The sequence below is a fragment of the Anser cygnoides genome, chromosome W (genome assembly GCF_040182565.1).
Source record: "Anser cygnoides isolate HZ-2024a breed goose chromosome W, Taihu_goose_T2T_genome, whole genome shotgun sequence".
NCBI lineage: Eukaryota > Metazoa > Chordata > Aves > Anseriformes > Anatidae > Anser > Anser cygnoides.
Window position 1 is genome coordinate 11,716,880 of NC_089911.1, and position 70,834 is coordinate 11,787,713.

Genomic DNA, 70,834 nt, shown 5'->3' on the forward strand with positions numbered 1-70,834 from the left:
GCAGGGGTGTCCTCTGTGAGGAGAATGCAGCAGCTGCCCCATGTTAGATAAGGGCCGGTTCCAGGAGGCTCCAGAGGGACCCGCTGCTGCCCAGAACTGAGACAAAAAGGATGATGTTTTGCGCCTGTGTGAGAGCCCACCTAAGAAAGGGAAAGAAACCTGCTGCACAGCAGCGTCTGGGTCAGGGAGGAGTGAGAAACCTCTCTGCAGCCCCCAAGGTGAGTGCAGCAGGAGGCAGGAGGTGCTCCAGGCTCACAGCAGCAGTTCCCCTGCGGCCTGGGGAGAGGCCCCTGGTGGAGCAGGCTGTCCCCCTGCAGCCCACGGGTCCCACACGGAGCAGATCTCCACGCTGCAGCCCGTGGAGGAGCCCCCGGTGGAGCAGGTGGATGTGGCCTGGAGGAGGCCGCGGCCTGTGGAGAGCCCCCGCAGGAGCAGGCCCCAGGCCAGAGCTGCAGCCATGGAGAGGAGCCCACGCAGGAGCAGGGGGCCTGGGGGGAGCTGCCACCCGTGGGGGACCCAGGTTGGAGCAGTTTGCTCCTGACGGACGGACCCTGTGGTACAGACCCATATCGGAACAGTTCCTCAAGAATGGTGGCCTGTAAGCAGCCCCCGCAGGCTCATTTCGGGAAGGACGGCATCCCGTGGTAGGGACCCCACGTGGAACAGGGGCAGAGAGGGACCGTGGAGGAGCAGCAGGTGATAGTGTTAGGGATGTTGTGTTAGGTGATAGTGTTAGGGACTGACCACAGCCCACATCCCCCATTCCCCTGCAACACTCGGCAGGAGGAGGTAGAGCAGGGTGGATAGGAGGTAAAAGGGGTTTTAAGTTTGCTTTTAATTTTTCACTATTGTAGTCTGCTAGTGATAGGCAACAAATTATATTAATCTCCCTGTGCTGCATGTGTTTTGTCCAGGACGATAATTGTTGAGTGATCTCCCTGTCCTTATCACAATTCCTTGAGCCCTTTTCATCATATTTTTTTCCCCTTTTCCTTTGAGGAGGGGGAGTGAGAGAGTGGCTATGGTGGAGTTCAGCTGCCCAGCAGCTTAAAACTACCAAGCAACAGTCCTACTATCCACCGACCAGCGTCCTTATTCAAGCCTGTTGCAGCTATGTATGCTGCTCTGCTCCGTCTGGGATGTGGACCTAGCCATGGTATCTGGGGCCAGCTCATATGGACTAGAGCCTTACAATCTGCAGGAATTCCCCTTCAGTGGGAACTTGCATCACATAAAGACGGTCCTCCATGGTGGAAGACAAAGCCTGTAGGAATTATTAGAAGTCGACATCCTCCATCGCTCTGACCCCCGAGATTTGGACACAATTTCCAAAATGAGCAAAAGGGATCTGTGTCTGCCCTGATACGAAGGAAATCACTGCCCCTGGAAATCTAGTCACTATGCTTTGGTGACTTCATCAGCGTTTTTGTTCTGCTTTGTATGCATCAAATGGAAAAGAGCTACCCCAGGAACACTGTGCTTTGGTGGCAGAGATCTGCTTGCAGCTGAGGACATTACTTATGTTTGTGTGTGAAAATCACACTTCCCTGCTAAAGTACATAATATTGGGCCACATGCTTTCTAGCATATCACCTGTCAGGGAAGCAAAGCCAGGAAAAGCACTAATACGGCCCTATGTGTCCCTCACGGCTGTAAGCACAGCCACAAGCACAAGCATGCTAACACACAGGAAATCTGTGCATGATCCCCAGAATTCACAGATGCAACGTGCATTTCTGTGCCCGTGCCCTGACACCAGCTGGCAGCAGGAGGTCAGCTCCCAGCCTCAGCTCACTCTCTGTTCCTTGGGTTTGCTTTAATGCCTCCTTTGAGACACTGCCTCAGCGCAGTGAGTTTGTGAATGTGACATATCATTCAATATTATCCACCATGAGCCACTCTGTACCTATAGCAACTGCCTCCTTAGCCCAGTTCCTGGGTCTCTTCAGGTCTGTTTGATATTCACCTTGACACCTTTGGTGGAGGCCTTGAAGGAACACACAAAGTGTGAAAACACCTTGTACTTATTAGGCCAAGGTAATTCCTCCCCACATGGATGGGCACATATCATCTCCAAGAAAGGGGCTCCCACCTCCACGACTCCCGTCCATCCTCCACCTCTCTATGTCCTTGCATGAATAACGACCTGCACAGCTTAACCTGGACAGGAGCCTGAAGTCCACAACGAGAAACGCTCTGATCTGGGCTCCTTCCAAAAGGCCAGGCAGATATAACTGGAAGTATGTGTAAAACGTTGACCCTAGCTGACGTAATTTCTGTTGGTTGATCTGATGCAAACCTGTGACGCACCCAGCAGGCCCTGCAACCGCTGTGATTTTACCTGCCGCCCCTGCAACCGCTGTGATTTTACCTGCAGCCCCTGCAACCCCTGTGATGTTCCCTGCACCCCTCCAACCCTGTGACAGGTCCTACAGCTGGCTCCGGGGACTACCGGGAGCTCCACCGGGGGCTCCTCCACGGGCTGCAGCGTGGAGATCTGCTCCGTGTGGGACCCGTGGGCTGCAGGGGGACAGCGTGCTCTACCAGGGGCCTCTCCCCAGGCCGCAGGGGAACTGCTGCTGTGAGCCTGGAGCACCTCCTGCCTCCTGCTGCACTCACCTTGGGGGCTGCAGAGAGGTTTCTCACTCCTCCCTGACCCAGACGCTGCTGTGCAGCAGGTTTCTTTCCCTTTCTTAGGTGGGCTCTCACACAGGCGCAAAACATCATCCTTTTTGTCTCAGTTCTGGGCAGCAGCGGGTCCCTCTGGAGCCTCCTGGAACCGGCCCTTATCTAACATGGGGCAGCTGCTGCATTCTCCTCACAGAGGACACCCCTGCAGCCCCCCGCTACCAGAACCTGTCCTCGTAAACCCAACACAAGACACCGACCGAGCCTCCCTGATTCCCAGCAGGTGGGTCAGGCTGGGAACCCAGGCCAGTGCCCGGCAGACCCTCCTGGGCCTTGAAAAGCAAGCTTTATGGGGACGGAGCACCCAGAAAGAACGGAGTCACACAACAGGATTCATTTCCAAAACCGCCTCGTAGACACCTGGGCCAAAGAGCAGGGCCTTGAGCGGGTATATCACAATGACAGAGTTCATTTCCTTCCCAGTAGCTGGCATGTGCCGTTTTTTGGGATTTCGGGGCTACAGCGTGCTGCTAAGAGGGATGTCTTAGCTCTTGCAGGGCAGTGCTTCCACTAAGGCCAGGACTTTTCTGCATCTTCTACTGCCCTGCAAGCGAGGATGCTTGGGGCACACAGGAAGCTGGGAGGGGACACAGCTGCAGGGATTCCATAAGACACAAGCAAATGCAGCCTTGGCTTGGTGACACTTCCTGTTGATTACTGCTCAACACAAATTACCTCGAGCAAGTAACTGTGAGGACTAAAGGAAAGAGACGTATGGATGCTGCTAAGCTCTTCTAGCTTGTACCAGGTAGGAAAGATACCTCTGTAGCAGGCGTGAAGAGGATAGCACTAATTAATTAGATGAGAAGTGGAGGAAAGGCACGTAGAGGTAGTGAAAATCAGTTAACGTGATGTTCCCAGGAAGCTTCAGTCTGCTTAAGGAGTAGCAAGAACAAGCCTAAAGTCATAGCCAAATACAAGCAAGAGAGGAGGACACGCAGCATGAGAAGCTCCCGAGAGAAAGGAGCTCTGTTTTGGGTAAAAATCAGTCCCTTTTTCTATCATGGAGACATCCAAGGGCGTAGGACACGTGCACTTCAGGGAACCAAGAGATGCTGTGCATTTCTCTCGTCCCCCTGACACAGCCACTAGGCGACGATGCTTCCAATTCTCTCTAAAGAAACCTTGCTTTCTCAGGCCCAGGTGTCCAGCTGCACACCAAGGACGTCCCTGGCTCCCAGGCACAGTTCCCAGGCCGAAGGCCGAGCTCCCCTCCGAACCCCCATTCCAGCAGACCTTGCTCCTGGCATGGTGGAGCAGCCACTTCATGTCAGCCTTTTCTCCTGGCAGTCAGCTTACCGCCGTAACCTCTGCCATCGGGGCGCCCGAGAGCTGTGTGAGGTCAGCAGAGAGTCACTGTCAGCCTTTGACCTCACAAAGGTGGGTGGCCATAAGTGCCCTGAGCGTCCAGCTCGCATTGAGTACTGCTGGTGGCACTCGAGGCGTGGAGGTCTGCATGGTGCAATGGGAGACGCCGATGTCCTGCTGCTGGAACAAGAGACGCTGATGTGCTGCTGGTGCAGGAGGAGACCTGAAGGTGCTGCTGCTTACAGGTGCTGAGGAGCGGGCAGCCTCCGTGCCGGTGGCTGAGCATGCTCCTCTTAATTACTGCTCTACCCTTCCTATCTTTTTACTAAGGTGGGTAGAGAGAAATGCCCATATCTGTTTATTTCCTGGTAAGAAATGTAAGAGCCTTGTATCTGCATATTCAGCAGATTCATCCCAGCGCCCTTGGTACTGGCGATCTGTGTTGATCTGTAATAAAGAGCAATCGGTAGCACACCAAGTCTCCGTGACCTTGCATCTAACAGAATCGTCCAAATCCCTGTTGTGATCTCTCTACAGCTGTGGGCTGGCTAAGCTGTCTGTTGGATGGTGAAAATGGGAAATGATTGGGATGGGAAATGATGAGTGGGCCGAGAAATCATTGCTGGGATGGGAAGACTTCCTTGGGGTGGAAAGCCATTGGGCTAGGAAATCAAAGAGATGGGAAATCTTCCCTGGGTTTGAAATCATTGGGGAGCAAAAGCGTCGGGATGGGAAATCACTCCGGGGATGGGGAAGTATTGGGATGGGAAGTCTTTAATGGGGCGGGTAACATTCACTGGGGAAGGAAGTACTTGGAAAAGTAATCAGAGAGATGGGAATTCTTTGGGATGAGATCTCTTTGGATTAAGAAAGGCTTCGTGTCGATGGGAAATATCTCGTATGGGAATCTGTTATCATGTGAAATTGTAAGGATGGGAAATGACCGTTAGGATGAAAAGCTGGTACTGGGACGGGAAATGCTTGGGACGGGGAAGTGTTGGTGTGAAACCGTCCTGGGCATGGCAAATGATGCGTGGGAGGGAAAGCCTGATGGGGATGGAAAAGTCTTGCGACGGGAAGCCTGCTTGGGTCCAAAACCTGCAGTCCTCACCAAGATGGCGGTGAGGGGCTGGTCAGCCGTTGGGACGGAACCGCCGTTGCCCGCGTTCCCCAACCGACCGCCCCACTCTCCAGCCACCATGGCAGGTACAGCAGCCGGCTCCCGCTCCTCCCGGGGCTGCGGCCCTGCTGGCGAGCCCAGCGCCCCAGATCTCACCCCAGCGCCCTTTTTCCCACAGAGGGTTTCCCCAGACGGCTTCCGCGGCTTCCGCAGACGCAAAACTCCCCCTTCGTCGTCCCAGCCGTGCCGCCAACGGTGGCTGCGTGGCTGCTGCCCTCCCTCCCCGGAGCGATGGCGCTGCCCTTGCAGCCCCCCCAGGTACCCACCCTCCCCTACGCGCTGCCCCAGGCCACCGTCTGGCATGTGGTGCCGGGGGTCCAGGGGCAGGTGCTGCAGCTCCCCGCCGGGGTGCAGCTGGCACCTGGGGGGCACCTCCCACCCGAGGGGCACCACCTGCAGCTTGGGCAGCTCCCCGCCGTGGGGCAGCTCCCTGCTGTGGGGCAGCTCCCCCACACCGCTCCTCCCTGGGCCCCCGTCTACCAGTGGGGACAGCCCGTGGGGACGGGGACGGTGCTGCCCCAGGATCCCCTCTGGCTGGGGCCCGGGGCCGTGCTCCATGGGGAGCTCCTGCACCCCGCAGGCACCTGCCTGCTGCAGGCCCCTGCCCACCCCGGCCCCCCACCCCTCCTCGTCCCGGGGCCTCCGCTGCGGGGGCAGGCGCTCCCCGCGCCCCGCACCCTGACCAGCAGCCGGGGGCAGCTGCCGGAGCCCTGCGACCACGCCGTGGGGCTCAGCGAGGACCAGGGGCCCCCGCTGCCCGGCCCCACTCCCCCCGAGCCTGCCCAGGCTCCAACGACCGCCAGCACCCGGACGGTGACGCCCGACGGTGAGTTTGGGGCTGGCGCAGCCGGCCGCTGGGCGCCCCACACCCAGGAGCCATGGGAAAGCTGGCATCGCCCATCCTGGGGGATTTGCTTGCTTTTTCCTCAGCGGCGACAGTTGCAGAGGTGCCTGAGGAGCCCCTGGAGCTGCTTGAGCTGGGCCCCGATGCCTTCGCCGAGGCCTTTCCCCACCTGGCAGGGGACAGCCAGCAGCTGCAGCACCTGCAGGACCAGCTCCCGGCCGACCTGGACATCTCCGGCTTGGAGGAGCTGCTCAGCTGGCTCGATGCCGTGGAGCCCCAGGACGCCTTCCCCGGTGTCCCCAGCAGTCCTGTGCTCAGCCGCTTCCTGTCTGAGCTGCCCGACCTCTGCGAGGACATGGAGGAGCCGAGCACACAGGGACTGGCAGCCACCAGAGCGCTGGGTGAGGTACCCTCAACCCCTGGGGTGCACCCCGAGAAGGTGCAGGGTGGGCGGGCGGTGCAGCCCCCTGCTGTGCCGGCAGCGAGCTCCCCCCTCAAGCCTGCAGCCAGTCCCCAGCTCAGTGCCCTCAGGAGACCCCTGCCCAACCCTCCCTTCACTCTCCCCAAAAGGCCCCCCCACCCTGAATTTCTCACTGCCCTTAGCAGACCCCTGCCCAACCCTCCCTCGCGTCCCCTCAAGACACCCCCCGACCCTGAATTCCTTAATTCCCTTAGGAGACCCCTGCCCAAGCCTCGCCTGAGTCCCCTCAAGAGCCCCCCCGACCCTGAATTTATTAGAGCCCTTAGGAGAACCCTGCCCAATCCCCCTCTGGGTCCCCTCAAGAGCCCCCCCGGCCCTGAATTTATTAGAGCCCTTAGGAGGCCCCTGCACAATCCCCCTCTGAGTCCCCTCAAGAGCCCCCCGCCTGCCCCTGCACCCACCGGCACCAAGTGGGGGACCAAGCGCCCCGCGCCCACCAGCACCCCCAGCACAGCGCAGAGCTCCCAGCACAGGAGGCCGGCGACGGAGAAAACCCCCGGCAAGGAGAAGACGACGCTGCTGGGCCAGGGTGGCCAAGGCCCCAAGACGCTGTGCCAGGGGAAGACGGGTGGCCACAGCGCGGTGGCTGGCAGCAGCAGCCAAGCGGGCGGCGGCGGGCAGCAGCCGGCGAGCGACAGCACCAGGGCGCCCAGCAAGAGAGCCCGAAGCCCGGGGGCTGCTGGGGGGCAAGGAGCAGCGGCACCGCCTCCCCGGAGAGCGCTGCTGCTGCTGGAGCCCCCCCCCATTAAGCCCCGTGCCCGTGCCCATGCCGTGCGGGCCCAGGACAGGCTCCGTCCCCAAGCCATCGGGGACAAGATGCTGCAGCGCCAGCACCCGGGGACAAAGACCCCCAGCGAGACTTTGCAGCCGCTGGGGGCCAGGGCGAAGGCGCTGGGGCCAGTGCGCCAGCCGCCCTGTGTGCAGCTGCAGCCCACCTCCAGCGGCCCCAGCAGCATGCCCAGGGCCCCGCCGACGGTGCCAGGCTCCAGCGCTGTGCCCGCTGCCCCCCGGCCCCCAGCTGGCGACAAGGCCCAGGCGGTGCCGGCACCACCAGGCAGCACGGCGCAAGCGTGGAGAGCTCCCATGCAGCAGGCGCCCAGAGCGCCGTGCCTGCCAGCCGCGGGGGGCCAAGCGCAGCGGGAGCCTCTGCCCACGCAGCCACGCACGCTGCAGCGTCCGGCGCAGCCCCGCGTGGACTACGTGCCCTGCGTGGGGCCCTGGGCGGGCGGCGACGCGGCACCCACGCCGCTGGAGGAGCAGGAGGCGTCGGTGCCCATCACGCCGCAGCAGCGTCCCGAGCGGGAGCACCTGAAGAAGCTGGCCCAGGAGGAGCGGCAGCGGGCGGCCCACCAGATGAAGATCGGCCCCGTGCAATTCTTCGTGCAGCGGCAGAAGGACCACGCCATAGCCAAGTATTACGGCTACCCGTGACCCTGCGCTCCTCGACGGCCCCCGCAGCACCCGGGCCCGCTCAGCATGCAGGCACAGAGACCTCTGCAGGCGCCTGCTCCAGCTTCAGCCACGCTCCTCAGCCCTTGCCCCTCTCGCTTGCCCTCTCCCTCCTCCAGTGCTGGAGCTGGGCAACGTTTGCCACTGTCAGGGATGGGCAACTGGGGCAATGGGAAATGCGCGGGTCACGAATGAACGTTGCAGTGGGAAGCTGTTGGGATGTTGGCAATAGCTGGGGTGGGAAAGGTTGGGCATGGGAACTGCTTGTTGGGACACCAAATGGCTGACATCCCAAACTTATTTCTTCGTTCGGGTCATTTCTCTTATTTAGTGCCTTCCTTATTAAATTCCTCTAGTGTAGGTGTTCACTCAGCAAGGCCTCTGCCTGCAGCTGTTCTTGCACTGGGATGCCGAGGGGATTTCATGCAGCCCGCTCCCGCTGCCCATGCTCAGTCCGTGCATGGATGTGGGCATGGCCAGCACGGACGGGAGAAAATGGGTGGACGGCTGGGTGGATGGGAGGGTGATGGGAGTTGGGAATTCAGCCTTGGGATCAGACACGGGAGGTTGTTGGGATAGGAAATGATCAGTGGGATGGGAAGTCACGATGGGGATAGGAATTCATTAGAATGGGAAAAATTGGTTTCATTTTTATTTCATTAAATTTACTTTATTGACTGTGTTGTACAGGATGGCATTTTTTTAGGTTCTCTTCCTTTTCTACCCTATTAAACTCTCTTTATCACAACGCACTGCTTTGTACTTTAGTTTTCCTTCCGAGTCGTTCTGGATTCACTCAGGGTGGGGGGGACATTAGTGAACGCCTGTGTGCTTCAGATCCAAGGTCACCTTTGCCCTCAACTCAAGATACATATTTGCATCTGTTGTCATGATACAAAATTAACAACAACAAAATAAAAGTTAACTACTTCCGAGCACCAGCTGTACGTTTGCTGGGTCTGCTCTATGCATTTGAAGACCATTCAATACTATTCAGCACCTTCAGGAGGAAATGTGTGGTTCTAGGGAAATGCGTCTTGATCTGATGCAAACCTGTGACGCACCCTGCGGCCCCTGCAACCCCTGTGATTTTACCTGCAGCCCCTGCAGCCCCTGTGATTTTACCTGCAGCCCCTGCAACCCCTATGATTTTACCTGCAGCCCCTGCAACCCCTGTGAAGTTACCTGCAGCCCCTCCAACCCCTGTGATGTTCCCTGCAGCCCCTCCAACCCTGGGACAGGCCCTACAGCTGGCTCCGGGGACTACCCCGTTGCCGTATCAGTCGCCAATACACACAAGATGAAGGAATGGATGCAGAAGTCATCTTGTTTAGGCAGGGAAGAAAGTCCTCCGAAGAAGGGGAAGGAGCAATAGGAAGGCGAGGCAGGCGACCCCAATGTAGGGCCATCGAAGGGAAGAGGAGGCTGTTATAAAATAGAAAAGAGAGAAAAGCAGCAGTAGGCAGGTGATCCCCATCCCTGGGCGAGCTGCGAGACATGGGACAAGATTTCAGCTGTCATGCAGGCGAGCACATTGTCACCTGGCTGCTGCGATGCTGGGATAACAGCTCCGGGAGCCTGGAATCGGAGGGCAGGGAAGCCAAGCAGCTGGGATCCTTCTCTGGGGAAGGGGGCACTGAGAAAGCGATCGGAAACGGGGCACAAGCCTCTGGAGGCGGCGCCTGTCAGGCGTGAAGGAAAGGGATCCCTTCCAGGAAGATGCTGTGGGGTTGCTGAGGGTCGAAGAACAGCAGGTGTGGTGTTTTTCCTCAGCTGGGCAGCTGAGCTCCACCTCAACCGCTCTCTCCCTGCCCCTCCTCAAACGGAAAGGGGAGAAAATAGGATGGAAGGGGCTCAAGGGCTGAGAGAAGGACAGGGAGATCACTCCACAATGATCGTCACAGGCAAAAGAGGCTCAGCAGAGCCTGTTCCAGTCCAGGCCGGGCCTGCTCCTGCGGGGGCTCTCCACAGGCCGCGGCCTCCTCCAGGCCACATCCACCTGCTCCAGCGGGGGCTCCTCCACGGGCTGCAGCGTGGAGATCTGCTCCGTGTGGGACCCATGGGCTGCAGGGGGACAGCCTGCTCCACCAGGGGCCTCTCCCCAGGCCGCAGGGGAACTGCTGCTGTGAGCCTGGAGCACCTCCTGCCTCCTGCTGCACTCACCTTGGGGGCTGCAGAGAGGTTTCTCACTCCTCCCTGACCCAGACGCTGCTGTGCAGCAGGTTTCTTTCCCTTTCTTAGGTGGGCTCTCACACAGGCGCAAAACATCATCCTTTTTGTCTCAGTTCTGGGCAGCAGCGGGTCCCTCTGGAGCCTCCTGGAACCGGCCCTTATCTAACATGGGGCAGCTGCTGCATTCTCCTCACAGAGGACACCCCTGCAGCCCCCCGCTACCAGAACCTGTCCTCGTAAACCCAACACAAGACACCGACCGAGCCTCCCTGATTCCCAGCAGGTGGGTCAGGCTGGGAACCCAGGCCAGTGCCCGGCAGAGCCTCCTGGGCCTTGAAAAGCAAGCTTTATGGGGACGTAGCACCCAGAAAGAACGGAGTCACACAACAGGATTCATTTCCAAAACCGCCTCGTAGACACCTGGGCCAAAGAGCAGGGCCTTGAGCGGGTATATCACAATGACAGAGTTCATTTCCTTCCCAGTAGCTGGCATGTGCCGTTTTTTGGGATTTCGGGGCTACAGCGTGCTGCTAAGAGGGATGTCTTAGCTCTTGCAGGGCAGTGCTTCCACTAAGGCCAGGACTTTTCTGCATCTTCTACTGCCCTGCAAGCGAGGATGCTTGGGGCACACAGGAAGCTGGGAGGGGACACAGCTGCAGGGATTCCATAAGACACAAGCAAATGCAGCCTTGGCTTGGTGACACTTCCTGTTGATTACTGCTCAACACAAATTACCTCGAGCAAGTCTACTGTGAGGACTAAAGGAAAGAGACGTATGGATGCTGCTAAGCTCTTCTAGATTGTACCAGGTAGGAAAGATACCTCTGTAGCAGGCGTGAAGAGGATAGCACTAATTAATTAGATGAGAAGTGGAGGAAAGGCACTTAGAGGTAGTGAAAATCAGTTAACGTGATGATCCGTGGAAGCTTCAGTCTGCTTAAGGAGCAGCAAGAACAAGCCTAAAGTCATAGCCAAATACAAGAAAGAGAGGAGGACACGCAGCATGAGAAGCTCCCGAGAGAAAGGAGCTCTGTTTTGGGTAAAAATCAGTCCCTTTTTCTATCATGGAGACATCCAAGGGCGTAGGACACGTGCACTTCAGGGAACCAAGAGATGCTGTGCATTTCTCTCGTCCCCCTGACACAGCCACTAGGTGACGATGCTTCCAATTCTCTCTAAAGAAACCTTGCTTTCTCAGGCCCAGGTGTCCAGCTGCACACCAAGGACGTCCCTGGCTCCCAGGCACAGTTCCCAGGCCGAAGGCCGAGCTCCCCTCCGAACCCCCATTCCAGCAGACCTTGCTCCTGGCATTGTGGAGCAGCCACTTCATGTCAGCCTTTTCTCCTGGCAGTCAGCTTACCGCCGTAACCTCTGCCATCGGGGCGCCCGAGAGCCGTGTGAGGTCAGCAGAGAGTCACTGTCAGCCTTTGACCTCACAAAGGTGGGTGGCCATAAGTGCCCTGAGCGTCCAGCTCGCATTGAGTACTGCTGGTGGCACTCGAGGCGTGGAGGTCTGCATGGTGCAATGGGAGACGCCGATGTCCTGCTGCTGGAACAAGAGACGCTGATGTGCTGCTGGTGCAGGAGGAGACCTGAAGGTGCTGCTGCTTACAGGTGCTGAGGAGCGGGCAGCCTCAGCGGGCAGCTGAATCAGAGGGCAGTGAAGCCAAGGAGCTTCCTTCTCTGGGGAAGGGGGCACAGAGAAAGTGATTGGAAATGGGGTACAAGCCCTCAGCCTCTAAAAGCAATCCCTCAGATGCTGAGGTATAATAAAGTTAGGTATATCTGTTTGACTCTAGACCCCAACATGTTTGTTAGTGTTCTGGTTTGTCCACTGCTTTCTTGTGGGGGATTTGAGTTGGCCATTACTGCTTAGGTGAATGCTGACTTCATAGCTATGGTGCACTTCATTCTTAAAATGGGAAGTTTCTACCAATTTCCTGTCCAAACTTGCTCATAAGAGGTTTTCTTGTCATTTTGTTTGTTTGTTTGTTTTAAACTCCTGACTGCCATATAGCAAACATGACAAAAAATCACCCTTTTTTGAGAATCTCTGAGAATGGCTCTGCTTTGTATTATCACATGTCACTTCACCTGAACCATTTCAATCACAAGCGATAGCCTTCTGTCAGGCTTGGTAGTACTTCCCAGCCTTATGTCTCCTTCAAATCTCAAAGCTCATGTGTAATTTTTAATCTTCAGCCACCGTGTCCATACCGAACATATCTAACTTTGAAGTCAGCTCTGCCCTGAATAGGAGGTTGGGTTTTCAGAGGTCCCTTCCAGCCTACATTTCTCCATGAGTCTTTGCCTCCTTAGCAGCTGCAGTTTCAGAACTGTCTCTGAGAATTACCATAGGTAACCACTCCTTTGCTGGTAATTCCCTCTTCAGTGTGAACAATTGCAAATTCCCTTTATTCTCTTGCAGCCCCAAAGCCCAAATCCGTAGATAATGTATCAGAAGCTCACAGAAAGTGAAATAGATGGAGTTCATCCCCTGTGTAGGGAAGAACTGGTCCTACAAAGGAAAGCTACTAAATTGTCTGGAAACAATTTAGCTCTGATAAATTATCTTGTAAATTACACATTACCCCCTACTTCCCTGGTCTTATCTGTTCTTGCTACAAAACTTTGCACGGTGTTGATGTCAAACTAACAGGCCCAAACTTGTCTGGATGACTCTTTACCCTCTTCTGGACAGAAGTATATTTGTTACTCTCCCATTCTGGGGACTATCCCCGATTTGCACAATTGTTATGCATTTTTCCTACTTGACTTGTTGTTCTGCGTGCCAATGCTGTTAACAGGCTAGGTAGATATCAGCTTTTCATTTTTCACTTGAATCACTATAGATTTTTATTTCACCCCAGATGATGTTGCGCCTAGTGCCCTACCCTCCTTTTCAATGGGAGTCCTGTCACTGCCCTTAATATCACATTGTTGTTGCTGTTAGATGCAGGAAATCAGATTTGCAGCATTTGAGACATCAGTAACTTTTGACCTATTTTTGCCTCAAGTGTGCAACTGTCCTAATTTGTTCTCTTTCTTCCCCCTGGTTTCTGTGGCTTAAGTACCACTTACTATTATTGTTTAATTTCCTATGTGAAGGAGGTTTTTGGTCATTCTTACTTTATTTCTGCAGTTTTTAACCTCTGAAACATACCTTTTCTCATCGCTTTTTTCCTCTTTGAATTTTGAATTTTAACTGTGCCTTCTCTGCACTCAAGTCCCAGAGCTGCTTAGTCACACTCAATTATTCATTTCCTTAGATTTCAAGGTTTGCATTTCTAAGCCTCAGAACCTTCATTCTAAACCTGGTTTTGTCTGTCTTGAAATGTAAAATGAGAAAAGTCAGCTCATGATCACACTTTATTCAAATTTTACTACATTTAAACCCATACAGGAGCCAAGTCTAAAACGGTCTTATATTTTTTCACCTTTGTGAAGAAATCCATCACATAGTATACCTGTATGAACATAAGTGGTAATTATCTTTTAATCTTTTGCTGGGAAGTTAAAGTCTCCCATAATTCCCATTATTGTTTACGTGTCTGATAACTGTACAGAGATAATTCACTATTACACTGGAGCTAAGAGCAAAGAGCAGGCTAGCAAGGCTGTCTATCTTTAGCAGTGATTTGCACAAAACCACTCTTTTGCTGACCCATAACATTTAATTTCTCTATCCTCTGCTTCTTGCTAACACAAAGCACCATCTTATTCCATCCATTTGCCTTGGTTTCCAGCCTTCCTGAGATTTATCGGTCCTTGTATGACATTCATGCCTTTGTTTCACCCTTCCTGTGTTGACACTTGTCATAACAGTTTTAGATCCTGAACATGATCATCTCAAAGTTTGCCTGACAGTTAGGTCTTCCTCACATTGTCATAGAGTATCAGGTCTCCACCACTTGAAATAGATCGTATTGGATTAGATTATTGGCACCGTCTCTTGTGCTGGTAGTCCATTATCTTCACAGTCCATACAACTGGCCATCAGTGAACATGAAGCGGCCTTATCCTGCCCATTTACCTTTCTGGAAATCAGCCACTCTCTCTGCCTAGAGCAGGGAATGGATTTTCCTCACCTTTCTTCAAAAGCTCTGAAGTTTTCTGTGATCTTTCCAATTTTATGGTATGATAAGCTTTTGCTTCCACCGAAGGGTAGAAGTCATTATGAATAGTGCCAACAAAACAGAAACATAACAATGAAAACGATATTTTAATTCAGAATAGGTATTTGAAAAGTTCACCTTTTCTAGCACAAATGGGGAAAAGAAAAAAAGGAAAAAAAAAAAAAAAGCAGTCCTAAAACATCAAAACTGTGGCCAAAGAATTAGAAGAAACACTATTTTTCCAAAGCTGCAATGTTTTCCATTCATCTGGCTGGGCCAGCAGAGCACTGGAGACCTGGATGCACTGCACTCATGGCTGGTTACCCTAAATGACCTGCAGGGAGATCTTCTTATCTCTATCCCTCTGTTTCTCCTTTCAATCTCTGTTTTGTCTGTTTGTATCACTAGCTCTCAAATCGCCACTGATATATGCACGTGCAGCACCCAGCACAACCTTGTTTCAGGCTCCAGCGGGACCTTTAGGCATTACCATCCTGTAAACAAATAACAATGATAGTGAGTGTAATTACAATCGTCAAACTATTCCAGCTCCACATCATTAGCCATGCCCTGAGCTAAATAACATTTCAATCAGTTCGATATGTCATCTGTGGCTTTCTTCACTGTCACTTGCAATCCAGCAAACTCCTTCCTTCACGTTTCTAGATTAGACAGAGGGTTCTCAACTGCAGACATCCAATTCCCTGTTCAGGAAGCAGTGAGACCTTTCCTCTTCTCACAGATTTAAGATGATATCCAAGCATCATGAGACACAGTGCGTATGTCTCCTAGGCCCATCCCATGAGAGCAGGACATTTACCACACATGAGAAGAAGACTTAATGCAGTGGCAAAGCAAAATACTCAGTGTCAAAGCCATATCGAGATGATCATTAAAGACAGATCAAAATTACCCAATGCAGGAGGAAAATCTATCGTTTGTAGAAGATTATGTTCTCTGATTATTAGTTTCAAAATTAGTTTTTCCTTTGGATTTCCTCTGAACTTAAACTTAGTTTGGAATGCCTTTGGTTTTGAATATTTCTAAAATTGTATTACTTCTCCTAAGTAAGTTGCTAGTCTGTTCTATTTACGTGAAATTCAAATAATATTGTGAAGTATCTGCCATCAGTTTTACTGTGTGCCAGGTTGAGTTCCCTGATGGATTTCAAATTTCAGATAAGAAACGGTAAAGGTTAAAAAAAAAAAAAAAATGTTACAAAGGGTACTTCATGCAGTAGCATAAACTTCTGTTTTCTCAAAACTTGTATCAGTTCATCTCACCAGGACCAGCAGGGGAAGCACACTCTGCCTAGGCACTGGCAAAGGCACACAGTGAGACTGTAGGGTCTCTTGCTGGGGCCATTCAAAATTTGACTGTACAAGCCCCTGAGCAATATGACAGGGCTTTAAAAATGGCCCTGCTTGAAGTACGGGGGTGATCTGGAGACCTCTAAGGTGCTTTCCAACAAAAGCTTTTCTATAATTGTATGAAATCACCTGCAGTAGATTAACCCTTGTCATTATTCCCATCACAGGAAATAACTGTGACCCCTGGGTAACAGGTGAGCTTACTGCGACACCAGGGAGAGCCTTCCTGTACTGAAAGGCAACCTGTAGGAAAGCTGGGGAGGGAGTCTTTATCAGGGCCTGGAGCGACAGGACAAGGAGTAACCGCTTTAAACTGAAAAGTTAGATTTAGAATATATATTAGGAACAAATTCTCTACTGAGAGTACCTCACATCCTGTGCATCTGCCAACTTCTGCATTTTATGGTTGCCTCCCCTACTTAAGAGAGGATATTGGAGTGCTGTGTGAAACACTCAGATCTTACAGGAACAAAACAATACCTTACCTTTTGCGTTCAAATATGTGCCCAGTACGTTCAGCTAAAACAACTTCTAACCTACAGCGTTTGGTCGAAAGTTCCAATTTCTGTCTCAGTTTCATGTACACCAAATTTTCAAGCAGGATTTCTGGGCCAGTGTCGTCTGTCTGTGATAGACTGCTTTGCTAGATCATCATTCACTGCTCCCTCTGCCAGGCACAGGCCTTTCTCTCTTAATCCCTTGTAAGAAAACTTGCAGAGGTATATGGGGTAGCAGTCAGCAGTGTAAAAGAATAAGAGACATACTGCCTTCGTACATAGATATACAACACAATATCAAAGATCTCATCAAGGTCCACCAAGGAAAGGAAGCAATGCAGGAGAAAGAAGACAGGACAACAGGGGGAATGGAGAGCATAAGGGAGGAGGCAGCCAGTGGCCTTAAAAACAAAGCATAAAAATAACTTCCAGTAGTGGGACATAGTGAATTGGAGCTCTAAGGTCTGCATCTAGAGATGTCTTTTATCTTTATCATGCAGTTGTGGAGATGGGTCCTCTGGTTTTGGTCATGTTTTTTCACATTCTGCAATTATCTCCCAAGAACCATCCCATGTTGGGCAGAAAGGTAGAGGTGCGCTCCAGAAACACAGCGATGGCAAGGAGTCCTCCACTTCATTCTTCCATTTTTTTCCAGCTGGAAGCATCCATAGTTGTCAACTGAATTGGTTTTGAGGAGTAGGAAAGACAGCATTGCTGGATTTCTGCTTTCTCCTAGATCCTATCATACCACATCATGACAGTTGTCTTTGTTTTATGTCCTTTTATGCCTGGATGTTTCTCATTTTTATGAGTGTGGGGTTTTCTATTTTTCTTTCTTTCTCTTCTTTCTTTCTTTCTTTCTTTCTTTCTTTTTCTTTTTCTTTCTTTCTTTCTTTCTTTCTTTCTTTCTTTCTTTCTTTCTTTCTTTCTTTCTTTCTTTCTTTCTTTCTTTCTTTCTTTCTTTCTTTCTCTTTCTTGTCTCTTTCTTTCTTCCTGTCTGTCTGTCTGTCTGTCTGTCTTGTCTCTTTCTGTCCAGCACTGATTTTATTGCTACTTGTGCATATCCAGACTGTACAGTTTTCTCCATTCCCTCTGTTTCTTCCCTGTGTCTTGCCCCTCTTCCCTGCAACTGAACAGCATTGCCTTGATCAATGAAGTGGCAACATGCGGCTTACACAGTAAACTGCTGAAATTACAGCTATAGCCATGGAGCACAGCTGCAGATCAACAGAAGACCACCAATAACTCACATTTCTAAACTGCTTGTCACAATTCTTCAGTATGCAGGCTGTGATGCTGCCAAGAGCGATCTCACCTCTTAAGCACCCATCCATTTCTTCTCTTCCCAGACTCTCAAGGTATCCTGGTCAAACCACCCCCCTTGCCCCATCTCTCTGTCCCACATTCCTTTTCCCTCATCTTTTTTTTTTTTTTTTTTTTCAGCATAGTATCTCCATAGAAGCTGCTGCTCCCCAACTCCGAGTTGACTAGGGCTGAACTATTGAAAAAGAAAAGAAAAGCTATAAATTATAGTGAGAGATGGTGAATACCTAACGATCTCTTAAAAGCAGGAATTTAAGGGAATAAGTAATTGATAAATGGAGTTAAGATCACTAGGAAAAAATCCACTGTTGCAATCAGTAGAGTTAAGAAGTTTTTCAAGTACATTAGAAACAAAACTTAGAGTAATGACACAGATCCAATACGGGATGGGTATTGCTTCAGTGAGAAATGATGAAAAGAAAAAAACCAACATCACGTACATGTGTATGTGTTGTTGTGTATTTGGAAAAAAAACAGGTTAATGGAAACTGCATGCTCAATTAGATGATTTTTTTTGTTGTCATTGGTAGGGAATTGTGTGCTTTATAACACAATATGTGTTATATGTTTTTTATATATTTTTTAATAAATAGACTTTATTAGATAACTGATTTTGAATGTATAGCCTAGATGTTAGAAGAATTAACAACATGCAATATTACTTGTAAAAATTAACAACATGTGGTATCTAAATAATATTTAGAGATGTAAAGGTGTTTGGCATTTCAAAGTCTACTTCTCCAATGAAAAATGTGTTAGAGCTTCTGTTGGATGTAACGTAGCCTGCTCACTTCCTGCCCACCTCAGCAGGGCAGGGGATAAAATCGGGGAAAAAAAAGGAACGAGAAAGCTCATGGGTTTTGATAAAGACAGGGATATTGCTTATCAATGATTGTTGTGGAAAAATCTCTCTTAACTTGAGGAAATTAATTTAATGTCAATTAATTTGTATAAGTTTAATTACTAGTTCAGGTGTTGGGAAGCAAAAGGACAAACATCAAACCACATAGGGGTAACACTTTTCCTCCTCTTCTGGGCTCAACTTCACTCCAAGCACCTGTTTTCCACCTGCTGATCTCGCTCAGTCCATTCACTGGGGAAATGGGCAGCACAGGTTGAGGCTGTGGTTAATGTGCAGCAGTTCTTCTCTGCCTATCCTTTCTTCTCGTTTCTACTTTGCTCCAGTGTGGGTCCTCCACAGGCTGCAGTCCCTGTCAGGAATATTCATCTGTTCTGGCATGGATCCTCCACAGGTTTCAAAGAATATCTGCTCCACCATGGAGCATCTACTTCTCCTCCTCCTATGACCTTGATGTTCCCTCTGTTGTTCCTCATTCTTTTTGTTCTCTCCAACTCTCTCCATCCAATATTTTCTGTGCATTCTCAGAGGCAACACACCTTGGCTTGTTGTCTGAGTTTGGCCTATGGTGCATCTGTTGCTGTGTCCAGCACAGTGCAGCCCCTGACCTTGCTACCAAAACCTTGCCACAAATCTCAATACACCTGTTAAAAGAGACCCTCCTGTTTGTTGCCCTTCTTTGGACACTCTCTAACAGTTTTATATCTTTTTCTCATACTGTGGTGCCCAAAACTGCACACAGTACTCACAGTACGTGGAATAGCAACAGAGACTGCCTGTAATTTTCTCTTCCCTGCAGAAGCTCTGTTGCTACCACTGTCCGGAAATCATCACTATCACAGACAGGAGTAGCATTCCCTCCTCCCACAGTTGGTTCTTTTTCCCCCAGACTTAGACACCATCCACAAAAGCAAAAACAAAACAAAACAAACAAACAAAAAAGAGTCAAAAGCCCTCAGGAAGGCAGTGGTGCAGACTGTGGAGAGCCTGGGTTCAAATCCTTCTTCTGCGACGCTCTGAACCTATACCGCACCACAAGCTGTCCGCTAACGTATGGCAGGGCAAGGAGGAAGAAAGAACATTCCTCCTGCACCTTCCATTTATTGTTGGCTGACAATTCTGTAGAGTTATAAAGCCTCAATCAGTGCGATACAGGGTTCTTCTCACATTGTCTCACTGTGCCCTAAGGGGAACAGCTCTAATTTAATAGATGCTTCACCAGAAAATCATGAGTCATCTGCAGTTTTGAAGTTTTCTGGGATCAAGTCCCTTCAGACAGTTGAGGAATTTGCTCTATCACCTATGAAAACTGGTGCTCTAATAAGCTAGTGAGTGAACAAGAGAGAAATCCTCTGCTAGATGACTTGACAAATTTGGTCTGAAAACAGTGTTGAGGCAGAACAATCCACGATTTTTGCCTTGGATGCACAGAGAGATTGGGGGTAGTAGAATTCTTTTATTCTTCATTGATATAAACCTTTTCAAAACAGGTGTTTGCTCAACCTTGCTTCCACTGTGTGCATGGGAGGGAGATAACTGAAAGTGGGGAGTGTTGCTTGAAACCTGCAAGTGGCTGAGGTCCAGTGGGGTTGGAGGCTTTCTTACTCCTTTTGGAAATGCAAAGCAACCTTGCGCCTACCCTGCACTTGCAGAAGGATCACGACAGCCCAAAGCACAGAGGCTTTGTAATTACTGCATAGGGATTGGGAGCAGGGGGCTGCAGGCGTGGCCTCTGTGAGAACAGTGCGGAAGCTGCCCGTGTCAGATAAGAGCCAGCTCCAGCCAACTCCAGAAGGGCCACGGCGCTTGCCAGAGCTGAGCCTATAAGCGATGTTGTTTGCACCTGCGGGAGAGCAGATTTAAGAAGGGGGAAATACTGCTGTGCAACAGAAGCTGGAAGAGCAAGGAGAGAGAACCAGCCCTGCAGCCCCCAAGGTGAGTGCAGCAGGAGGCAGGAGGTGCTCCAGGCTCACAGCAGCAGTTCCCCTGCGGCCTGGGGAGAGGCCCCTGGTGGAGCAGGCTGTCCCCCTGCAGCCCACGGGTCCCACACGGAGCAGATCTCCACGCTGCAGCCCGTGGAGGAGCCCCCGCTGGAGCAGGTGGATGTGGCCTGGAGGAGGCCGCGGCCTGTGGAGAGCCCCCGCAGGAGCAGGCCCCAGGCCAGAGCTGCAGCCATGGAGAGGAGCCCACGCAGGAGCAGGGGGCCTGGGGGGAGCTGCCACCCGTGGGGGACCCAGGTTGGAGCAGTTTGCTCCTGACGGACGGACCCTGTGGTACAGACCCATATCGGAACAGTTCCTCAAGAATGGTGGCCTGTAAGCAGCCCCCGCAGGCTCATTTCGGGAAGGACGGCATCCCGTGGGAGGGACCCCGCGTGGAACAGGGGCAGAGAGGGACCGTGGAGGAGCAGCAGGTGATGAAGTGTTAGGGATGTTGTGTTAGGTGATAGTGTTAGGGACTGACCACAGCCCACATCCCCCATTCCCCTGCAACACTCGGCAGGAGGAGGTAGAGCAGGGTGGATAGGAGGTAAAAGGGGTTTTAAGTTTGCTTTTAATTTTTCACTATTGTAGTCTGCTAGTGATAGGCAACAAATTATATTAATCTCCCTGTGCTGCATCTGTTTTGTCCAGGACGATAATTGTTGAGTGATCTCCCTGTCCTTATCACAATTCCTTGAGCCCTTTTCATCATATTTTTTCCCCCTTTTCCTTTGAGGAGGGGGAGTGAAAGAGTGGCTATGGTGGAGTTCAGCTGCCCAGCAGCTTAAAACTACCAAGCAACAGTCCTACTATCCACCGACCAGCGTCCTTATTCAAGCCTGTTGCAGCTATGTATGCTGCTCTGCTCCGTCTGGGATGTGGACCTACCCATGGTATCTGGGGCCAGCTCATATGGACTAGAGCCTTACAATGTGCAGGAATTCCCCTTCAGTGGGAAGTTGCATCACATAAAGACGGTTCTCCATGGTGGAAGACAAAGCCTGTAGGAATTATTAGAAGTCGACATCCTCCATCGCTCTGACCCCCGAGATTTGGACATAATTTCCAAAATGAGCAAAAGGGATCTGTGTCTGCCCTGATACGAAGGAAATCACTGCCCCTGGAAATCTAGTCACTATGCTTTGGTGACTTCATCAGCGTTTTTGTTCTGCTTTGTATGCATCAAATGGAAAAGAGCTACCCCAGGAACACTGTGCTTTGGTGGCAGAGATCTGCTTGCAGCTGAGGACATTACTTATGTTTGTGTGTGAAAATCACACTTCCCTGCTAAAGTACATAATATTGGGCCACATGCTTTCTAGCATATCACGTGTCAGGGAAGCAAACCCAGGAAAAGCACTAATACAGCCCTATGTGTCCCTCATGGCTATAAGCACAGCCACAAGCACAAGCATGCTAACACACAGGAAATCTGTGCATGATCCCCAGAATTCACAGATGCAACGTGCATTTCTGTGCCCGTGCCCTGACACCAGCTGGCAGCAGGAGGTCAGCTCCCAGCCTCAGCTCACTCTCTGTTCCTTGGGTTTGCTTTAATGCCTCCTTTGAGACACTGCCTCAGCGCAGTGAGTTTGTGAATGTGACATATCATTCAATATTATCCACCATGAGCCACTCTGTTCCTATAGCAACTGCCTCCTTAGCCCAGTTCCTGGGCCTCTTCAGGTCTGTTTGATATTCACCTTGACACCTTTGGTGGAGGCCTTGAAGGAACACACAAAGTGTGAAAACACCTTGTACTTATTAGGCCAAGGTAATTCCTCCCCACATGGATGGGCACATATCATCTCCAAGAAAGGGGCTCCCACCTCCACGACTCCCGTCCATCCTCCAACTCTCTATATCCTTGCATGAATAACGACCTGCACAGCTTAACCTGGACTGGAGCCTGAAATCCACAACGAGAAACGCTCTGATCTGGGCTCCTTCCAAAAGGGCCACGCAGATATAACTCGAAGAATGCGTAAAACGTTGACCCTAGCTGACGTAATTTCTTTTGGTTGATCTGATGCAAACCTGTGATGCACCCTGCAGCCCCTGCAACACTTGTGATTTTACCTGCAGCCCCTGCAACTGCTGTAATTTTAACTGCAGCCCCTCCAACAACTGTGATTTTACCTGCAGCCCCTGCAACCCCTGTGATGTTCCCTGCAGCCCCTCCAACCCTGGGACAGGCCCTACAGCTGGCTCCGGGGACTACCCCGTTGCCGTATCAGTCGCCAATAAACAAGATTTCAGCTGTCATGCAGGCGAGCACATTGTCACCTGGCTGCTGCGATGCTGGGATAACAGCTCCGGGAGCCTGGAATCGGAGGGCAGGGAAGCCAAGCAGCTGGGATCCTTCTCTGGGGAAGGGGGCACTGAGAAAGCGATCGGAAACGGGGCACAAGCCTCTGGAGGCGGCGCCTGTCAGGCGTGAAGGAAAGGGATCCCTTCCAGGAAGATGCTGTGGGGTTGCTGAGGGTCGAAGAACAGCAGGTGTGGTGTTTTTCCTCAGCTGGGCAGCTGAGCTCCACCTCAACCGCTCTCTCCCTGCCCCTCCTCAAACGGAAAGGGGAGAAAATAGGATGGAAGGGGCTCAAGGGCTGAGAGAAGGACAGGGAGATCACTCCACAATGATCGTCACGGGCAAAAGAGGCTCAGCAGAGCCTGTTCCAGTCCAGGCCGGGCCTGCTCCTGCGGGGGCTCTCCACAGGCCGCGGCCTCCTCCAGGCCACATCCACCTGCTCCACCGGGGGCTCCTCCACGGGCTGCAGCGTGGAGATCTGCTCCGTGTGGGACCCGTGGGCTGCAGGGGGACAGCCTGCTCCACCAGGGGCCTCTCCCCAGGCCGCAGGGGAACTGCTGCTGTGAGCCTGGAGCACCTCCTGCCTCCTGCTGCACTCACCTTGGGGGCTGCAGAGAGGTTTCTCACTCCTCCCTGACCCAGACGCTGCTGTGCAGCAGGTTTCTTTCCCTTTCTTAGGTGGGCTCTCACACAGGCGCAAAACATCATCCTTTTTGTCTCAGTTCTGGGCAGCAGCGGGTCCCTCTGGAGCCTCCTGGAACCGGCCCTTATCTAACATGGGGCAGCTGCTGCATTCTCCTCACAGAGGGCACCCCTGCAGCCCCCCGCTACCAGAACCTGTCCTCGTAAACCCAACACAAGACACCGACCGAGCCTCCCTGATTCCCAGCAGGTGGGTCAGGCTGGGAACCCAGGCCAGTGCCCGGCAGAGCCTCCTGGGCCTTGAAAAGCAAGCTTTATGGGGATGTAGCACCCAGAAAGAACGGAGTCACACAACAGGATTCATTTCCAAAACCGCCTCGTAGACACCTGGGCCAAAGAGCAGGGCCTTGAGCGGGTATATCACAATGACAGAGTTCATTTCCTTCCCAGTAGCTGGCATGTGCCGTTTTTTGGGATTTCGGGGCTACAGCGTGCTGCTAAGAGGGATGTCTTAGCTCTTGCAGGGCAGTGCTTCCACTAAGGCCAGGACTTTTCTGCATCTTCTACTGCCCTGCAAGCGAGGATGCTTGGGGCACACAGGAAGCTGGGAGGGGACACAGCTGCAGGGATTCCATAAGACACAAGCAAATGCAGCCATGGCTTGGTGACACTTCCTGTTGATTACTGCTCAACACAAATTACCTCGAGCAAGTAACTGTGATGACTAAAGGAAAGAGACGTATGGATGCTGCTAAGCTCTTCTAGCTTGTACCAGGTAGGAAAGATACCTCTGTAGCAGGCGTGAAGAGGATAGCACTAATTAATTAGATGAGAAGTGGAGGAAAGGCACTTAGAGGTAGTGAAAATCAGTTAACGTGATGATCCGGGGAAGCTTCAGTCTGCTTAAGGAGTAGCAAGAACAAGCCTAAAGTCATAGCCAAATACAAGAAAGAGGAGGACACGCAGCATGAGAAGCTCCCGAAAGAAAGGAGCTCTGTTTTGGGTAAAAATCAGTCCCTTTTTCTATCATGGAGACATCCAAGGGCGTAGGACACGTGCACTTCAGGGAACCAAGAGATGCTGTGCATTTCTCTCGTCCCCCTGACACAGCCACTAGGTGACGATGCTTCCAATTCTCTCTAAAGAAACCTTGCTTTCTCAGGCCCAGGTGTCCAGCTGCACACCAAGGACATCCCTGGCTCCCAGGCACAGTTCCCAGGCCGAAGGCCGAGCTCCCCTCCGAACCCCCATTCCAGCAGACCTTGCTCCTGGCATGGTGGAGCAGCCACTTCATGTCAGCCTTTTCTCCTGGCAGTCAGCTTACCGCCGTAACCTCTGCCATCGGGGCGCCCGAGAGCCGTGTGAGGTCAGCAGAGAGTCACTGTCAGCCTTTGACCTCACAAAGGTGGGTGGCCATAAGTGCCCTGAGCGTCCAGCTCGCATTGAGTACTGCTGGTGGCACTCGAGGCGTGGAGGTCTGCATGGTGCAATGGGAGACGCCGATGTCCTGCTGCTGGAACAAGAGACGCTGATGTGCTGCTGGTGCAGGAGGAGACCTGAAGGTGCTGCTGCTTACAGGTGCTGAGGAGCGGGCAGCCTCCGTGCCGGTGGCTGAGCATGCTCCTCTTAATTACTGCTCTACCCTTCCTATCTTTTTACTAAGGTGGGTAGAGAGAAATGCCCATATCTGTTTATTTCCTGGTAAGAAATGTAAGAGCCTTGTATCTGCATATTCAGCAGATTCATCCCAGCGCCCTTGGTTCTGGCGATCTGTGTTGATCTGTAATAAAGAGCAATCGGTAGCACACCAAGTCTCCGTGACCTTGCATCTAACAGAATCGTCCAAATCCCTGTTGTGATCTCTCTACAGCTGTGGGCTGGCTAAGCTGTCTGTTGGATGGTGAAAATGGGAAATGATTGGGATGGGAAATGATGAGTGGGCCGAGAAATCATTGCTGGGATGGGAAGACTTCCTTGGGGTGGAAAGCCATTGGGCTAGGAAATCAAAGAGATGGGAAATCTTCCCTGGGTTTGAAATCCTTGGGAAGCAAAAGCGTCGGGATGGGAAATCACTCCGGGGATGGGGAAGTATTGGGATGGGAAGTCTTTAATGGGGCGGGTAACATTCACTGGGGAAGGAAGTACTTGGAAAAGTAATCAGAGAGATGGGAATTCTTTGGGATGAGATCTCTTTGGATTAAGAAAGGCTTCGTGTCGATGGGAAATATCTCGTATGGGAATCTGTTATCATGTGAAATTGTAAGGATGGGAAATGACCGTTAGGATGAAAAGCTGGTACTGGGACGGGAAATGCTTGGGACGGGGAAGTGTTGGTGTGAAACCGTCCTGGGCATGGCAAATGATGCGTGGGAGGGAAAGCCTGATGGGGATGGAAAAGTCTTGCGACGGGAAGCCTGCTTGGGTCCAAAACCTGCAGTCCTCACCAAGATGGCGGTGAGGGGCTGGTCAGCCGTTGGGACGGAACCGCCGTTGCCCGCGTTCCCCAACCGACCGCCCCACTCTCCAGCCACCATGGCAGGTACAGCAGCCGGCTCCCGCTCCTCCCGGGGCTGCGGCCCTGCTGGCGAGCCCAGCGCCCCAGATCTCACCCCAGCGCCCTTTTTCCCACAGAGGGTTTCCCCAGACGGCTTCCGCGGCTTCCGCAGACGCAAAACTCCCCCTTCGTCGTCCCAGCCGTGCCGTCAACGGTGGCTGCGTGGCTGCTGCCCTCCCTCCCCGGAGCGATGGCGCTGCCCTTGCAGCCCCCCCAGGTACCCACCCTCCCCTACGCGCTGCCCCAGGCCACCGTCTGGCACGTGGTGCCGGGGGTCCAGGGGCAGGTGCTGCAGCTCCCCGCCGGGGTGCAGCTGGCACCTGGGGGGCACCTCCCACCCGAGGGGCACCACCTGCAGCTTGGGCAGCTCCCCGCCGTGGGGCATCTCCCTGCTGTGGGGCAGCTCCCCCACACCGCTCCTCCCTGGGCCCCCGTCTACCAGTGGGGACAGCCCGTGGGGACGGGGACGGTGCTGCCCCAGGATCCCCTCTGGCTGGGGCCCGGGGCCGTGCTCCATGGGGAGCTCCTGCACCCCGCAGGCACCTGCCTGCTGCAGGCCCCTGCCCACCCCGGCCCCCCACCCCTCCTCGTCCCGGGGCCTCCGCTGCGGGGGCAGGCGCTCCCCGCGCCCCGCACCCTGACCAGCAGCCGGGGGCAGCTGCCGGAGCCCTGCGACCACGCCGTGGGGCTCAGCGAGGACCAGGGGCCCCCGCTGCCCGGCCCCACTCCCTCCGAGCCTGCCCAGGCTCCAACGACTGCCAGCACCCGGACGGTGACGCCCGACGGTGAGTTTGGGGCTGGCGCAGCCGGCCGCTGGGCGCCCCACACCCAGGAGCCATGGGAAAGCTGGCATCGCCCATCCTGGGGGATTTGCTTGCTTTTTCCTCAGCGGCGACAGTTGCAGAGGTGCCTGAGGAGCCCCTGGAGCTGCTTGAGCTGGGCCCCGATGCCTTCGCCGAGGCCTTTCCCCACCTGGCAGGGGACAGCCAGCAGCTGCAGCACCTGCAGGACCAGCTCCCGGCCGACCTGGACATCTCCGGCTTGGAGGAGCTGCTCAGCTGGCTCGATGCCGTGGAGCCCCAGGACGCCTTCCCCGGTGTCCCCAGCAGTCCTGTGCTCAGCCGCTTCCTGTCTGAGCTGCCCGACCTCTGCGAGGACATGGAGGAGCCGAGCACACAGGGACTGGCAGCCACCAGAGCACTGGGTGAGGTACCCTCAACCCCTGGGGTGCACCCCGAGAAGGTGCAGGGTGGGCGGGCGGTGCAGCCCCCTGCTGTGCCGGCAGCGAGCTCCCCCCTCGAGCCTGCAGCCAGTCCCCAGCTCAGTGCCCTCAGGAGACCCCTGCCCAACCCTCCCTTCCCTCTCCCCAAAAGGCCCCCCCACCCTGAATTCCTCACTGCCCTTAGCAGACCCCTGCCCAACCCTCCCTCGCGTCCCCTCAAGAGACCCCCCGACCCTGAATTCCTTAATTCCCTTAGGAGACCCCTGCCCAAGCCTCGCCTGAGTCCCCTCAAGAGCCCCCCCGACCCTGAATTTATTAGAGCCCTTAGGAGACCCCTGCCCAATCCCCCTCTGGGTCCCCTCAAGAGCCCCCCCGGCCCTGAATTTATTAGAGCCCTTAGGAGGCCCCTGCCCAATCCCCCTCTGAGTCCCCTCAAGAGCCCCCCGCCTGCCCCTGCGCCCACCGGCACCAAGTGGGGGGCCAAGCGCCCCGCGCCCACCAGCACCCCCAGCACAGCGCAGAGCTCCCAGCACAGGAGGCCGGCGACGGAGAAAACCCCCGGCAAGGAGAAGACGACGCTGCTGGGCCAGGGTGGCCAAGGCCCCAAGACGCTGTGCCAGGGGAAGACGGGTGGCCACAGCGCGGTGGCTGGCAGCAGCAGCCAAGCGGGCGGCGGCAGGCAGCAGCCGGCGAGCGACAGCACCAGGGCGCCCAGCAAGAGAGCCCGAAGCCCGGGGGCTGCTGGGGGGCAAGGAGCAGCGGCACCGCCTCCCCGGAGAGCGCTGCTGCTGCTGGAGCCCCCCCCCATTAAGCCCCGTGCCCGTGCCCGTGCCGTGCGGGCCCAGGACAGGCTCCGTCCCCAAGGCATCGGGGACAAGACGCTGCAGCGCCAGCACCCGGGGACAAAGACCCCCAGCGAGACTTTGCAGCCGCTGGGGGCCAGGGCGAAGGCGCTGGGGCCAGTGCGCCAGCCGCCCTGTGTGCAGCTGCAGCCCACCTCCAGCGGCCCCAGCAGCATGCCCAGGGCCCCGCCGACGGTGCCAGGCTCCAGCGCTGTGCCCGCTGCCCCCCGGCCCCCAGCTGGCGACAAGGCCCAGGCGGTGCCGGCACCACCAGGCAGCACGGCGCGAGCGTGGAGAGCTCCCGTGCAGCAGGCGCCCAGAGCGCCGTGCCTGCCAGCCGCGGGGGGCCAAGCGCAGCGGGAGCCTCTGCCCACGCAGCCACGCACGCTGCAGCGTCCGGCGCAGCCCCGCGTGGACTACGTGCCCTGCGTGGGGCCCTGGGCGGGCGGCGACGCGGCGCCCACGCCGCTGGAGGAGCAGGAGGCGTCGGTGCCCATCACGCCGCAGCAGCGTCCCGAGCGGGAGCGCCTGAAGAAGCTGGCCCAGGAGGAGCGGCAGCGGGCGGCCCACCAGATGAAGATCGGCCCCGTGCAATTCTTCGTGCAGCGGCAGAAGGACCACGCCATAGCCAAGTATTACGGCTACCCGTGACCCTGCGCTCCTCGACGGCCCCCGCAGCACCCGGGCCCGCTCAGCATGCAGGCACAGAGACCTCTGCAGGCGCCTGCTCCAGCTTCAGCCACGCTCCTCAGCCCTTGCCCCCCTCGCTTGCCCTCTCCCTTCTCCAGTGCTGGAGCTGGGCAGTGTTTGCCACTGTCAGGGATGGGCAACTGGGGCAATGGGAAATGCGCGGGTCACGAATGAACGTTGCAGTGGGAAGCTGTTGGGATGTTGGCAATAGCTGGGGTGGGAAAGGTTGGGCATGGGAACTGCTTGTTGGGACACCAAATGGCTGAGATCCCAAACTTATTTCTTCGTTCGGGTCATTTCTCTTATTTAGTGCCTTCCTTATTAAATTCCTCTAGTGTAGGTGTTCACTCAGCAAGGCCTCTGCCTGCAGCTGTTCTTGCACTGGGATGCCGAGGGGATTTCATGCAGCCCGCTCCCGCTGCCCATGCTCAGTCCGTGCATGGATGTGGGCATGGCCAGCACGGACGGGAGAAAATGGGTGGACGGCTGGGTGGATGGGAGGGTGATGGGAGTTGGGAATTCAGCCTTGGGATCAGACACGGGAGGTTGTTGGGATAGGAAATGATCAGTGGGATGGGAAGTCACGATGGGGATAGGAATTCATTAGAATGGGAAAAATTGGTTTCATTTTTATTTCATTAAATTTACTTTATTGACTGTGTTGTACAGGATGGCATTTTTTTAGGTTCTCTTCCTTTTCTACCCTATTAAACTCTCTTTATCACAACGCACTGCTTTGTACTTTAGTTTTCCTTCCGAGTCGTTCTGGATTCACTCAGGGTGGGGGGGACATTAGTGAACGCCTGTGTGCTTCAGATCCAAGGTCACCTTTGCCCTCAACTCAAGATACATATTTGCATCTGTTGTCATGATACAAAATTAACAACAACAAATAAAAGTTAACTACTTCCGAGCACCAGCTGTACGTTTGCTGGGTCTGCTCTATGCATTTGAAGACCATTCACTACTATTCAGCACCTTCAGGAGAAAATGTGTGGTTCTAGGGAAATGCGTCTTGATCTGATGCAAACCTGTGACGCACCCTGCGGCCCCTGCAACCCCTGTGATTTTACCTGCAGCCCTTCCAACCCCTGTGATTTTAACTGCAGCCCCTGCAACCCCTATGATTTTACCTGCAGCCCCTGCAACCCCTGTGAAGTTACCTGCAGCCCCTCCAACCCTTGTGATGTTCCCTGCAGCCCCTCCAACCCTGGGACAGGCCCTACAGCTGGCTCCAGGGACTACCCCGTTGCCGTATCAGTCGCCAATACACACAAGATGAAGGAATGGATGCAGAAGTCATCTCGTTTAGGCAGGGAAGAAAGTCCTCCTAAGACGGGGAAGGAGCAATAGGAAGGCGAGGCAGGCGACCCCAATGTAGGGCCATCAAAGGGAAGAGGAGGCTGTTATAAAATAGAAAAGAGAGAAAAGCAGCAGTAGGCAGGTGATCCCCATCCCTGGGCGAGCTGCGAGACATGGGACAAGATTTCAGCTGTCATGCAGGCGAGCACATTGTCACCTGGCTGCTGCGATGCTGGGATAACAGCTCCGGGAGCCTGGAATCGGAGGGCAGGGAAGCCAAGCAGCTGGGATCCTTCTCTGGGGAAGGGGGCACTGAGAAAGCGATCGGAAACGGGGCACAAGCCTCTGGAGGCAGCGCCTGTCAGGCGTGAAGGAAAGGGTTCCCTTCCAGGAAGATGCTGTGGGGTTGCTGAGGGTCGAAGAACAGCAGGTGTGGTGTTTTTCCTCAGCTGGGCAGCTGAGCTCCACCTCAACCGCTCTCTCCCTGCCCCTCCTCAAACGGAAAGGGGAGAAAATAGGATGGAAGGGGCTCAAGGTCTGAGAGAAGGACAGGGAGATCACTCCACTATGATCGTCACGGGCAAAAGAGGCTCAGCAGAGCCTGTTCCAGTGCAGGCCGGGCCTGCTCCTGCGGGGGCTCTCCACAGGCCGCGGCCTCCTCCAGGCCACATCCACCTGCTCCACCGGGGGCTCCTCCACGGGCTGCAGCGTGGAGATCTGCTCCGTGTGGGACCCGTGGGCTGCAGGGGGACAGCCTGCTCCACCAGGGGCCTCTCCCCAGGCCGCAGGGGAACTGCTGCTGTGAGCCTGGAGCACCTCCTGCCTCCTGCTGCACTCACCTTGGGGGCTGCAGAGAGGTTTCTCACTCCTCCCTGACCCAGACGCTGCTGTGCAGCAGGTTTCTTTCCCTTTCTTAGGTGGGCTCTCACACAGGCGCAAAACATCATCCTTTTTGTCTCAGTTCTGGGCAGCAGCGGGTCCCTCTGGAGCCTCCTGGAACCGGCCCTTATCTAACATGGGGCAGCTGCTGCATTCTCCTCACAGAGGACACCCCTGCAGCCCCCCGCTACCAGAACCTGTCCTTGTAAACACAGCACAAGACACCGACCGAGCCTCCCTGATTCCCAGCAGGTGGGTCAGGCTGGGAACCCAGGCCAGTGCCCGGCAGAGCCTCCTGGGCCTTGAAAAGCAAGCTTTATGGGGACGTAGCACCCAGAAAGAACGGAGTCACACAACAGGATTCATTTCCAAAACCGCCTCGTAGACACCTGGGCCAAAGAGCAGGGCCTTGAGCGGGTATATCACAATGACAGAGTTCATTTCCTTCCCAGTAGCTGGCATGTGCCGTTTTTTGGGATTTCGGGGCTACAGTGTGCTGCTAAGAGGGATGTCTTAGCTCTTGCAGGGCAGTGCTTCCACTAAGGCCAGGACTTTTCTGCATCTTCTACTGCCCTGCAAGCGGGGATGCTTGGGGCACACAGGAAGCTGGGAGGGGACACAGCTGCAGGGATTCCATAAGACACAAGCAAATGCAGCCTTGGCTTGGTGACACTTCCTGTTGATTACTGCTCAACACAAATTACCTCGAGCAAGTAACTGTGACGACTAAAGGAAAGAGACGTATGGATGCTGCTAAGCTCTTCTAGCTTGTACCAGGTAGGAAAGATACCTCTGTAGCAGGCGTGAAGAGGATAGCACTAATTAATTAGATGAGAAGTGGAGGAAAGGCACGTAGAGGTAGTGAAAATCAGTTAACGTGATGATCCGGGGAAGCTTCAGTCTGCTTAAGGAGTAGCAAGAACAAGCCTAAAGTCATAGCCAAATACAAGAAAGAGAGGAGGACACGCAGCATGAGAAGCTCCCGAGAGAAAGGAGCTCTGTTTTGGGTAAAAATCAGTCCCTTTTTCTATCATGGAGACATCCAAGGGTGTAGGACACGTGCACTTCAGGGAACCAAGAGATGCTGTGCATTTCTCTCGTCCCCCTGACACAGCCACTAGGTGACGATGCTTCCAATTCTCTCTAAAGAAACCTTGCTTTCTCAGGCCCAGGTGTCCAGCTGCACACCAAGGACATCCCTGGCTCCCAGGCACAGTTCCCAGGCCGAAGGCCGAGCTCCCCTCCGAACCCCCATTCCAGCAGACCTTGCTCCTGGCATTGTGGAGCAGCCACTTCATGTCAGCCTTTTCTCCTGGCAGTCAGCTTACCGCCGTAACCTCTGCCATCGGGGCGCCCGAGAGCCGTGTGAGGTCAGCAGAGAGTCACTGTCAGCCTTTGACCTCACAAAGGTGGGTGGCCATAAGTGCCCTGAGCGTCCAGCTTGCATTGAGTACTGCTGGTGGCACTCGAGGCGTGGAGGTCTGCATGGTGCAATGGGAGACGCCGATGTCCTGCTGCTGGAACAAGAGACGCTGATGTGCTGCTGGTGCAGGAGGAGACCTGAAGGTGCTGCTGCTTACAGGTGCTGAGGAGCGGGCAGCCTCCGTGCCGGTGGCTGAGCATGCTCCTCTTAATTACTGCTCTACCCTTCCTATCTTTTTACTAAGGTGGGTAGAGAGAAATGCCCATATCTGTTTATTTCCTGGTAAGAAATGTAAGAGCCTTGTATCTGCATATTCAGCAGATTCATCCCAGCGCCCTTGGTACTGGCGATCTGTGTTGATCTGTAATAAAGAGCAATCGGTAGCACACCAAGTCTCCGTGACCTTGCATCTAACAGAGTCGTCCAAATCCCTGTTGTGATCTCTCTACAGCTGTGGGCTGGCTAAGCTGTCTGTTGGATGGTGAAAATGGGAAATGATTGGGATGGGAAATGATGAGTGGGCCGAGAAATCATTGCTGGGATGGGAAGACTTCCTTGGGGTGGAAAGCCATTGGGCTAGGAAATCAAAGAGATGGGAAATCTTCCCTGGGTTTGAAATCCTTGGGAAGCAAAAGCGTCGGGATGGGAAATCACTCCGGGGATGGGGAAGTATTGGGATGGGAAGTCTTTAATGGGGCGGGTAACATTCACTGGGGAAGGAAGTACTTGGAAAAGTAATCAGAGAGATGGGAATTCTTTGGGATGAGATCTCTTTGGATTAAGAAAGGCTTCGTGTCGATGGGAAATATCTCGTATGGGAATCTGTTATCATGTGAAATTGTAAGGATGGGAAATGACCGTTAGGATGAAAAGCTGGTACTGGGACGGGAAATGCTTGGGACGGGGAAGTGTTGGTGTGAAACCGTCCTGGGCATGGCAAATGATGCGTGGGAGGGAAAGCCTGATGGGGATGGAAAAGTCTTGCGACGGGAAGCCTGCTTGGGTCCAAAACCTGCAGTCCTCACCAAGATGGCGGTGAGGGGCTGGTCAGCCGTTGGGACGGAACCGCCGTTGCCCGCGTTCCCCAACCGACCGCCCCACTCTCCAGCCACCATGGCAGGTACAGCAGCCGGCTCCCGCTCCTCCCGGGGCTGCGGCCCTGCTGGCGAGCCCAGCGCCCCAGATCTCACCCCAGCGCCCTTTTTCCCACAGAGGGTTTCCCCAGACGGCTTCCGCGGCTTCCGCAGACGCAAAACTCCCCCTTCGTCGTCCCAGCCGTGCCGTCAACGGTGGCTGCGTGGCTGCTGCCCTCCCTCCCCGGAGCGATGGCGCTGCCCTTGCAGCCCCCCCAGGTACCCACCCTCCCCTACGCGCTGCCCCAGGCCACCGTCTGGCACGTGGTGCCGGGGGTCCAGGGGCAGGTGCTGCAGCTCCCCGCCGGGGTGCAGCTGGCACCTGGGGGGCACCTCCCACCCGAGGGGCACCACCTGCAGCTTGGGCAGCTCCCCGCCGTGGGGCAGCTCCCTGCTGTGGGGCAGCTCCCCCACACCGCTCCTCCCTGGGCCCCCGTCTACCAGTGGGGACAGCCCGTGGGGACGGGGACGGTGCTGCCCCAGGATCCCCTCTGGCTGGGGCCCGGGGCCGTGCTCCATGGGGAGCTCCTGCACCCCGCAGGCACCTGCCTGCTGCAGGCCCCTGCCCACCCCGGCCCCCCACCCCTCCTCGTCCCGGGGCCTCCGCTGCGGGGGCAGGCGCTCCCCACGCCCCGCACCCTGACCAGCAGCCGGGGGCAGCTGCCGGAGCCCTGCGACCACGCCGTGGGGCTCAGCGAGGACCAGGGGCCCCCGCTGCCCGGCCCCACTCCCTCCGAGCCTGCCCAGGCTCCAACGACTGCCAGCACCCGGACGGTGACGCCCGACGGTGAGTTTGGGGCTGGCGCAGCCGGCCGCTGGGCGCCCCACACCCAGGAGCCATGGGAAAGCTGGCATCGCCCATCCTGGGGGATTTGCTTGCTTTTTCCTCAGCGGCGACAGTTGCAGAGGTGCCTGAGGAGCCCCTGGAGCTGCTTGAGCTGGGCCCCGATGCCTTCGCCGAGGCCTTTCCCCACCTGGCAGGGGACAGCCAGCAGCTGCAGCACCTGCAGGACCAGCTCCCGGCCGACCTGGACATCTCCGGCTTGGAGGAGCTGCTCAGCTGGCTCGATGCCGTGGAGCCCCAGGACGCCTTCCCCGGTGTCCCCAGCAGTCCTGTGCTCAGCCGCTTCCTGTCTGAGCTGCCCGACCTCTGCGAGGACATGGAGGAGCCGAGCACACAGGGACTGGCAGCCACCAGAGCACTGGGTGAGGTACCCTCAACCCCTGGGGTGCACCCCGAGAAGGTGCAGGGTGGGCGGGCGGTGCAGCCCCCTGCTGTGCCGGCAGCGAGCTCCCCCCTCGAGCCTGCAGCCAGTCCCCAGCTCAGTGCCCTCAGGAGACCCCTGCCCAACCCTCCCTTCCCTCTCCCCAAAAGGCCCCCCCACCCTGAATTCCTCACTGCCCTTAGCAGACCCCTGCCCAACCCTCCCTCGCGTCCCCTCAAGAGACCCCCCGACCCTGAATTCCTTAATTCCCTTAGGAGACCCCTGCCCAAGCCTCGCCTGAGTCCCCTCAAGAGCCCCCCCGACCCTGAATTTATTAGAGCCCTTAGGAGACCCCTGCCCAATCCCCCTCTGGGTCCCCTCAAGAGCCCCCCCGGCCCTGAATTTATTAGAGCCCTTAGGAGGCCCCTGCCCAATCCCCCTCTGAGTCCCCTCAAGAGCCCCCCGCCTGCCCCTGCGCCCACCGGCACCAAGTGGGGGGCCAAGCGCCCCGCGCCCACCAGCACCCCCAGCACAGCGCAGAGCTCCCAGCACAGGAGGCCGGCGACGGAGAAAACCCCCGGCAAGGAGAAGACGACGCTGCTGGGCCAGGGTGGCCAAGGCCCCAAGACGCTGTGCCAGGGGAAGACGGGTGGCCACAGCGCGGTGGCTGGCAGCAGCAGCCAAGCGGGCGGCGGCAGGCAGCAGCCGGCGAGCGACAGCACCAGGGCGCCCAGCAAGAGAGCCCGAAGCCCGGGGGCTGCTGGGGGGCAAGGAGCAGCGGCACCGCCTCCCCGGAGAGCGCTGCTGCTGCTGGAGCCCCCCCCCATTAAGCCCCGTGCCCGTGCCCGTGCCGTGCGGGCCCAGGACAGGCTCCGTCCCCAAGGCATCGGGGACAAGACGCTGCAGCGCCAGCACCCGGGGACAAAGACCCCCAGCGAGACTTTGCAGCCGCTGGGGGCCAGGGCGAAGGCGCTGGGGCCAGTGCGCCAGCCGCCCTGTGTGCAGCTGCAGCCCACCTCCAGCGGCCCCAGCAGCATGCCCAGGGCCCCGCCGACGGTGCCAGGCTCCAGCGCTGTGCCCGCTGCCCCCCGGCCCCCAGCTGGCGACAAGGCCCAGGCGGTGCCGGCACCACCAGGCAGCACGGCGCGAGCGTGGAGAGCTCCCGTGCAGCAGGCGCCCAGAGCGCCGTGCCTGCCAGCCGCGGGGGGCCAAGCGCAGCGGGAGCCTCTGCCCACGCAGCCACGCACGCTGCAGCGTCCGGCGCAGCCCCGCGTGGACTACGTGCCCTGCGTGGGGCCCTGGGCGGGCGGCGACGCGGCGCCCACGCCGCTGGAGGAGCAGGAGGCGTCGGTGCCCATCACGCCGCAGCAGCGTCCCGAGCGGGAGCGCCTGAAGAAGCTGGCCCAGGAGGAGCGGCAGCGGGCGGCCCACCAGATGAAGATCGGCCCCGTGCAATTCTTCGTGCAGCGGCAGAAGGACCACGCCATAGCCAAGTATTACGGCTACCCGTGACCCTGCGCTCCTCGACGGCCCCCGCAGCACCCGGGCCCGCTCAGCATGCAGGCACAGAGACCTCTGCAGGCGCCTGCTCCAGCTTCAGCCACGCTCCTCAGCCCTTGCCCCCCTCGCTTGCCCTCTCCCTTCTCCAGTGCTGGAGCTGGGCAGTGTTTGCCACTGTCAGGGATGGGCAACTGGGGCAATGGGAAATGCGCGGGTCACGAATGAACGTTGCAGTGGGAAGCTGTTGGGATGTTGGCAATAGCTGGGGTGGGAAAGGTTGGGCATGGGAACTGCTTGTTGGGACACCAAATGGCTGACATCCCAAACTTATTTCTTCGTTCGGGTCATTTCTCTTATTTAGTGCCTTCCTTATTAAATTCCTCTAGTGTAGGTGTTCACTCAGCAAGGCCTCTGCCTGCAGCTGTTCTTGCACTGGGATGCCGAGGGGATTTCATGCAGCCCGCTCCCGCTGCCCATGCTCAGTCCGTGCATGGATGTGGGCATGGCCAGCACGGACGGGAGAAAATGGGTGGACGGCTGGGTGGATGGGAGGGTGATGGGAGTTGGGAATTCAGCCTTGGGATCAGACACGGGAGGTTGTTGGGATAGGAAATGATCAGTGGGATGGGAAGTCACGATGGGGATAGGAATTCATTAGAATGGGAAAAATTGGTTTCATTTTTATTTCATTAAATTTACTTTATTGACTGTGTTGTACAGGATGGCATTTTTTTAGGTTCTCTTCCTTTTCTACCCTATTAAACTCTCTTTATCACAACGCACTGCTTTGTACTTTAGTTTTCCTTCCGAGTCGTTCTGGATTCACTCAGGGTGGGGGGGACATTAGTGAACGCCTGTGTGCTTCAGATCCAAGGTCACCTTTGCCCTCAACTCAAGATACATATTTGCATCTGTTGTCATGATACAAAATTAACAACAACAAAATAAAAGTTAACTACTTCCGAGCACCAGCTGTACGTTTGCTGGGTCTGCTCTATGCATTTGAAGACCATTCACTACTATTCAGCACCTTCAGGAGAAAATGTGTGGTTCTAGGGAAATGCGTCTTGATCTGATGCAAACCTGTGACGCACCCTGCGGCCCCTGCAACCCCTGTGATTTTACCTGCAGCCCTTCCAACCCCTGTGATTTTAACTGCAGCCCCTGCAACCCCTATGATTTTACCTGCAGCCCCTGCAACCCCTGTGAAGTTACCTGCAGCCCCTCCAACCCTTGTGATGTTCCCTGCAGCCCCTCCAACCCTGGGACAGGCCCTACAGCTGGCTCCAGGGACTACCCCGTTGCCGTATCAGTCGCCAATACACACAAGATGAAGGAATGGATGCAGAAGTCATCTCGTTTAGGCAGGGAAGAAAGTCCTCCTAAGACGGGGAAGGAGCAATAGGAAGGCGAGGCAGGCGACCCCAATGTAGGGCCATGGAAGGGAAGAGGAGGCTGTTATAAAATAGAAAAGAGAGAAAAGCAGCAGTAGGCAGGTGATCCCCATCCCTGGGCGAGCTGCGAGACATGGGACAAGATTTCAGCTGTCATGCAGGCGAGCACATTGTCACCTGGCTGCTGCGATGCTGGGATAACAGCTCCGGGAGCCTGGAATCGGAGGGCAGGGAAGCCAAGCTGCTGGGATCCTTCTCTGGGGAAGGGGGCACTGAGAAAGCGATCGGAAACGGGGCACAAGCCTCTGGAGGCAGCGCCTGTCAGGCGTGAAGGAAAGGGTTCCCTTCCAGGAAGATGCTGTGGGGTTGCTGAGGGTCGAAGAACAGCAGGTGTGGTGTTTTTCCTCAGCTGGGCAGCTGAGCTCCACCTCAACCGCTCTCTCCCTGCCCCTCCTCAAACGGAAAGGGGAGAAAATAGGATGGAAGGGGCTCAAGGGCTGAGAGAAGGACAGGGAGATCACTCCACTATGATCGTCACGGGCAAAAGAGGCTCAGCAGAGCCTGTTCCAGTCCAGGCCGGGCCTGCTCCTGCGGGGGCTCTCCACAGGCCGCGGCCTCCTCCAGGCCACATCCACCTGCTCCAGCGGGGGCTCCTCCACGGGCTGCAGCGTGGAGATCTGCTCCGTGTGGGACCCGTGGGCTGCAGGGGGACAGCCTGCTCCACCAGGGGCCTCTCCCCAGGCCGCAGGGGAACTGCTGCTGTGAGCCTGGAGCACCTCCTGCCTCCTGCTGCACTCACCTTGGGGGCTGCAGAGAGGTTTCTCACTCCTCCCTGACCCAGACGCTGCTGTGCAGCAGGTTTCTTTCCCTTTCTTAGGTGGGCTCTCACGCAGGCGCAAACCATCATCCTTTTTGTCTCAGTTCTGGGCAGCAGCGGGTCCCTCTGGAGCCTCCTGGAACCGGCCCTTATCTAACATGGGGCAGCTGCTGCATTCTCCTCACAGAGGACACCCCTGCAGCCCCCCGCTACCAGAACCTGTCCTTGTAAACACAGCACAAGACACCGACCGAGCCTCCCTGATTCCCAGCAGGTGGGTCAGGCTGGGAACCCAGGCCAGTGCCCGGCAGAGCCTCCTGGGCCTTGAAAAGCAAGCTTTATGGGGACGTAGCACCCAGAAAGAACGGAGTCACACAACAGGATTCATTTCCAAAACCGCCTCGTAGACACCTGGGCCAAAGAGCAGGGCCTTGAGCGGGTATATCACAATGACAGAGTTCATTTCCTTCCCAGTAGCTGGCATGTGCCGTTTTTTGGGATTTCGGGGCTACAGCGTGCTGCTAAGAGGGATGTCTTAGCTCTTGCAGGGCAGTGCTTCCACTAAGGCCAGGACTTTTCTGCATCTTCTACTGCCCTGCAAGCGAGGATGCTTGGGGCACACAGGAAGCTGGGAGGGGACACAGCTGCAGGGATTCCATAAGACACAAGCAAATGCAGCCTTGGCTTGGTGACACTTCCTGTTGATTACTGCTCAACACAAATTACCTCGAGCAAGTAACTGTGACGACTAAAGGAAAGAGACGTATGGATGCTGCTAAGCTCTTCTAGCTTGTACCAGGTAGGAAAGATACCTCTGTAGCAGGCGTGAAGAGGATAGCACTAATTAATTAGATGAGAAGTGGAGGAAAGGCACGTAGAGGTAGTGAAAATCAGTTAACGTGATGATCCGGGGAAGCTTCAGTCTGCTTAAGGAGTAGCAAGAACAAGCCTAAAGTCATAGCCAAATACAAGAAAGAGAGGAGGACACGCAGCATGAGAAGCTCCCGAGAGAAAGGAGCTCTGTTTTGGGTAAAAATCAGTCCCTTTTTCTATCATGGAGACATCCAAGGGTGTAGGACACGTGCACTTCAGGGAACCAAGAGATGCTGTGCATTTCTCTCGTCCCCCTGACACAGCCACTAGGTGACGATGCTTCCAATTCTCTCTAAAGAAACCTTGCTTTCTCAGGCCCAGGTGTCCAGCTGCACACCAAGGACATCCCTGGCTCCCAGGCACAGTTCCCAGGCCGAAGGCCGAGCTCCCCTCCGAACCCCCATTCCAGCAGACCTTGCTCCTGGCATTGTGGAGCAGCCACTTCATGTCAGCCTTTTCTCCTGGCAGTCAGCTTACCGCCGTAACCTCTGCCATCGGGGCGCCCGAGAGCCGTGTGAGGTCAGCAGAGAGTCACTGTCAGCCTTTGACCTCACAAAGGTGGGTGGCCATAAGTGCCCTGAGCGTCCAGCTCGCATTGAGTACTGCTGGTGGCACTCGAGGCGTGGAGGTCTGCATGGTGCAATGGGAGACGCCGATGTCCTGCTGCTGGAACAAGAGACGCTGATGTGCTGCTGGTGCAGGAGGAGACCTGAAGGTGCTGCTGCTTACAGGTGCTGAGGAGCGGGCAGCCTCAGCGGGCAGCTGAATCAGAGGGCAGTGAAGCCAAGCAGCTTCCTTCTCTGGGGAAGGGGGCACAGAGAAAGTGATTGGAAATGGGGTACAAGCCCTCAGCCTCTAAAAGCAATCCCTCAGATGCTGAGGTATAATAAAGTTAGGTATATCTGTTTGACTCTAGACCCCAACATGTTTGTTAGTGTTCTGGTTTGTCCACTGCTTTCTTGTGGGGGATTTGAGTTGGCCATTACTGCTTAGGTGAATGCTGACTTCATAGCTATGGTGCACTTCATTCTTAAAATGGGAAGTTTCTACCAATTTCCTGTCCAAACTTGCTCATAAGAGGTTTTCTTGTCATTTTGTTTGTTTGTTTGTTTGTTTTTAAACTCCTGACTGCCATATAGCAAACATGACAAAAAATCACCCTTTTTTGAGAATCTCTGAGAATGGCTCTGCTTTGTATTATCACATGTCACTTCACCTGAACCATTTCAATCACAAGCGATAGCCTTCTGTCAGGCTTGGTAGTACTTCCCAACCTTATGTCACCTGCAAATCTCAAAGCTCCTGTGTAACTTTTAATCTTCAGCCACCGTGTCCATACCGAACATATCTAACTTTGAAGTCAGCTCTGCCCTGAATAGGAGGTTGGGTTTTCAGAGGTCCCTTCCAGCCTACATTTCTCCATGAGTCTTTGCCTCCTTAGCAGCTGCAGTTTCAGAACTGTCTCTGAGAATTACCATAGGTAACCACTCCTTTGCTGGTAATTCCCTCTTCAGTGTGAACAATTGCAAATTCCCTTTATTCTCTTGCAGCCCCAAAGCCCAAATCCGTAGATAATGTATCAGAAGCTCACAGAAAGTGAAATAGATGGAGTTCATCCCCTGTGTAGGGAAGAACTGGTCCTACAAAGGAAAGCTACTAAATTGTCTGGAAACAATTTAGCTCTGATAAATTATCTTGTAAATTACACATTACCCCCTACTTCCCTGGTCTTATCTGTTCTTGCTACAAAACTTTGCACGGTGTTGATGTCAAACTAACAGGCCCAAACTTGTCTGGATGACTCTTTACCCTCTTCTGGACAGAAGTATATTTGTTACTCTCCCATTCTGGGGACTATCCCCGATTTGCACAATTGTTATGCATTTTTCCTACTTGACTTGTTGTTCTGCGTGCCAATGCTGTTAACAGGCTAGGTAGATATCAGCTTTTCATTTTTCACTTGAATCACTATAGATTTTTATTTCACCCCAGATGATGTTGCGCCTAGTGCCCTACCCTCCTTTTCAATGGGAGTCCTGTCACTGCCCTTAATATCACATTGTTGTTGCTGTTAGATGCAGGAAATCAGATTTGCAGCATTTGAGACATCAGTAACTTTTGACCTATTTTTGCCTCAAGTGTGCAACTGTCCTAATTTGTTCTCTTTCTTCCCCCTGGTTTCTGTGGCTTAAGTACCACTTACTATTATTGTTTAATTTCCTATGTGAAGGAGGTTTTTGGTCATTCTTACTTTATTTCTGCAGTTTTTAACCTCTGAAACATACCTTTTCTCATCGCTTTTTTCCTCTTTGAATTTTGAATTTTAACTATGCCTTCTCTGCACTCAAGTCCCAGAGCTGCTTAGTCACACTCAATTATTCATTTCCTTAGATTTCAAGGTTTGCATTTCTAAGCCTCAGAACCTTCATTCTAAGCCTGGTTTTGTCTGTCTTGAAATGTAAAATGAGAAAAGTCAGCTCATGATCACACTTTATTCAAATTTTACTACATTTAAACCCATACAGGAGCCAAGTCTAAAACGGTCTTGTATTTTTTCACTTTTGGGAAGAAAGCCATCACATAGTATACCTGGATGAACATAAGTGGTAATTATCTTTCAATCTTTTGCTGGGAAGTTAAAGTCTCCCATAATTCCCATTATTGTTTACGTGTCTGATAACTGTACAGAGATAATTCACTATTACACTGGAGCTAAGAGCAAAGAGCAGGCTAGCAAGGCTGTCTATCTTTAGCAGTGATTTGCACAAAACCACTCTTTTGCTGACCCATAACATTTAATTTCTCTATCCTCTGCTTCTTGCTAACACAAAGCACCATCTTATTCCATCCATTTGCCTTGGTTTCCAGCCTTCCTGAGATTTATCGGTCCTTGTATGACATTCATGCCTTTGTTTCACCCTTCCTGTGTTGACACTTGTCATAACAGTTTTAGATCCTGAACATGATCATCTCAAAGTTTGCCTGACAGTTAGGTCTTCCTCACATTGTCATAGAGTATCAGGTCTCCACCACTTGAAATAGATCGTATTGGATTAGATTATTGGCACCGTCTCTTGTGCTGGTAGTCCATTATCTTCACAGTCCATACAACTGGCCATCAGTGAACATGAAGCGGCCTTATCCTGCCCATTTACCTTTCTGGAAATCAGCCACTCTCTCTGCCTAGAGCAGGGAATGGATTTTCCTCACCTTTCTTCAAAAGCTCTGAAGTTTTCTGTGATCTTTCCAATTTTATGGTATGATAAGCTTTTGCTTCCACCGAAGGGTAGAAGTTATTATGAATAGTGCCAACAAAACAGAAACATAACAATGAAAACGATATTTTAATTCAGAATAGGTATTTGAAAAGCTCACCTTTTCTAGCACAAATGGGGAAAAGAAAAAAAAAAAAAAAAAGCAGTCCTAAAACATCAAACCTGTGGCCAAAGAATTAGAAGAAACACTATTTTTCCAAAGCTGCAATGTTTTCCATTCATCTGGCTGGGCCAGCAGAGCACTGGAGACCTGGATGCACTGCACTCATGGCTGGTTACCCTAAACGACCTGCAGGGAGATCTTCTTATCTCTATCCCTCTGTTTCTCCTTTCAATCTCTGTTTTGTCTGTTTGTATCACTAGCTCTCAAATCGCCACTGATATATGCACGTGCAGCACCCAGCACAACCTTGTTTCAGGCTCCAGCGGGACCTTTAGGCATTACCATCCTGTAAACAAATAACAATGATAGTGAGTGTAATTACAATCGTCAAACTATTCCAGCTCCACATCATTAGCCATGCCCTGAGCTAAATAACATTTCAATCAGTTCGATATGTCATCTGTGGCTTTCTTCACTGTCACTTGCAATCCAGCAAACTCCTTCCTTCACGTTTCTAGATTAGACAGAGGGTTCTCAACTGCAGACATCCAATTCCCTGTTCAGGAAGCAGTGAGACCTTTCCTCTTCTCACAGATTTAAGATGATATCCAAGCATCATGAGACACAGTGCGTATGTCTCCTAGGCCCATCCCATGAGAGCAGGACATTTACCACACATGAGAAGAAGACTTAATGCAGTGGCAAAGCAAAATACTCAGTGTCAAAGCCATATCGAGATGATCATTAAAGACAGATCAAAATTACCCAATGCAGGAGGAAAATCTATCGTTTGTAGAAGATTATGTTCTCTGATTATTAGTTTCAAAATTAGTTTTTCCTTTGGATTTCCTCTGAACTTAAACTTAGTTTGGAATGCCTTTGGTTTTGAATATTTCTAAAATTGTATTACTTCTCCTAAGTAAGTTGCTAGTCTGTTCTATTTACGTGAAATTCAAATAATATTGTGAAGTATCTGCCATCAGTTTTACTGTGTGCCAGGCTGAGTTCCCTGATGAATTTCAAATTTCAGATATGAAACGGTAAAGGTTAAAAAAAAAAAAAATGTTACAAAGGGTACTTCATGCAGTAGCATAAACTTCTGTTTTCTCAAAACTTGTATCAGTTCATCTCACCAGGACCAGCAGGGGAAGCACACTCTGCCTAGGCACTGGCAAAGGCACACAGTGAGACTGTAGGGTCTCTTGCTGGGGTCATTCAAAATTTGACTGTACAAGCCCCTGAGCAATATGACAGGGCTTTAAAAATGGCCCTGCTTGAAGTACGGGGGTGATCTGGAGACCTCTAAGGTGCTTTCCAACAAAAGCTTTTCTATAATTGTATGAAATCACCTGCAATAGATTAACCCTTGTCATTATTCCCATCGCAGGAAATAACTGTGACACCTGGGTAACAGGTGAGCTGACTGCGACACCAGGGAGAGCCTTCCTGTACTGAAAGGCAACCTGTAGGAAAGCTGGGGAGGGAGTCTTTATCAGGGCCTGGAGCGACAGGACAAGGAGTAACCGCTTTAAACTGAAAAGTTAGATTTAGAATATATATTAGGAACAAATTCTCTACTGAGAGTACCTCACATCCTGTGCATCTGCCAACTTCTGCATTTTATGGTTGCCTCCCCTACTTAAGAGAGGATATTGGAGTGCTGTGTGAAACACTCAGATCTTACAGGAACAAAACAATACCTTACCTTTAGCGTTCAAATACGTGCCCAGTACGTTCAGCTGAAACAACTTCTAACCTACAGCGTTTGGTCGAAAGTTCCAATTTCTGTCTCAGTTCCATGTACACCAAATTTTCAAGCAGGATTTCTGGGCCAGTGTCGTCTGTCTGTGATAGACTGCTTTGCTAGATCATCATTCACTGCTCCCTCTGCCAGGCACAGGCCTTTCTCTCTTAATCCCTTGTAAGAAAACTTGCAGAGGTATATGGGGTAGCAGTCAGCAGTGTAAAAGAATAAGAGACATACTGCCTTCGCACATATATATACAACACAATATCAAAGATCTCATCAAGGTCCACCAAGGAAAGGAAGCAATGCAGGAGAAAGAAGACAGGACAACAGGGGGAATGGAGAGCATAAGGGAGGAGGCAGCCAGTGGCCTTAAAAACAAAGCATAAAAATAACTTCCAGTAGTGGGACATAGTGAATTGGAGCTCTAAGGTCTGCATCTAGAGATGTCTTTTATCTTTATCATGCAGTTGTGGAGATGGGTCCTCTGGTTTTGGTCATGTTTTTTCACATTCTGCAATTATCTCCCAAGAACCACCCCCTGTTGGGCAGAAAGGTAGAGGTGCGCTCCAGAAACACAGCGATGGCAAGGAGTCCTCCACTTCATTCTTCCATTTTTTTCCAGCTGGAAGCATCCATAGTTGTCAACTGAATTGGTTTTGAGGAGTAGGAAAGACAGCATTGCTGGATTTCTGCTTTCTCCTAGATCCTATCATACCACATCATGACAGTTGTCTTTGTTTTATGTCCTTTTATGCCTGGATGTTTCTCATTTTTATGAGTGTAGGGTTTTCTATTTTTCTTTCTTTCTCTTCTTTCTTTCTTTCTTTCTTTCTTTCTTTCTTTCTTTCTTTCTTTCTTTCTTTCTTTCTTTCTTTCTTTCTTTCTTTCTTTCTTTCTTTCTTTCTTTCTTTCTTTTTCTTACTTCCTGTCTCTCTTTCTGTCTGTCTGTCTGTCTGTCTTGTCTCTTTCTGTCCAGCACTGATTTTATTGCTATTTGTGCATATCCAGACTGTACAGTTTTCTCCATTCCCTCTGTTTCTTCCCTGTGTCTTGCCCCTCTTCCCTGCAACTGAACAGCATTGCCTTGATCAATGAAGTGGCAACATGCGGCTTACACAGTAAACTGCTGAAATTGCAGCTACAGCCATGGAGCACAGCTGCAGATCAACAGAAGACCACCAATAACTCACATTTCTAAACTGCTTGTCACAATTCTTCAGTATGTAGGCTGTGATGCTGCCATGAGTGATCTCACCTCTTAAGTACCCATCCATTTCTTCTCTTCCCAGACCCTCAAGGTATCCTGGTCAAACCACACCCCTTGCCCCATCTCTCTGTCCCACATTCCTTTCCCTCAGGGCCAATCTTTTTTTTTTTTTTTTTTTTTTTTTTCAGCATAGTATCTCCATAGAAGCTGCTGCTCCCCAACTCCGAGTTGACTAGGGCTGAACTATTGAAAAAGAAGAGAAAAGCTATAAATTATAGTGAGAGATGGTGAATACCTAACGATCTCTTCAAAGCAGGAATTTAAGGGAATAAGTAATTGATAAATGGAGTTAAGATCACTAGGAAAAAATCCACTGTTGCAATCAGTAGAGTTAAGAAGTTTTTCAAGTACATTAGAAACAAAACTTAGAGTAATGACACAGATCCAATACGGGATCGGTATTGCTTCAGTGAGAAATGATGAAAAAAAAAAAAACCAACATCACATACATGTGTATGTGTTGTTGTGTATTTGGAAAAAAAACAGGCTAATGAAAACTGCATGCTCAATTAGACGATTTTTTTTGTTGTCATTGGTAGGGAATTGTGTGCTTTATAACACAATATGTGCTATATGTTTTTTATATATGTTTTAATAAATAGACTTTATTAGATAACTGATTTTGAATGTATAGCCTAGATGTTAGAAGAATTAACAACATGCAATATTACTTGTAAAAATTAACAACATGTGGTATCTAAATAATATTTAGAGATGTAAAGGTGTTTGGCATTTCAAAGTCTACTTCTCCAATGAAAAATGTGTTAGAGCTTCTGTTGGATGTAATGTAACCTGCTCACTTCCTGCCCACCTCAGCAGGACAGGGGATAAAAGTGGGGAAAAAAAAGGAACGAGAAAGCTTATGGGCTTTGATAAAGACAGGGATATTGCTTATCAATGATTGTTGTGGAAAAATCTCTCTTAACTTGAGGAAATTAATTTAATGCCAATTAATTTGTATAAATTTAATTACTAGTTCAGGTGTTGGGAAGCAAAAGGACAAACATCAAACCACATAGGGGTAACAAACACTTCTCCTCCTCTACTGGGCTCAACTTCACTCCAAGCACCTGTCTTCCACCTGCTGATCTCGCTCAGTCCATTCACTGGGGAAATGGGCAGCACAGGAGGAGGCTGTGGTTAATGTGCAGCAGTTCTTCTCTGCCTATCCTTTCTTCTCGTTTCTACTTTGCTCCAGTGTGGGTCCTCCACAGGCTGCAGTCCCTGTCAGGAATATTCATCTGTTCTGGCATGGATCCTCCACAGGTTTCAAAGAATATCTGCTCCACCATGGAGCATCTACTTCTCCTCCTCCTATGACCTTGATGTTCCCTCTGTTGTTCCTCATTCTTTTTGTTCTCTCCAGCTCTCTCCATCCAATATTTTCTGTGCATTCTCAGAGGCAACACACCTTGGCTTATTGTCTGAGTTTGGCCTATGGTGCATCTGTTGCTGTGTCCAGCACAGTGCAGCCCCTGACCTTGCTACCAAAACCTTGCCACAAATCTCAATACACCTGTTAAAAGAGACCCTCCTGTTTGTTGCCCTTCTTTGGACACTCTCTAACAGTTTTATATCTTTTTCTCATACTGTGGTGCCCAAAACTGCACACAGTACTCACAGTACGTGGAATAGCAACAGAGACTGCCTGTAATTTTCTCTTCCCTGCAGAAGCTCTGTTGCTACCACTGTCCGGAAATCATCACTATCACAGACAGGAGTAGCATTCCCTCCTCCCACAGTTGGTTCTTTTTCCCCCAGACTTAGACACCATCCACAAAAGCAAAAACAAAACAAAACAAACAAACAAGAGTCAAAAGCCCTCAGGAAGGCAGTGGTGCAGACTGTGGAGAGCCTGGGTTCAAATCCTTCTTCTGCGAGGCTCTGAACCTATACCCCACCACAAGCTGTCCGCTAACGTATGGCAGGGCAAGGAGGAAGAAAGAACATTCCTCCTGCACTTTCCATTTATTGTTGGCTGACAATTCTGTAGAGTTATAAAGCCTCAATCAGTGCGATACAGGGTTCTTCTCACATTGTCTCACTGTGCCCTAAGGGGAACAGCTCTAATTTAATAGATGCTTCACCAGAAAATCATGAGTCATCTGCAGTTTTGAAGTTTTCTGGGATCAAGTCCCTTCAGACAGTTGAGGAATTTGCTCTATCACCTATGAAAACTGGTGCTCTAATAAGCTAGTGAGTGAACAAGAGAGAAATCCTCTGCTAGATGACTTGACAAATTTGGTCTGAAAACAGTGTTGAGGCAGAACAATCCACGATTTTTGCCTTGGATGCACAGAGAGATTGGGGGTAGTAGAATTCTTTTATTCTTCATTGATATAAACATTTTCAAAACAGGTGTTTGCTCAACCTTGCTTCCACTGTGTGCATGGGAGGGAGATAACTGAAAGTGGGGAGTGTTGCTTGAAACCTGCAAGTGGCTGAGGTCCAGTGGGGTTGGAGGCTTTCTTACTCCTTTTGGAAATGCAAAGCAACCTTGCGCCTACCCTGCACTTGCAGAAGGATCACGACAGCCCAAAGCACAGAGGCTTTGTAATTACTGCATAGGGATTGGGAGCAGGGGGCTGCAGGCGTGGCCTCTGTGAGAACAGTGCGGAAGCTGCCCGTGTCAGATAAGAGCCAGCTCCAGCCAACTCCAGAAGGGCCACGGCGCTTGCCAGAGCTGAGCCTATAAGCGATGTTGTTTGCACCTGCGGGAGAGCAGATTTAAGAAGGGGGAAATACTGCTGTGCAACAGAAGCTGGAAGAGCAAGGAGAGAGAACCAGCCCTGCAGCCCCCAAGGTGAGTGCAGCAGGAGGCAGGAGGTGCTCCAGGCTCACAGCAGCAGTTCCCCTGCGGCCTGGGGAGAGGCCCCTGGTGGAGCAGGCTGTCCCCCTGCAGCCCACGGGTCCCACACGGAGCAGATCTCCACGCTGCAGCCCGTGGAGGAGCCCCCTGTGGAGCAGGTGGATGTGGCCTGGAGGAGGCCGCGGCCTGTGGAGAGCCCCCGCAGGAGCAGGCCCCAGGCCAGAGCTGCAGCCATGGAGAGGAGCCCACGCAGGAGCAGGGGGCCTGGGGGGAGCTGCCACCCGTGGGGGACCCAGGTTGGAGCAGTTTGCTCCTGACGGACGGACCCTGTGGTACAGACCCATATCGGAACAGTTCCTCAAGAATGGTGGCCTGTAAGCAGCCCCCGCAGGCTCATTTCGGGAAGGACGGCATCCCGTGGGAGGGACCCCGCGTGGAACAGGGGCAGAGAGGGACCGTGGAGGAGCAGCAGGTGATGAAGTGTTAGGGATGTTGTGTTAGGTGATAGTGTTAGGGACTGACCACAGCCCACATCCCCCATTCCCCTGCAACACTCGGCAGGAGGAGGTAGAGCAGGGTGGATAGGAGGTAAAAGGGGTTTTAAGTTTGCTTTTAATTTTTCACTATTGTAGTCTGCTAGTGATAGGCAACAAATTATATTAATCTCCCTGTGCTGCATGTGTTTTGTCCAGGACGATAATTGTTGAGTGATCTCCCTGTCCTTATCACAATTCCTTGAGCCCTTTTCATCATATTTTTTCCCAATTTTCCTTTGAGGAGGGGGAGTGAAAGAGTGGCTATGGTGGAGTTCAGCTGCCCAGCAGCTTAAAACTACCAAGCAACAGTCCTACTATCCACCGACCAGCGTCCTTATTCAAGCCTGTTGCAGCTATGTATGCTGCTCTGCTCTGTCTGGGATGTGGACCTAGCCATGGTATCTGGGGCCAGCTCATATGGACTAGAGCCTTACAATGTGCAGGAATTCCCCTTCAGTGGGAACTTGCATCACATAAAGACGGTTCTCCATGGTGGAAGACAAAGCCTGTAGGAATTATTAGAAGTCGACATCCTCCATCGCTCTGACCCCCGAGATTTGGACATAATTTCCAAAATGAGCAAAAGGGATCTGTGTCTGCCCTGATACGAAGGAAATCACTGCCCCTGGAAATCTAGTCACTATGCTTTGGTGACTTCATCAGCGTTTTTGTTCTGCTTTGTATGCATCAAATGGAAAAGAGCTACCCCAGGAACACTGTGCTTTGGTGGCAGAGATCTGCTTGCAGCTGAGGACATTACTTATGTTTGTGTGTGAAAATCACACTTCCCTGCTAAAGTACATAATATTGGGCCACATGCTTTCTAGCATACCACCTGTCAGGGAAGTAAAGCCAGGAAAAGCACTAATACAGCCCTATGTGTCCCTCATGGCTATAAGCACAGCCACAAGCACAAGCATGCTAACACACAGGAAATCTGTGCATGATCCCCAGAATTCACAGATGCAACGTGCATTTCTGTGCCCGTGCCCTGACACCAGCTGGCAGCAGGAGGTCAGCTCCCAGCCTCAGCTCACTCTCTGTTCCTTGGGTTTGCTTTAATGCCTCCTTTGAGACACTGCCTCAGCGCAGTGAGTTTGTGAATGTGACATATCATTCAATATTATCCACCATGAGCCACTCTGTACCTATAGCAACTGCCTCCTTAGCCCAGTTCCTGGGTCTCTTCAGGTCTGTTTGATATTCACCTTGACACCTTTGGTGGAGGCCTTGAAGGAACACACAAAGTATGAAAACACCTTGTACTTATTAGGCCAAGGTAATTCCTCCCCACATGGATGGGCACATATCATCTCCAAGAAAGGGGCTCCCACCTCCACGACTCCCGTCCATCCTCCACCTCTCTATGTCCTTGCATGAATAACGACCTGCACAGCTTAACCTGGACAGGAGCCTGAAGTCCACAACGAGAAACGCTCTGATCTGGGCTCCTTCCAAAAGGGCCACGCAGATATAACTAGACGAATGCGTAAAACGTTGACCCTAGCAGACATAATTTCTTTTGGTTGATCTGATGCAAACCTGTGACGCACCCTGCAGCCCCTGCAACACTTGTGATTTTACCTGCAGCCCCTGCAACCCCTGTGATTTTACCTGCAGCCCTTCCAATCCCTGTGATTTTACCTGCAGCCCCTGCAACCCCTATGATTTTACCTGCAGCCCCTGCAACCCCTGTGAAGTTACCTGCAGCCCCTCCAACCCTTGTGATGTTCCCTGCAGCCCCTCCAACCCTGTGACAGGCCCTACAGCTGGCTCCGGGGACTACCCCGTTGCCGTATCAGTCGCCAATACACACAAGATGAAGGAATGGATGCAGAAGTCATCTCGTTTAGGCAGGGAAGAAAGTCCTCCGAAGAAGGGGAAGGAGCAATAGGAAGGCGAGGCAGGCGACCCCAATGTAGGGCCATGGAAGGGAAGAGGAGGCTGTTATAAAATAGAAAAGAGAGAAAAGCAGCAGTAGGCAGGTGATCCCCATCCCTGGGCGAGCTGCGAGACATGGGACAAGATTTCAGCTGTCATGCAGGCGAGCACATTGTCACCTGGCTGCTGCGATGCTGGGATAACAGCTCCGGGAGCCTGGAATCGGAGGGCAGGGAAGCCAAGCAGCTGGGATCCTTCTCTGGGGAAGGGGGCACTGAGAAAGCGATCGGAAACGGGGCACAAGCCTCTGGAGGCGGCGCCTGTCAGGCGTGAAGGAAAGGGATCCCTTCCAGGAAGATGCTGTGGGGTTGCTGAGGGTCGAAGAACAGCAGGTGTGGTGTTTTTCCTCAGCTGGGCAGCTGAGCTCCACCTCAACCGCTCTCTCCCTGCCCCTCCTCAAACGGAAAGGGGAGAAAATAGGATGGAAAGCGCTCAAGGGCTGAGAGAAGGACAGGGAGATCACTCCACTATGATCGTCACGGGCAAAAGAGGCTCAGCAGAGCCTGTTCCAGTCCAGGCCGGGCCTGCTCCTGCGGGGGCTCTCCACAGGCCGCGGCCTCCTCCAGGCCACATCCACCTGCTCCACCGGGGGCTCCTCCACGGGCTGCAGCGTGGAGATCTGCTCCATGTGGGACCCGTGGGCTGCAGGGGGACAGCCTGCTCCACCAGGGGCCTCTCCCCAGGCCGCAGGGGAACTGCTGCTGTGAGCCTGGAGCACCTCCTGCCTCCTGCTGCACTCACCTTGGGGGCTGCAGGGCTGGTTCTCTCTCCTTGCTCTTCCAGCTTCTGTTGCACAGCAGTATTTCCCCCTTCTTAAATCTGCTCTCCCGGAGGTGCAAACAACATCGCTTATAGGCTCAGCTCTGGCAAGCGCCGTGGCCCTTCTGGAGTTGGCTGGAGCTGGCTCTTATCTGACACGGGCAGCTTCCGCACTGTTCTCACAGAGGCCACGCCTGCAGCCCCCTGCTCCCAATCCCTATGCAGTAATTACAAAGCCTCTGTGCTTTGGGCTGTCGTGATCCTTCTGCAAGTGCAGGGTAGGCGCAAGGTTGCTTTGCATTTCCAAAAGGAGTAAGAAAGCCTCCAACCCCACTGGACCTCAGCCACTTGCAGGTTTCAAGCAACACTCCCCACTTTCAGTTATCTCCCTCCCATGCACACAGTGGAAGCAAGGTTGAGCAAACACCTGTTTTGAAAAGGTTTATATCAATGAAGAATAAAAGAATTCTACTACCCCCAATCTCTCTGTGCATCCAAGGCAAAAATCGTGGATTGTTCTGCCTCAACACTGTTTTCAGACCAAATTTGTCAAGTCATCTAGCAGAGGATTTCTCTCTTGTTCACTCACTAACTTATTAGAGCACCAGTTTTCATAGGTGATAGAGCAAATTCCTCAACTGTCTGAAGGGACTTGATCCGAGAAAACTTCAAAACTGCAGATGACTCATGATTTTCTGGTGAAGCATCTATTAAATTAGAGCTGTTCCCCTTAGGGCACCACTGGGGATGCAGTGCAGTGAGTCCAGAGAGTGCACTGGCACCACTGGGCATGCAGTGCAGTGAGTCCAGAGAGTGCACTGGCACCACTGGGGATGCACCCCGGTGAGTCCAGAGAGTGCACTGGCACTACTGGGGATGCAGTGCAGTGACTCTAGAAAGTGCACTGGCACCACTGGGAGTGCACTGCAGTGAGTCCAGAGAGTGAACTGCCACCACTGGGGATGCAGTGCAGTGAGTCCAGAGAGTGCACTGGCGCCACTGGGGATGCACTGCAGTGAGTCCAGAGAGTGCACTGGCGCCACTGGGGATGCAGTGCAGTGAGTCCAGAGAGTGCACTGGCACCAATGGGGATGCACTGCAGTGACTCCAGAGAGTGCACTGGCACCACTGGGGATGCAGTGCAGTGAGTCCAGAGAGTGCACTGGCACCACTGGGGATGCAGTGCAGTGAGTCCAGAGAGTGCACTGGCACCACTGGGGATGCAGTGCAGTGACTCCAGAGAGTGCACTGGCACCACTAAGGATGCACTGCAGTGACTCCATAGAGTACACTGGCACCACTGGGGATGCACTGCAGTGACTCCAGAGAGTGCACTGGCACCACTGGGGATGCACTGCAGTGACTCCAGAGAGTGCACTGGCGCCACTGGGGATGCAGTGCAGTGACTCCAGAGAGTGCACTGGCACCACTAAGGATGCAGTGCAGTGAGTCCATAGAGTGCACTGGCACCACTGGGGATGCAGTGCAGTGAGTCCACAGAGTGCACTGGCACCACTGGGAATGCACTGCAGTGACTCCAGAGAGTGCACTGGCACCAGAGGGGATGCAGTGCAGTGACTCCAGAGAGTGAACTGGCACCACTGGGGATGCACTCCAGTGAGTCCAGAGAGTGCACTGGCACCACTGGGGATGCAGTGCAGTGAGTCCAGAGAGTGCACTGGCACCACTGGGGATGCAGTGCAGTGAGTTCAGAGAGTGCACTGGCACCACTGGGGATGCAGTGCAGTGAGTCCAGAGAGTGCACTGGCACCACTGGGGATGCAGTGCAGTGTGTCCAGAGAGTGCACTGGCACCATTGGGGATGCAGTGCAGTGAGTCCAGAGAGTGCACTGTCAGCACTGGGGATGCATTGCAGTGACTCCAGAGAGTGCACTGGCACCACTGGCGATGCACTGCAGTGATTCCAGAGAGTGCACTGGCACCACTAAGGATGCAGTGCAGTGAGTCCAGAGAGTGCACTGGCACCACTGGGGATGCAGTGCAGTGAGTCCAGAGAGTGCACTGGCACCACTGGGGATGCACTGCAGTGAGTCCAGAGAGTGCACTGGCACCACTGGGGATGCAGTGCAGTGAGTCCAGAGAGTGCACTGGCACCACTGGGGATGCAGTGCAGTGAGTCCAGAGAGTGCACTGGCACCACTGGGGATGCACTGCAGTGACTCCAAAGAGTGCAATGGCACCACTGGGGATGCAGTGCAGTGAGTCCAGAGAGTGCACTGGCACCACTGGGGATGCACTGCAGTGACTCCAGAGAGTGCACTGGCACCACTGGGGATGCAGTGCTGTGAGTCCAGAGAGTGCACTGGCACCACTGGGGATGCAGTGCAGTGACTCCAGAGAGTGCACTGGCACCACTGGGGATGCAGTGCAGTGAGCCCAGAGTATGCATTGGCACCACTGGGGATGCAGTGCAGTGAGTCCAGAGAGTGCACTGGCACCACTGGGGATGCAGTGCAGTGACTCCAGAGAGTGCACTGGCACCACTGGGGATGCAGTGCCGTGAGTCCAGGGAGTGCACTGGCAGCACTGGGGATGCAGTGCAGTGAGTCCACAGAGTGCACTGGCACCACTAGGGATGCACTGCAGTGAGTCCAGAGAGTGCACTGGCACCACTGGGGATGCAGTGCACTGAGTCCAGAGAGTGCACTGGAACCACTGGGGATGCAGTGCAGTGAGTCCAGAGAGTGCACTGGCACCACTGGGGATGCAGTGCAGTGAGTACAGAGAGTGCACGGGCACCACTGGGGATGCAGTGCAGTGAGTCCAGAGAGTGCACTGGCACCACTGGAGATGCAGTGCAGTGAGTCCAGAGAGTGCACTGGCACCACTGGGGATGCAGTGCAGTGAGTCCAGAGAGTGCACTGGCACCACTGGGGATGCAGTGCAGTGACTCCAGAGAGTGCACTGGCACCACTGGGGATGCAATGCAGTGACTCCAAAGAGTGCACTGGCACCACTGGGGATGCACCCCGGTGAGTCCAGAGAGTGCACTGGCACCACTGGGTATGCCCTGCAGTGAGTCCAGAGAGTGCACTGGCACCACTGGGGATGCAGTGCAGTGAGTCCAGAGAGTGCACTGGCACCACTGGGGATGCACTGCAGTGAGTCCAGAGAGTGCACTGGCACCACTGGGGATGCAGTGCAGTGAGTACAGAGAGTGAACTGGCACCACTGGGGATGCAGTGCAGTGAGTCCCGAGAGTGCACTGGCACCACTGGGGATGCAGTGCAGTGAGTCCAGAGAGTGCACTGGCACCACTGGGGACGCAGTGCAGTGAGTCCAGAGAGTGCATTGGCACCACTGGGGATGCAGTGCAGTGAGTCCAGAGAGTGCACTGGCACCACTGGGGATGCACTGCAGTGAGTCCAGAGAGTGCACTGGCACCAGTGGGGATGCAGTGCAGTGAGTCCAGAGAGTTCACTGGAACCACTGGGGATGCCCGCAGTGACTCCAAAGAGTGAACTGGCACCAGTGGGGATGCAGTGCAGTGAGTCCAGAGAGTGCACTGGCACCACTGGGGATGCAGTGCGGTGAGTCCAGAGAGTGCACTGGCACCACTGGGGATGCAGTGCAGTGAGTGCAGAGAGTGCACTGGCACCACTGGGGATGCACTGCAGTGACTCCAGAGAGTGTACTGGCACCACTGGGGATGCAGTGCAGTGAGTCCAGAGAGTGCACTGGCACCACTAGGGATGCAATGCAGTAACTTCAGAGAGTGCACTGGCACCACTGGGGATGCAGTGCAGTGACTCCAGAGAGTGCACTGGCACCACTGGGGATGCAGTGCAGTGAGTCCAGAGAGTGCACTGGCACCACTGGGGATGCAGTGCAGTGACTCCAGAGAGTGCACTGGCACCACTAAGGATGTACAGCAGTGACTCCAGAGAGTGCACTGGTACCACTGGGGATGCACTGCAGTGAGTCCAGAGAGTGCACTGGCACCACTGGGGATGCAGTGCAGTGACTCAAGAGAGTGCACTGGCACCACTGGGGATGCAGTGCAGTGTGTCCAGAGAGTGCACTGGCACCACTGGGGATGCAGTGCAGTGAGTCCAGAGAGTGCACTGGCACGACTGAGGATGCATTGCAGTGAGTCCAGAGAGTGCACTGGCACCACTGGGGATGCACTGCAGTGAGTCCAGAGAGTGCACTGGCACCACTGGGGATGCAGTGCAGTGAGTCCAGAGAGTGCACTGGCACCACTGGGGATGCAGTGCAGTGAGGTCCCTAGAGTGCACAGGCACCAATGGGGATGCAGTGCAGTGAGTCCAGAGAGTGCACTGGCACCACTGGGGATGCAGTGCAGTGAGTACAGAGAGTGAACTGGCACCACTGGGGATGCAGTGCAGTGAGTCCCGAGAGTGCACTGGCACCACTGGGGATGCAGTGCAGTGAGTCCAGAGAGTGCACTGGCACCACTGGGGACGCAGTGCAGTGAGTCCAGAGAGTGCATTGGCTCCACTGGGGATGCAGTGCAGTGAGTCCAGAGAGTGCACTGGCACCACTGGGGATGCACTGCAGTGAGTCCAGAGAGTGCACTGGCACCACTGGGGATGCAGTGCAGTGAGTCCAGAGAGTTCACTGGCACCACTGGGGATGCCCGCATTGACTCCAAAGAGTGAACTGACACCACTGGGGATGCAGTGCAGTGAGTCCAGAGAGTGCACTGGCACCACTGGGGATGCAGTGCGGTGAGTCCAGAGAGTGCACTGGCACCACTGGGGATGCACTGCAGTGAGTGCAGAGAGTGCACTGGCACCACTGGGGATGCAGTGCAGTGACTCCAGAGAGTGAACTGGCACCACTGGGGATGCAGTGCAGTGACTCCAGAGAGTGCACTGGCACCACTGGGGATGCAGTGCCGTGAGTCCAGAGAGTGCACTGGCACCACTGGGGATGCAGTGCCGTGAGTCCAGAGAGAGTACGAGCACCACTGGTGATGCAGTGCAGTGAGTCCAGAGAGTGCACTGGCACCACTGCGGATGCAGTGCAGTGAGTCCAGAGAGTGCACTGGCACCACTGGGGATGCAGTGCAGTGACTCCAGAGAGTGCACTGGCACCACTAAGGATGTACTGCAGTGACTCCAGAGAGTGCACTGGCACCACTGGGGATGCACTGCAGTGAGTCCAGAGAGTGCACTGGCACCACTGGGGATGCAGTGCAGTGACTCAAGAGAGTGCACTGGCACCACTGGGGATGCAGTGCAGTGTGTCCAGAGAGTGCACTGGCACCACTGGGGATGCAGTGCAGTGAGTCCAGAGAGTTCACTGGCACCACTGGGTAAGACCTGCAGTAACACCAAAGAGTGAACTGGCACCACTGGGGATGCAGTGCAGTGAGTCCAGAGAATGCACTGGCACCACTTGGGATGCACTGTAGTGACTCCAGAGAGTGCACTGGCACCACTGGGGATGCAGTGCGGTGAGTCCAGAGAGTGCACTGGCACCACTGGGGATGCAGTGCAGTGAGTCCAGAGAGTGCACTGGCACCACTGGGGATGCAGTGCGGTGAGTCCAGAGAGTGCACTGGCACCACTAAGGATGCAGTGCAGTGAGTCCAGAGAGTGCACTGGCACCACTGGGGATGCAGTGCAGTGAGTCCAGAGATTGCACTGGCACCACTGGGGATGCACTGCAGTGAGTCCAGAGAGTGCACTGGCACCACTGGGGATGCAGTGCAGTGAGTCCAGAGAGTGCACTGGCACCACTGGGGATGCAGTGGAGTGAGTCCAGAGAGTGCACTGGCACCACTGGGGATGCAGTGCAGTGAGTCCCGAGAGTGCACAGGCACCAATGGGGATGCAGTGCAGTGAGTCCAGAGAGTGCACTGGCACCACTGGGGATGCAGTGCAGTGAGTACAGAGAGTGAACTGGCACCACTGGGGATGCAGTGCAGTGAGTCCCGAGAGTGCTCTGGCACCACTGGGGATGCAGTGCAGTGAGTCCAGAGAGTGCACTGGCACCACTCGGGACGCAGTGCAGTGAGTCCAGAGAGTGCATTGGCTCCACTGGGGATGCAGTGCAGTGAGTCCAGAGAGTGCACTGGCACCACTGGGGATGCACTGCAGTGAGTCCAGAGAGTGCACTGGCACCACTGGGGATGCAGTGCAGTGAGTCCAGAGAGTTCACTGGCACCACTGGGGATGCCCGCAGTGACTCCAAAGAGTGAACTGACACCACTGGGGATGCAGTGCAGTGAGTCCAGAGAGTGCACTGGCACCACTGGGGATGCAGTGCAGTGAGTCCAGAGAGTGCACTGGCACCACTGGGGATGCAGTGCAGTGAGTCCAGAGAGTGCACTGGCACCACTGGGGATGCACTGCAGTGAGTGCAGAGAGTGCACTGGCACCACTGGGGATGCAGTGCAGTGACTCCAGAGAGTGAACTGGCACCACTGGGGATGCAGTGCAGTGACTCCAGAGAGTGCACTGGCACCACTGGGGATGCAGTGCCGTGAGTCCAGAGAGTGCACTGGCACCACTGGGGATGCAGTGCCGTGAGTCCAGAGAGAGCACTAGCACCACTGGTGATGCAGTGCAGTGAGTCCAGAGAGTGCACTGGCACCACTGGGGATGCAGTGCAGTGAGTCCAGAGAGTGCACTGGCACCACTGGGGATGCAGTGCAGTGACTCCAGAGAGTGCACTGGCACCACTAAGGATGTACTGCAGTGACTCCAGAGAGTGCACTGGCACCACTGGGGATGCACTGCAGTGAGTCCAGAGAGTGCACTGGCACCACTGGGGATGCAGTGCAGTGACTCAAGAGAGTGCACTGGCACCACTGGGGATGCAGTGCAGTGTGTCCAGAGAGTGCACTGGCACCACTGGGGATGCAGTGCAGTGAGTCCAGAGAGTTCACTGGCACCACTGGGTAAGACCTGCAGTAACACCAAAGAGTGAACTGGCACCACTGGGGATGCAGTGCAGTGAGTCCAGAGAATGCACTGGCACCACTTGGGATGCACTGTAGTGACTCCAGAGAGTGCACTGGCACCACTGGGGATGCAGTGCGGTGAGTCCAGAGAGTGCACTGGCACCACTGGGGATGCAGTGCAGTGAGTCCAGAGAGTGCACTGGCACCACTGGGGATGCAGTGCGGTGAGTCCAGAGAGTGCACTGGCACCACTAAGGATGCAGTGCAGTGACTCCAGAGAGTGCACTGGCACCACTGGGGATGCAGTGCAGTGAGTCCAGAGATTGCACTGGCACCACTGGGGATGCACTGCAGTGAGTCCAGAGAGTGCACTGGCACCACTGGGGATGCAGTGCAGTGAGTCCAGAGAGTGCACTGGCACCACTGGGGATGCACTGCAGTGACTCCAAAGAGTGCACTGCCAACACTGGGGATGCAGTGCAGTGAGTCCAGAGAGTGCACTGGCACCACTGGGGATGCACTGCAGTGACTCCAGAGAGTGCACTGGCACCACTGGGGATGCAGTGCTGTGAGTCCAGAGAGTGCACTGGCACCACTGGGGATGCAGTGCAGTGAGTCCAGAGAGTGCACTGGCACCACTGGGGATGCACTGCAGTTAGCCCAGAGTATGCATTGGCACCACTGGAGATGCAGTGCAGTGAGTCCAGAGAGTGCACTGGCACCACTGGGGATGCAGTGCAGTGAGTCCAGAGAGTGCAGTGGCACCACTGGGGATGCAGTGCCGTGAGTCCAGGGAGTGCACTGGCAGCACTGGGGATGCAGTGCAGTGAGTCCAGAGAGTGCACTGGCACCACTAGGGATGCACTGCAGTGAGTCCAGAGAGTGCACTGGCACCACTGGGGATGCAGTGCGGTGAGTCCAGAGAGTGCACTGGCACCACTGGGGATGCACTGCAGTGAGTCCAGAGAGTGCACTGGCACCACTGGGGATGCACTGCAGTGAGTCCAGAGAGTGCACGGGCACCACTGGGGATGCAATGCAGTGAGTCCAGAGAGTGCACTGGCACCACTGGAGATGCAGTGCAGTGAGTCCAGAGAGTGCACTGGCACCACTGGGGATGCAGTGCAGTGAGTCCAGAGAGTGCACTGGCACCACTGGGGATGCAGTGCAGTGACTCCAGAGAGTGCACTGGCACCACTGGGGATGCAATGCAGTGACTCCAAAGAGTGCACTGGCACCACTGGGGATGCACCCCGGTGAGTCCAGAGAGTGCACTGGCACCACTGGGTATGCCCTGCAGTGAGTCCAGAGAGTGCACTGGCACCACTGGGGATGCACTGCAGTGACTCCAGAGAGTGAACTGGCACCACTGGGGATGCAGTGCAGTGAGTCCAGAGAGTGAACTGGCACCACTGGGGATGCAGTGCAGTGAGTCCCGAGAGTGCACTGGCACCACTGGGGATGCAGTGCAGTGAGTCCAGAGAGTGCACTGGCACCACTGGGGATGCACTGCAGTGAGTCCAGAGAGTGCAATGGCACCACTGGGGATGCAGTGCAGTGAGTCCAGAGAGTGCACTGGCACCACTGGGGATGCAGTGCAGTGACTCCAGAGAGTGAACTGGCACCACTGGGGATGCAGTGCCTTGAGTCCAGAGAGTGCACTGGCACCACTGGGGATGCACTGCAGTGACTCCAGAGAGTGCACTGGCACCACTGGGGATGCAGTGCCGTGAGTCCAGAGAGTGCACTAGCACCACTGGGGATGCAGTGCAGTGAGTCCAGAGAGTGCACTGACACCACTGCGGATGCAATGCAGTAACTTCAGAGAGTGCACTGGCACCACTGGGGATGCAGTGCAGTGACTCCAGAGAGTGCACTGGCGCCACTGGGGATGCATTGCAGTGACTCCAGAGAGTGCACTGGCACCACTGGGGATGCAGTGCAGTGAGTCCAGAGAGTGCAGTGGCAGCACTGGGGATGCAGTGCACTGAGTCCAGAGAGTGCACTGGCACCACTGGGGATGCAGTGCAGTGACTCAAGAGAGTGCACTGGCACCACTGGGGATGCAGTGCAGTGTGTCCAGAGAGTGCACTGGCACCACTGGGGATGCAGTGCAGTGAGTCCAGAGAGTGCACTGGCACCACTGAGGATGCATTGCAGTGAGTCCAGAGAGTGCACTGGCACCAGTGGGGATGCAGTGCAGTGAGTCCAGAGAGTGCACTGGCACCACTGGGGATGCAGTGCAGTGAGTCCCGAGAGTGCACAGGCACCACTGGGGATGCAGTGCAGTGAGTCCAGAGAGTGCACTGGCACCACTGGGGATGCAGTGCAGTGAGTCCAGAGCGTGCACTGGCACCACTGGGGATGCACCCCGGTGAGTCCAGAGAGTGCACTGGCACCACTGGGGATGCAGTGCAGTGAGTCCAGAGAGTGCACTGGCACCACTGGGGATGCAGTGCAGTGAGTCCAGAGAGTGCACTGGCACCACTGAGGATGCACTGCAGTGACTCCAGAGAGTGCTCTGGCACCACTGGGGATGCAGTGCAGTGAGTCCAGAGAGTGAACTGGCAGCACTGGGAATGCAGTGCAGTGAGTCCCGAGAGTGCACTGGCACCAATGTGGATGCACTGCAGTGAGTCCAGAGAGAGCACTGGCACCACTGGGGATGCAGTGCAGTGAGTCCAGAGAGTTCACTGGCACCACTGGGTAAGCCCTGCAGTAACACCAAAGAGTGAACTGACACCACTGGGGATGCAGTGCAGTGAGTCCAGAGAGTGCACTGGCACCACTGGGGATGCACTGCAGTGAGTCCAGAGAGTGCACTGGCACCACTGGGGATGCAGTGCGGTGACTCCAGAGAGTGCACTGGCACCACTGGGGATGCAGTGCGGTGAGTCCAGAGAGTGCACTGGCACCACTGGGGATGCAGTGCAGTGACTCCAGAGAGTGAACTGGCACCACTGGGGATGCAGTGCCGTGAGTCCAGAGAGTGCACTGGCACCACTGGGGATGCACTGCAGTGACTCCAGAGAGTGCACTGGCACCACTGGGGATGCAGTGCCGTGAGTCCAGAGAGTGCACTAGCACCACTGGGGATGCAGTGCAGTGAGTCCAGAGAGTGCACTGGCACCACTGCGGATGCAATGCAGTAACTTCAGAGAGTGCACTGGCACCACTGCGGATGCAGTGCGATGACTCCAGAGAGTGCACTGGCGCCACTGGGGATGCATTCCAGTGACTCCAGAGAGTGCACTGGCACCACTGGGGATGCAGTGCAGTGACTCCAGAGAGTGCACTGGCACCACTAAGGATGTACTGCAGTGATTCCAGAGAGTACACTGGCACCACTGGGGATGCAGTGCAGTGAGTCCAGAGAGTGCACTGGCACCACTGGGGATGCAGTGCAGTGACTCAAGAGAGTGCACTGGCACCACTGGGGATGCAGTGCAGTGTGTCCAGAGAGTGCACTAGCACCACTGGGGATGCAGTGCAGTGAGTCCAGAGAGTGCACTGGCACCACTGAGGATGCATTGCAGTGAGTCCAGAGAGTGCACTGGCACCACTGGGGATGCAGTGCAGTGAGTCCAGAGAGTGCACTGGCACCACTGGGGATGCACTGCAGTGAGTCCAGAGAGTGCACTGGCAGCACTGGGGATGCAGTGCGGTGAGTCCAGAGAGTGCACTGGCACCACTGGGGATGCAGTGCAGTGACTCCAGAGAGTGCACTGGCACCACTGGGGATGCAGTGCAGTGAGTCCAGAGAGTGCACTGGCACCACTGGGGATGAAGTGCAGTGAGTCCCGAGAGTGCACTGGCACCACTGGGGATGCAGTGCAGTGACTCCAGAGAGTGCAGTGGCACCAGTGGGGATGCAGTGCAGTGACTCCAGAGAGTGCACTGGCACCACTGGGGATGCACTGCAGTGAGTCCAGAGAGTGCACTGGCGCCACTGGGGATGCAGTGCAGTGAGTCTAGAGAGTGCACTGGCACCACTGGGGATGCAGTGCAGTGACTCCAGAGAGTGCACTGGCACCACTGGGGATGCAGTGCAGTGAGTCCAGAGAGTGCACTGGCACCACTTGGGATGCACTGCAGAGACTCCAGAGAGTGCACTGGCACCACTAAGGATGTATTATAGTGACTCCAGAGAGTGCACTGGCACCACAGGGGATGCAGTGCAGTGAGTCCAGAGAGTGCAGTGGCACCACTGGGGATGCAGTGCAGTGATTCTACAGAGTGCACTGGCACCACTAAGGATGCACTGTAGTGACTCCAGAGAGTGCACTGGCACCACTGGGGATGCAGTGCAGTGAGTCCAGAGAGTGCACTGGCACCACTGGGGATGCAGGTCCGTGAGTCCAGAGAGTGCACTGGCACCACTGGGGATGCAGTGCAGTGAGTCCAGAGAGTGCACTGGCGCCACTGGGGATGCACTGCAGTGACTCCAGAGAGTGCACTGGCACCACTGGGGATGCAGTGCAGTGAGTCCAGAGAGTGAACTGGCAGCACTGGGAATGCAGTGCAGTGAGTCCCGAGAGTGCACTGGCACCAATGGGGATGCACTGCAGTGAGTCCAGAGAGAGCACTGGCACCACTGGGGATGCAGTGCAGTGAGTCCAGAGAGTTCACTGGCACCACTGGGTATGCCCTGCAGTAACACCAAAGAGTGAACTGGCACCACTGGGGATGCAGTGCAGTGAGTCCAGAGAATGCACTGGCACCACATGGGATGCACTGTAGTGACTCCAGAGAGTGCAGTGGCACCACTGGGGATGCAGTGCGGTGAGTCCAGAGAGTGCACTGGCACCACTGGGGATGCAGCGCAGTGAGTCCAGAGAGTGCAATGGCACCACTGGTGATGAAGTGCAGTGACTCCAGAGAGTGCACTGGCACCACTGGGGATGCAGTGCGGTGAGTCCAGAGAGTGCACTGGCACCACTGGGGATGCAGTGCAGTGACTCCAGAGAGTGAACTGGCACCACTGGGGATGCAGTGCCGTGAGTCCAGAGAGTGCACTGGCACCACTGGGGATGCACTGCAGTGACTCCAGAGAGTGCACTGGCACCACTGGGGATGCAGTGCCGTGAGTCCAGAGAGTGCACTAGCACCACTGGGGATGCAGTGCAGTGAGTCCAGAGAGTGCACTGGCACCACTGCGGATGCAATGCAGTAACTTCAGAGAGTGCACTGGCACCACTGGGGATGCAGTGCAGTGAGTCCAGAGAGTGCACTGGTACCACTGGGGATGCAGTGCAGTGAGTCCAGAGAGTGCACTGGCACCACTGGGGATGCAGTGCAGTGAGTCCAGAGAGTGCACTGGCACCATTGGCGATGCAGCGCAGTGAGTCCAGAGAGTGCACTGGCACCGCTGGGGATGCAGTGCAGTGAGTCCAGAGAGTGCATTGGCACCACTGGGGATGCAGTGCAGTGAGTCCAGAGAGCGCACTGGCACCACTGGGGATGCACTGCAGTGAGTCCAGAGAGTGCACTGGCACCACTGGGGATGCAGTGCCGTGAGTCCAGAGAGTGCACTGGCACCACTGGGGATGCAGTGCAGTGAGTCCAGAGATTTCACTGGCACAACTGGGGATGCAGTGCAGTGACTCCAAAGAGTGAACTGGCACCACTGGGGATGCAGTGCAGTGAGTCCAGAGAGTGCACTGGCACCACTGCGGATGCACTCCAGTGAGTCCAGAGAGTGCACTGGAACCACTGGGGATGCACCCCGGTGACTCCAGAGTGCACTGGCACCACTGGGGATGCAGTGCAGTGAGTCCAGAGAGTGCACTGGCAGCACTAAGGATGCACTGTAGTGAGTCCAGAGAGTGCACTGGCACCACTGGGGATGCAGTGCAGTGAGTCCAGAGAGTGCACTGGCACCACTGTTGATGCACTGCAGTGACTCCAGAGAGTGCACTGGCACCACTGGGGATGCAGTGCAGTGAGTCCCGAGAGTGCACAGGCACCAATGGGGATGCACTGCAGTGAGTCCAGAGAGTGCACTGGCACCACTGGGGATGCAGTGCAGTGACTCCAGAGAGTGCACTGGCACCACTGGGGATGCACCCCGGTGAGTCCAGAGAGTGCAGTGGCACCACTGGGGATGCAGTGCAGTGACTCCAGAGAGTGCACTGGCACCACTGGGGATGCACCCCGGTGAGTCCCGAGAGTGCACTGGCACCACTGGGGATGCAGTGCAGTGAGTCCAGAGAGTGCACTGGCACCACTGGGGATGCAGTGCGGTGAGTCCAGAGAGTGCACTGGCACCACTGGGGATGCAGTGCAGTGACTCCAGAGAGTGCACTGGCACCAGTGGGGATGCACCCCGGTGAGTCCAGAGAGTGCACTGGCACCACTGGGGATGCAGTGCAGTGAGTCCAGAGAGTGCACTGGCACCACTGGGGATGAAGTGCAGTGACTCCAGAGAGTGCACTGGCACTACTGGGGATGCAGTGCAGTGACTCCAGAGAGTGCACTGGCACCAGTGGGGATGCAGTGCAGTGAGTCCAGAGAGTGCACTGGCACCACTGGGGATGCAGTGCAGTGAGTCCAGAGAGTGCACTGGCACCACTGGGGATGCAGTGCAGTGAGTCCAGAGAGTGCACTGGCACCACTAAGGATGTACTATAGTGACTGCAGAGAGTGCACTGGCACCACTGGGGATGCAGTGCAGTGAGTCCAGAGAGTGCACTGGCACCACTGGGGATGTAGTGCAGTGAGTCCACAGAGTGCACTGGCACCACTAAGGATGCACTGTAGTGACTCCAGAGAGTGCACTGGCACCACTGGGGATGCAGTGCAGTTACTCCAGAGAGTGCACTGGCACCACTGGGGATGCAGTGCAGTGAGTCCAGAGAGTGCACTGGCACCACTGGGGATGCAGTGCAGTGAGTCCAGAGCGTGCACTGGCGCCACTGGGGATGCAGTGCAGTGAGTCCAGAGAGTGCACTGGCACCACTGGGGATGCAGTGCAGTGAGTCCAGAGAGTGCACTGGCACCACTGAGGATGCAGTGCAGTGACTCCAGAGAGTGCACTGGCACCAGTGGGGATGCAGTGCAGTGAGTCCAGAGAATGCACTGGCACCACTTGGGATGCACTGTAGTGACTCCAGAGAGTGCACTGGCACCACTGGGGATGCAGTGCAGTGACTCCAGAGAGTGCACTGGCACCACTGGGGATGCAGTGCAGTGAGTCCAGAGAGTGCACTGGCACCACTGGGGATGCAGTTCCGTGAGTCCAGAGAGTGCACTGGCACCACTGGCGATGCAGTGCAGTGAGTCCAGAGAGTTCACTGGCACCACTGGGTAAGCCCTGCAGTAACACCAAAGAGTGAACTGGCACCACTGGGGATGCAGTGCAGTGAGTCCAGAGAATGCACTGGCACCACTTGGGATGCACTGTAGTGACTCCAGAGAGTGCACTGGCACCACTGGGGATGCAGTGCGGTGACTCCAGAGAGTGCACTGGCACCACTGGGGATGCAGTGCAGTGAGTCCAGAGAGTGCACTGGCACCACTGGGGATGCAGTGCGGTGAGTCCAGAGAGTGCACTGGCACCACTAAGGATGCAGTGCAGTGAGTCCAGAGAGTGCACTGGCACCACTGGGGATGCACTGCAGTGAGTCCAGAGAGTGCACTGGCACCACTGGGGATGCAGTGCAGTGAGTCCAGAGAGTGCACTGGCACCACTGGGGATGCAGTGCAGTGACTCCAGAGAGTGCACTGGCACCACTGGGGATGCACTGCAGTGACTCCAAAGAGTGCACTGCCAACACTGGGGATGCAGTGCAGTGAGTCCAGAGAGTGCACTGGCACCACTGGGGATGCAGTGCTGTGAGTCCAGAGAGTGCACTGGCACCACTGGGGATGCAGTGCAGTGAGTCCAGAGAGTGCACTGGCACCACTGGGGATGCAGTGCAGTTAGCCCAGAGTATGCATTGGCACCACTGGGGATGCAGTGCAGTGAGTCCAGAGAGTGCACTGGCACCACTGGGGATGCAGTGCAGTGAGTCCAGAGAGTGCACTGGCACCATTGGGGATGCAGTGCCGTGAGTCCAGGGAGTGCACTGGCAGCACTGGGGATGCAGTGCAGTGAGTCCAGAGAGTGCACTGGCACCACTAGGGATGCACTGCAGTGAGTCCAGAGAGTGCACTGGCACCACTGGGGATGCAGTGCGGTGAGTCCAGAGAGTGCACTGGCACCACTGGGAATGCACTGCAGTGAGTCCAGAGAGTGCACTGGCACCACTGGGGATGCACTGCAGTGAGTCCAGAGAGTGCACGGGCACCACTGGGGATGCAATGCAGTGAGTCCAGAGAGTGCACTGGCACCACTGGAGATGCAGTGCAGTGAGTCCAGAGAGTGCACTGGCACCACTGGGGATGCAGTGCAGTGAGTCCAGAGAGTGCACTGGCACCACTGGGGATGCAGTGCAGTGAGTCCAGAGAGTGCACTGGCACCACTGGTGATGCAATGCTGTGACTCCAAAGAGTGCACTGGCACCACTGGGGATGCACCCCGGTGAGTCCAGAGAGTGCACTGGCACCACTGGGTATGCCCTGCAGTGAGTCCAGAGAGTGCACTGGCACCACTGTTGATGCAGTGCAGTGAGTCCAGAGAGTGCACTGGCACCACTGGGGATGCAGTGCAGTGAGTCCAGAGAGTGCACTGGCACCACTGGGGATGCACTGCAGTGAGTCCAGAGAGTGCACTGGCACCACTGGGGATGCAGTGCAGTGAGTCCAGAGAGTGAACTGGCACCACTGGGGATGCAGTGCAGTGAGTCCCGAGAGTGCACTGGCACCACTGGGATGCAGTGCAGTGAGTCCAGAGAGTGCACTGGCACCACTGGGGATGCACTGCAGTGAGTCCAGAGAGTGCAATGGCACCACTGGGGATGCAGTGCAGTGAGTCCAGAGAGTGCACTGGCACCACTGGGGATGCAGTGCAGTGACTCCAGAGAGTGAACTGGCACCACTGGGGATGCAGTGCCGTGAGTCCAGAGAGTGCACTGGCACCACTGGGGATGCACTGCAGTGACTCCAGAGAGTGCACTGGCACCACTGGGGATGCAGTGCCGTGAGTCCAGAGAGTGCACTAGCACCACTGGGGATGCAGTGCAGTGAGTCCAGAGAGTGCACTGACACCACTGCGGATGCAATGCAGTAACTTCAGAGAGTGCACTGGCACCACTGGGGATGCAGTGCAGTGACTCCAGAGAGTGCACTGGCACGACTGGGGATGCAGTACAGTGACTCCAGAGAGTGCACTGGCACCACTGGGGATGCAGTGCAGTGACTCCAGAGAGTGCACTGGCACCACTAAGGATGTACTGCAGTTACTCCAGAGAGTGCACTGGCACCACTGGGGATGCAGTGCAGTGTGTCCAGAGAGTGCACTGGCACCACTGGGGATGCAGTGCAGTGAGTCCAGAGAGTGCACTGGCACCACTGAGGATGCATTGCAGTGAGTCCAGAGAGTGCACTGGCACCACTGGGGATGCAGTGCAGTGAGTCCAGAGAGTGCACTGGCACCACTGGGGATGCAGTGCAGTGAGTCCCGAGAGTGCACAGGCACCAATGGGGATGCAGTGCAGTGAGTCCAGAGAGTGCACTGGCACCACTGGGGATGCAGTGCAGTGAGTCCAGAGAGTGCACTGGCACCACTGGGGATGCACCCCTGTGAGTCCAGAGAGTGCACTGGCACCACTGGGGATGCAGTGCAGTGAGTCCAGAGAGTGCACTGGCACCACTGGGGATGCAGTGCAGTGAGTCCAGAGAGTGCACTGGCACCACTGAGGATGCACTGCAGTGACTCCAGAGAGTGCACTGGCACCACTGGGGATGCAGTGCAGTGAGTCCAGAGAGTGAACTGGCAGCACTGGGAATGCAGTGCAGTGAGTCCCGAGAGTGCACTGGCACCAATGTGGATGCACTGCAGTGAGTCCAGAGAGTGCACTGGCACCACTGGGGATGCAGTGCGGTGACTCCAGAGAGTGCACTGGCACACCTGGGGATGCAGTGCGGTGAGTCCAGAGAGTGCACTGGCACCACTGGGGATGCAGTGCAGTGAGTCCAGAGAGTGAACTGGCACCACTGGGGATGCAGTGCCGTGAGTCCAGAGAGTGCACTGGCACCACTGGGGATGCACTGCAGTGAGTCCAGAGAGTGCACTGGCACCACTGGGGATGCAGTGCCGTGAGTCCAGAGAGTGCACTAGCAACACTGGGGATGCAGTGCAGTGAGTCCAGAGAGTGCACTGGCACCACTGCGGATGCAATGCAGTAACTTCAGAGAGTGCACTGGCACCACTGGTGATGCAGTGCAGTGAGTCCAGAGAGTTCACTGGCACCACTGGGTAAGCCCTGCAGTAACACCAAAGAGTGAACTGACACCACTGGGGATGCAGTGCAGTGAGTCCAGAGAGTGCACTGGCACCACTGGGGATGCACTGCAGTGAGTCCAGAGAGTGCACTGGCACCACTGGGGATGCAGTGCGGTGACTCCAGAGAGTGCACTGGCACACCTGGGGATGCAGTGCGGTGAGTCCAGAGAGTGCACTGGCACCACTGGGGATGCAGTGCAGTGACTCCAGAGAGTGAACTGGCACCACTGGGGATGCAGTGCAGTGAGTCCAGAGAGTGCACTGGCACCACTTGGGATGCACTGCAGTGACTCCAGAGAGTGCACTGGCACCACTGGGGATGCAGTGCAGTGAGTCCAGAGAGTGCACTAGCAACACTGGGGATGCAGTGCAGTGAGTCCAGAGAGTGCACTGGCACCACTGCGGATGCAATGCAGTAACTTCAGAGAGTGCACTGGCACCACTGGGGATGCAGTGCAGTGAGTCTAGAGAGTGCACTGGTGCCACTGGGGATGCATTGCAGTGACTCCAGAGAGTGCACTGGCACCACTGGGGATGCAGTGCAGTGACTCCAGAGAGTGCACTGGCACCACTAAGGATGTACTGCAGTGATTCCAGAGAGTGCACTGGCACCACTGGGGATGCAGTGCAGTGAGTCCAGAGAGTGCACTGGCACCACTGGGGATGCAGTGCAGTGACTCAAGAGAGTGCACTGGCACCACTGGGGATGCAGTGCAGTGTGTCCAGAGAGTGCACTGGCACCACTGGGGATGCAGTGCAGTGAGTCCAGAGAGTGCACTGGCACCACTGAGGATGCATTGCAGTGAGTCCAGAGAGTGCACTGGCACCACTGGGGATGCAGTGCAGTGAGTCCAGAGAGTGCACTGGCACCACTGGGGATGCAGTGCACTGAGTCCAGAGAGTGCACTGGCACCACTGGGGATGCAGTGCAGTGAGTCCAGAGAGTGCACTGGCACCACTGGGGATGCAGTGCAGTGAGTCCAGAGAGTGCACTGGCACCACTGGGGATGCAGTGCAGTGAGTCCAGAGAGTGCACTGGCACCACTGGGGATGCAGTGCAGTGAGTCCAGAGAGTGCACTGGCACCACTGGGGATGCAGTGCAGTGAGTCCAGAGAGTGCACTGGCACCACTGGGGATGCACCCCGGTGAGTCCAGAGAGTGCACTGGCACCACTGGGGATGCAGTGCAGTGAGTCCAGAGAGTGCACTGGCACCACTGGGGATGCAGTGCAGTGAGTCCAGAGAGTGCACTGGCACCACTGAGGATGCACTGCAGTGACTCCAGAGAGTGCACTGGCACCACTGGGGATGCAGTGCAGTGAGTCCAGAGAGTGAACTGGCAGCACTGGGAATGCAGTGCAGTGAGTCCCGAGAGTGCACTGGCACCAATGCGGATGCACTGCAGTGAGTCCAGAGAGAGCACTGGCACCACTGGGGATGCAGTGCAGTGAGTCCAGAGAGTTCACTGGCACCACTGGATAAGCCCTGCAGTAACACCAAAGAGTGAACTGGCACCACTGGGGATGCAGTGCAGTGAGTGCAGAGAATGCACTGGCACCACTTGGGATGCACTGTAGTGACTCCAGAGAGTGCACTGGCACCACTGGGGATGCAGTGCGGTGAGTCCAGAGAGTGCACTGGCACCACTGGGGATGCAGTGCAGTGAGTCCAGAGAGTGCAATGGCACCACTGGGGATGCAGTGCAGTGAGTCCAGAGAGTGCACTGGCACCAATGGGGATGCACTACAGTGACTCCAGAGAGTGCACTGGCACCACTGGGGATGCAGTGCAGTGACTCCAGAGAGTGCACTGGCACCACTGGGGATGCAGCGCAGTGAGTCCAGAGAGTGTACTGGCACCACTGGGGATGCAGTGCAGTGAGTCCAGAGAGTGCACTGGCACCACTGGGGATGCAGTGCAGTGAGTCCAGAGAGTGCACTGGCACCACTGGGGATGCACTGCAGTGAGTCCAGAGAGTGCACTGGGACCACTGGGGATGCACTGCAGAGACTCCAGAGAGTGCACTGGCACCACTGGGGATGCAGTGCAGTGAGTCCAGAGAT

General features: G+C 54.7%; 1 protein-coding gene across 1 annotated transcript; it reads left to right on the forward strand.

Moving 5' to 3' along the window:
- Positions 1-25,669: 25,669 nt before the first annotated feature.
- LOC136788608 (uncharacterized) lies at positions 25,670-45,623 on the forward strand. The gene is made up of 3 exons (XM_066987170.1): positions 25,670-26,557; positions 26,662-27,014; positions 45,576-45,623. Exons 1-3 carry the CDS (start codon positions 25,963-25,965, stop codon positions 45,621-45,623), a joined length of 996 nt encoding a protein of 331 aa, XP_066843271.1. The 5' UTR covers positions 25,670-25,962.
- Positions 45,624-70,834: the final 25,211 nt, after the last annotated feature.

Coding starts and splice junctions, on each gene's coding strand:
- LOC136788608 (XM_066987170.1), top strand. CDS start 25,963: ATGGCGCTGCCCTTGCAGCCCCCCCAGGTACCCACCCTCCCCTACGCG. Junction 26,558..26,661: donor CCGGACGGTGACGCCCGACG/GTGAGTTTGGGG, acceptor CTTTTTCCTCAG/CGGCGACAGTTGCAGAGGTG. Junction 27,015..45,575: donor CTGGGGTGCACCCCGAGAAG/GTGCAGGGTGGG, acceptor TTTTTTTTTCAG/CATAGTATCTCCATAGAAGC.